General features: G+C 39.9%; 2 protein-coding genes and 2 long non-coding RNA genes across 4 annotated transcripts in view; 2 read left to right on the top strand and 2 right to left on the bottom strand.

Annotated features, from left to right (window-relative positions):
- Positions 1-30,308: 30,308 nt before the first annotated feature.
- On the bottom strand, positions 30,309-33,061 carry LOC108928889 (zinc finger protein ZIC 3-like). Its single transcript, XM_018743086.2, has 3 exons — positions 31,776-33,061; positions 30,815-30,978; positions 30,309-30,615 (listed from the first exon to the last, which is right to left on the bottom strand). Exons 1-3 carry the CDS (start codon positions 32,788-32,790, stop codon positions 30,433-30,435), a joined length of 1,362 nt encoding a protein of 453 aa, XP_018598602.2. The 5' UTR covers positions 32,791-33,061; the 3' UTR covers positions 30,309-30,432.
- A 137-nt stretch (positions 33,062-33,198) lies between these two features.
- LOC108928874 (uncharacterized) lies at positions 33,199-34,857 on the top strand. Its single transcript, XR_001965711.2, has 2 exons — positions 33,199-33,268; positions 34,069-34,857. It is a non-coding gene; the product is annotated as an uncharacterized LOC108928874 (long non-coding RNA).
- Positions 34,858-38,193: 3,336 nt separating this feature from the next.
- On the top strand, positions 38,194-44,255 carry LOC108928873 (zinc finger protein ZIC 1-like). Its single transcript, XM_018743063.2, has 2 exons — positions 38,194-41,163; positions 42,826-44,255. The coding sequence occupies exons 1-2, from the start codon at positions 40,209-40,211 to the stop codon at positions 43,494-43,496; spliced, it is 1,626 nt and encodes a 541-aa protein (XP_018598579.1). The 5' UTR covers positions 38,194-40,208; the 3' UTR covers positions 43,497-44,255.
- A 24,885-nt stretch (positions 44,256-69,140) lies between these two features.
- LOC108928897 (uncharacterized) overlaps positions 69,141-69,480 on the bottom strand; it is a 23,452-nt gene continuing 23,112 nt past the window's right edge. The window contains exon 4 of the long non-coding RNA XR_001965714.1: positions 69,141-69,480. This exon is cut by the window's right edge and continues 31 nt beyond it. This is a non-coding gene — a long non-coding RNA (uncharacterized LOC108928897).

The following is a 69,480-nucleotide window of genomic DNA, read 5'->3' as shown; positions in this document are numbered from 1 at the left end:
CCTTTAATCTGTCAGACCTCACAAATGAACGGATTGACGTCATAGTGGTTTCGGGAGGGGGGAGGGAGGGAAAAAAAAAAACAACCTATAGAGGCATTCTGAAAGTGTAACTGCTTGCAGCTTGAATTGCGTCTCCATAAAAATGGAGGCAAACACATCTATCATTAAACCGCCTCGCTGAATGGAAGTCTGAACCTTGGCCTTGACAACCCATTTAAAGAAAAAGGGAAGGAGAGATGAACTTGACGTGAAAAACTGAAAACAAAAAGAAAAAGTGCTTTTGCCTCGTCCTTCGGTCATTGTGTGTCTTTTCAGAAGTTGTTTCTTTTTTTTTTTTTTTTTCTTTCCCCCCCGAAGCCTGGACCGCTCAGTAGGTCATCGCTTCACCTGCTGTGCCGCGTGAGGGAAAGTATTCATTTGAAATGAAAAGCAGATGAAATTCCCCCCTCGCGCCCGGCTCAGATGGTCGCAGAAGTGACTTTCTGACTGAATGACTGATTTACTGCTTGTTGGCCCGGCTGGTCCGCTGGCTGCCAGATCAGTGCAGTGTCTGTCCCCCCTCCCTCCTGCCGTATTTTCCCCGAGTCCAAAGCGTGGTGCTGCGCTTGTTCCAGGGCCCGCTTAGCTCAGCCACGCCCAGAGCAGACTGACTGGATCGTTGCCAGTAGCAACCAGGCTGGTCCATTCTTAATGGGTATGTGTGTCAAGTGGGCTGTCTGCTGCAGTGGGGTGATCCAGTCTGGCAGGGGGCAGGAGGGATCGGTGGCATGGAAGGACGCCTATCGCTAGCTGCTCACTGCCTTGGTGGGTCTTTCCCGCGTAGCCGAGGGGTGCTGTCTTCGACTGTGTGCATCTGCACGTGCGCGTGGGTGCGTGTGCACATGACAGAAACATTGTGATGAGTGGCACTTTGTACTCAGCTTCTGCACGTTTACAAAGTCCAGCTGCACCATTCGAAATATGGCGAGTCTGTGTTTTACGAAGGCCCGCCGTATGGAAACGCTGAGGATATAGGGATGATCTCCTCTGCCTTCTGGGTTTCCTGTGCTTCCCGGATTTAACCGGACAGGAAAGAAATGGTATGGGATAGCTGGCAGCGTAGTGGTTAGAACTATTACCTTTGGCCCCAAAGGCTGCAGGTTTGAGCCTCATCTCTGGCTGTAGTACCCTTGAGCAAGGTACTTACCCTAAATTATTCTAGTAAAATTTACCCAGTTATATAAATGGGTAAATAATTGAAACCTTGGCACTGTAAGTTGCTTTGGAGAAAAGCATCAGCTAAATGAATAAGTGTAGATGCAATGGTGTAGACAGAGCAAACTACAGTAGATGCACTGGTGGAGATTTTGGAGATGCAAGACATGTGATGCTGGGGTTAAAGAGTAGCGGTAACATGTTGCATGCAGCTTGAATGATAAAAGAAAGAAGAGTACGAGGGTTGTGAGAGACTGGGGCTCTCCACAGGGAGAGGAGAGTCAGTTTCCATGTCGTCGACACCCTTCCACCTCTCCACCCGTCCTTCTCAGTTCCTGCTCTGCTACTTTGCCCTGACAACTGCCCCCCTAAGCAAGCGTGGCGTAACGTGCGACTTGCCGTCCTCCATGATCAGCGCCGATGTATGTAATTACGGCTGTCGGGCCCATCTGCTGCGGTCAGCTTCGCAGCAGCAGCATCCTTGTGTCATGCAGGGCGGGGACCCCGGCCTTGCTTGCCATCCATAGGGAGGAGAAGCACAAGGGTTGGATGGGGCTTCCTCTAGCTCACATCAGAGAGTGGTGATCCTCGGATTACCTTCCATAACCGGAAGAAGACCAAAGAAAGACCTGCCGAAGTGGCAGTTAATCAGTAGTGTGACTGATGTTACGTTGAATTCATTGTACCTTTTGGATGGGTTGGACGAAATGCTCTTTGACCTGCATGGCGGCACCATGCGTTAAAGGTTTTACTCTCCTCATGAAGCTGAAGAACTGTGCTGCGGAAAGAAGCAGGGGATCAGGTGGATTGGAGCTGCTCTGAAGGATTTAATGATGCAGCTGAGTGCAAAGTAGAAGTGATGGGACCAGTAGCAATGGAGAGGTCAATACAAGGAGCTCCTAGCAGCCTGTCAGATTCTGTCCTAGACCCTCATCTCTTTCCCTGTCTTCAACCTCCCACATTCCTAATATTCTAATGGATTACTTTTGTTATACTCAATAGCACATTTTTATGCAACAGTGGCCTGGTTGGAGAATGAAAACCCAATAATGTCCAATTCACTTAAGAATTTCTCTACTGGGAGTAGTTTTAAAACTTATGAAAAGTGAAAAAACTGCATTATGGAATGGACAAAAAGAAAAACTTGAAATAATGAAATTTTACCCCTAAAGTACTTTTCTAAGAGGGAATCATGACCTTAATCTGGGGACCACCCACAGTGGTGCACTGCAGAAATTTTAGCCTGACAAGGTTAATAGAAGCAAACAAAATCAAGACAACCTTAATATAGCCATAGCAGATAGTTGCCAAACCCTGGCAGTTGTGTAATCATCTCATCATGGAAATCACATGCAGGAGAGGACAATTCACCTTTGTGGTGTTCAGAGATCATCCTGTATGAGCCCAACTTAACTGTAACATAGTAAACACACCATTTGTTACGGGGACAGTATAGAGAAACAACCACAGCACCACAGAGTCCCAGAAGGCCTACCACAGGCTACCCTCGGGAATACAGTCATAAGACTTTTCTAGGTCTATGAAACACATATAAAACCAGATTAGGAGGTCAATGATGCATTCAGTATCTTCACAACTATAAAGAGTTGTCTCGCTGTTCCCCTACCAGGAAAGTATCCTCGTTGGTGCTCTTGCATCTGAGGTTTCACTGGTAGCTCAGTGGGTAGTTCTGTTGTCTCAGAGTATCTGGGTGGTGCAAGAGGATGTGGGTTCAATCTCTACTCAGTGTGTAGAGTTTGCATGTTCTTCCCATGTCTGTGTGGGTTTCCTCTGGGTGCTCTGGTTTCCTCCCACAATCCAAAGACATGCTGTTCAGGTTCACCCGTAGTGTGTGAGTGACAGAGAGAGTGTGTGTTTGTTCCGTTCATGTATAGATGAGTGACCCAGTGTAAGGAGTGTATCTAGCGGTGTAAGTCACCTGGGTGAATAAGGTGTATGGGCTGATAACATTACATAGAGTTCATTGGAAATTGCTTTGGGAAAAAAACATCTGCTAAATAAATGAATGCCAATGTTTCATTGTCACCTTTTTGCCTTGTTTCCAGCACACACAACAGGCTTTTCTGAAATGGTCGTAGAGTGCGATTCCTTGATAGTTAAAGCACACTCTGTTGTCCCACATTTTTGAATCTGAACACAAACTCTCTAACTGCTAATCTAAAAATAATGCCCTGGCCTTTCAAGAGACATTAAAGAGATATGTTAGCTAAGGTGTTGTTTTCTTACCCTGGTGTACATCAGGGGATCCTTGATCTACTCTAAGGCAGGTACTGACCACCTTAGGTCGCATGACACAACCACAGAATTACAGAACTTTGGCCTGAATTGCTCATGAAGTCTCCCAACCAGTCTTTGCTGGAATCTCCCACTTTTGTATAACTTTACTGGTGAATTTCAGTGGACTTAAAATCTTCATGTAAAATTACCAAAGTGATCTTTACAAAAGACAAAAAATTTGATTAAAAGTGGTAACCCATCCTGTAGGGGGTGCGGTGGCGCAGTGGGTTGGACCGCAGTCCTGCTCTCCGGTGGGTCTGGGGTTCGAGTCCCGCTTGGGGTGCCTTGTGACGGACTGGCGTCCCGTCCTGGGTGTGTCCCCTTCCCCCTCCGGCCTTACGCCCTGTGTTGCCGGGTAGGCTCCGGTTCCCCGTGACCCCGTATGGGACAAGCGGTTCTGACAATGTGTGTGTGTGTGTGTGTGTGTGTGTGTGTGTGGTAACCCATCCTTGGGTTTGGCCCTCTGTTTTAATTGCCTTCGATTAGCATCTTTGGGATCTCCCAGTAAAGGCTATTAAGGGAACATACGTTCACAGGGCCATCCTGTTGAACAAACATATATTCTGGATGAATTTCATAGCCAAAGGCAAACCTGGCCCTCCTGTTTACCTTGCCTGAAATTGAAATAAATCTTGCATACTTTCCATGTGTCAAAGGAGAGCTCAGACTACTGCAAGAGTAGTACTGTGAGAAAGCACAAAGCAAAGTGAATTCTTGAGCTGTCCGGGAATAATCTCTGTGCAATTAACAATGACCTCCACACCAGTGATAATGAAAAACAATCATCTGAGGACTGTACGTAGAGCATGAAGTACAGTTATGTGTCGCTTGATGACGTTTCGCTTAATGACTGACTGCATATATGACGGTGGTCCCATAAGATTATGGTGGAGCTGAAAAATTTTTATCAACTGCCAATGTTGTAATGCAACATATTACTCATGTGCTGCTGGTGTAAACAAATCTACTGCGCTGCCAGTCGTATAAAAGTATAGCACATGCAAGTATGTACAGGACATAATACTTGATAATGGTAATAAACACCAGTGTTATCAGTTTATGTATTTACTGTACTGTACTTTTTACTGTTATTTTACAGTGTACTCTTTCTACTTATAAAAAAAGTTTACTGTAAAAATGTATGCTGTTACACCGGCAGCAGCATCAGAAATCTCTTGTTTATCATGACTCTTGACTGCAACAAGACTATACAATCTAGGTGTGTATAAGTACACTCTATGATCGAGGCTACACCATCTAGGCTTGTATAAGTATACTCTATGATCAAGGCTATACCATCTAGGTTTGTATAAGTACACTTTGTGATAGAGGCTACATTATCTAGGTTTGTCTAAGTACACTCTATAAGTACACTCTATGATCGAGGCTATACCATCTAGGTTTGTATAAGCACGCTCCATGATGTTCGCACAATGATGAAATCGCCCAACGACACATTTTTTTCAGAACGTACCCCATCGTTAAACAACGCATGTCTGTACAAGGGACAAGAGAGGGGTGGTTCGCATTGCTGTCTGGATCAGTGCCCATGCAGTGTGCTTCTGAATGAGAAAGATGTGTAGAAAACAGAAAATACAAAGAGAGATCTTACAATGAGAAATGAGGCCTTACCCATGGTTTTCACTGGTGTGAAGAGTACCAAAATCAGACTCCATGCACACAACTTGAAAATGAAGCCTTGATTCACCCAAGTGTATCGGTGAGGGAGCACAACAGAGAAAATGAATTTTCCGAAGTATCTCACGGTATGAAACTCATCGTGGGGGACACTGACGTATGGCAACAGCAGCAGTCTCTAATTTCTCCTGCAGCGGTGATGTTCCGCTTTTGTCCTATTTGTCAACATTTCGCTTTGTGAGTCTTTCGGAGGAGCATGCTCTCTATGAAGGTTGAAACCTTTTGAGAAATAAAGCGGTGTTCGGTGCTCGCGTGCCAGCGGGGTTCTGCAAACTCCCATCCCAGCTCTCCGCGGGGGGAAGTGAGCCAGGCTCAGACAGCCTCTTTTTCCAGCAGGAGACATTGTTTCGCCACCTTCTGATTGAGCCCCTCAGACACCTCTATCAAAATCTCATGGATTCTCTTCTGTGATTTGAAACAAAACTAGTTACTGTTGTGCGCGGTGATTGTCTGTGTGTATTCTGCAGAAAACACATTGCGTCTGCGTCGTTCTTTAAAAATTTGAGCATTTCGCAAGACTGAAGAACACATTCCACTGTAATGTAAATTTATAGTTTTTTGCATGAGATAATAAATAATGGTTTATCACAACTGAGTTTTATTGAATCTATGATCTAGCATTGTTTTTTCTTAGGGGTTTCTGCTTTATTCCTCATTCCAGACGTTCCTTGCAAATTCTTGAGCGAAAATAAAGATGTTAAACTTTTCACAAGATGTTTGCTTATTATTAACGATTTTGCTCTGTAGTCTCTCTCCAGTTCTGGGAAAAGGATCAGTGTTAATTTGAACTTTAGAGGAACTAATAGGGGCATTCGTTTTAATACTGACTGCTTAGTATTTGCTTCTTGTTTCCCCAAATGCAGACCTTGAACAAAACAGGCCGGCATTCTTTCCTTGGTAACAGCTTGTGAATAGTGTGCTTTTATTTAGGAGAAAAGTTGTTGGCAAGTTACAAAGCAATATAATGACAGTTACATTCAAGAAATCAAACGTTTAACTTTGCAGTCTAAGGATTTCAGGAGCTGTTAAGTTATATTTTAAACTACAGCGTCTCAACATCTTCACTTTAAAAATTAAAGTAATATTTTAATGCACACTAGGAACCATAATGAAAAATGCTGCTTATACTGTACACAAAACGCTTACATTTAGATGCCTAAGGAAATTTGGCATGGATGGAGAGACACTTGTAAACTTGTACTCATGCAAAATTGAGAGCATTTGAACCAGCTGCATTATAGCTTGGTTTGGCAGCAAGGCTGCTCAGGATCAGAGACATACAAAAGATTGTTATGTTGGCAGAGAAGATCATTGGCACAGCCTTTGGTTTCAGTTGAGGACTTTAGAGAGTGCTGCTGCACAGCCCAAAATGTAAGAAAAGACTCTTCCACCCGGATTGCATGACTTTCCTCAGCCACCACACTTGTAAGAAAAATTTTATCTAACATACCCTTGCGAAAAATCACTTTTTTTTTTCAACCTTCCTGACATTTGTTTGCCCCATAGTACACTTTGTAGTTGGCCTTCACAAGAACAAAGTCATTTTCATGGGGTGCCACTGTTACAGAGTTGAGAAAGTCAGGAGTAAGTTTAAGTTTTTACCCAAATACATTTACATATTCAGCAGATGCTTTTCTGCAAAGTAATTTCCAATGAACTCTATGTAGTGTCATCAGCCCACACACCTTATTCACCGCGGTGACTTACACTGCTAGATACACTACTTACAGTGGGTCACTCATCCATACGTCAGTGGAACACACGCTCACTGTCACTCACACACTATGGTCGAACAGCATGTTTTTGGGCCGTGGGAGGAAACCAGAGCACCCAGAGGAAACCCACGCAGATACAGGGAGGACATGCAAACTCCACACAAACACAGATCAGACCCACGTTCTCTTGCACCACCCAGGCGTTGTGAGACAGCAGCACTACTCGCCGTGCCACCATGCCCCCCCGAATAATACCCAACTGTGTGGTAAAGATGTAATATATGAATCACATTTGCATTTACGTTTCCCTATTGTTAGATTTGTTTTTTTACAGAGCAGCATTCACTTGTCAACAATGAATTTTATTGCAAATGTATACATTTAATAAATTTTTGTAATCGAGAGAGACGTCCATATATTCCACTTCAGGTCTATGACCAGTCAGAAGATTCGTAGCAGCTAGAAAACGTAAACATTTGCAAGAGGAATCCTTGTCGAGACAGAAAGTGTTTTGCTGTCAAATAGGACACTCGTTTTCTTGAGACAAGACCTGAATGGGATCTACAAATGTAATGTAATGTAATCATCGTGTTCGGAATTTCTGATCTCATATGTGGGTTTCACAAAAATCTCTCCCCTGAATTGAACCATTTCGCTGCCTACAAGGTAGAGATGGACCTGGGACTCATTGCTGCTCACAACCATAGGCCATACATTGTCTGCTCAGTCCCTGATACGCAGGGCAGTTTAAGGTTCCTACTGCATTTGTGTTTTTCCTTCCCCAAGGTAGTCCTGTTATGGATAATTCGGTGAATTAGCTTTATATTGACCTGACCTACAAGCTTTTCCGATTGCTTAACAATAAATAGCTGGTGTTATTTTTCCCTACTTTTAGCTTACGTTCTGCAAATTTTTTGCTGTTAATTTAAAAGTGAGCTGCATGTGCGATGTATGAGGGCGCAATGGATTAAACGGGAGATGGGCGCTGTTGCAGTCAGAGAGGCGAGACGTGTGAAAGGGAGTTATTGGGGTCTACGCCCTGGACCCAGCAGGTGTGCAGAGGGAGGCGCAGCCCACAAGCCACTGGGCTTGACCTTGTGCAGGGAGAAGAGCCTGAAAGACAGGATTAGAGCCATTATACTGAAAGTAAAGCAAGACGGGGAGAAGCGACTTTCCTGAAGCAGCTGTTCATTAGCCGAACTTCTCGGAAAAGGGTGCGTTTGTATTTTTCCTCCTTGATCCATGTTAGATATCCGATTAAAACGGCACCGCTTTAACACTAAGCGCATAAAACGTTGTGTGCTGGGAACATGTGTCATGAAGGGCAAATAAGACATTCGAATGTTTTTTCCCGTGCCGACCCAGTGGGATCTTACCGGACCCGCACAGCACACCGTTGGTTTTCGTCGCAAAGAATGAGGTCTTGCCCCCTTATCAAAGCTTATTTTGGGAGGCATTTCAGTTTCTGAATTTTCCTCCCCGTGTTATTTGCAATCCAGGTTTATAATGTCCTCGCAAAGGTGGGCCTCGGCTCACCCTCGCAGGTTCCTGAGCTTTACGAGGGCTGTTTTGATAGCAAGACCTCTTTTATCAGGAGTAGCTCAACAAGTCTGAAGTGCCTAATCCTTTTAAGTCCTTCTGCAAACCCCCCCCCCCCCCCACACCCGCCCCCAACCATTTGTCCACACTAGTGCAGCATTCCCTCCCTGGTCCTTCTCTCCTGTTTCAGCTTGGGACTCAGTGTGAAGGTGGAAGAGGCCTCAGACCGTTTGCACAAAAAAGCCATCTGGCTCAAGGGGGCAGCGAGGACAACGGTGTGCCACGCGCTGGGAAAACGGAGTGACGTGGAGAACCAGTGAGCATTTGGGGCGCTCTCGCAGGCGCGCCAAGTGGCCGGAGCCGTGGGCTTTCGCAGCTCCCCGGAGGTGGCAGGTAAACACAGACCTGCCGCTTCGCTTTGCGTTCGTCTACGTACGCATTAGGATATGTGCGTGACTGGGGCGCTTCTATTCAGAGGACGCTTCTCGGCATGTCTGCGAACGATTTGCTGACTTGGCACGTGTGTCGCGGATTACTTGTGTAAGGGGCGGGAGCGTGTTCAGGTGATGCTGCAAGACTGAAAAACCAAACGATCATCCAGGAGCAGAAACGTGCATCCTTCACAGTACCCCTCTGTATCAAGCACTTTACTAGGCGCTAATATTCAGAAGGCTCTCTCTTTCATACCCTTGTCCTCCCTCCCTCCCTCCCTCCCCCAACAGCGGCCCTTGTCTAACCGCCCAAATGTGTGGAAGTTTCCTTTCTCAGTATCACGGCGCAGCTCTGCTGTCTGAGAGCAGCCTGCAGGAAGTCTTTATTTCTGCCAGGTTGGGCCTCTCGCGCTCCGCTCCCCTTTCGGCCTGTTCTCATGCCTGTCCCCCCACCTGCTGGGTCCCCAATCCTTAGCGGAGCGGGGTGTCGACGGGGGACAATTACTGCCGGACCCAGGCTTTGATCGCCTGCCCACATAGAAAGTAACAGCTGACCACATGTTTGAAAAGGTCTGATGAAGAGTAAGAAACGCCAGAGCAGAAAAGCAGTGCAAGAAACGGGGGTTACGGCGGAAAAAGAAAAACACGACAATTATCATTTTTTCGTTTACTTTATTATTTAATACAGTGTTGATTCAACATTTTGGATATAATAATCTACTGTTTTCTGTACATTAGTGAAATTCTTGTTTCTAAACCTCATACAAATGTTTGAAACGGTTTGTCCTTCGGCCTTTTGGTTTTCTCTTTTGAAATACTCAACATATAGAATCAGCCAGATTCTTTACTGTAGCAGCTATGACCGTCACCCGTTTCCAATCATTTCCAAGTCTTCAAGTCCCCTGTGCTCAAATTCAGACCGCTTGGATGTTTGCTTCATAGCACATTCCCCTGAGAAGAGTTAACTGCCTTAAAACTCACTCTTTCTCCTGATCTAAACCAAAGCATCCAAAATACACATTTGGAATGATAAATTCATCGAGATTTATTTCTTGCAAATTTTTTACTTAGAAAGAAACGTATCTCTAAGTATAATTTCTTGATATGACAATGTTTTGAGGGTAAGCTAATTAGAAATATGTCTTATTAGCCCTATTCATTATGATAATTATCTAATTCTATCACGCAAATCATTTTCATTAAAACATTAGTCTAGTTACAATAGACATTGAATATTATACTTCAGCTTTGGATTTAGCAGTTGGACATAGACCACAGGCACTGTATTTTTTGAGAAAAAGTAGATGAAATAAGAAAGTGATTAAAATTCATTGTTTAACAGTACTGTTGAATCACACATTGTCAAGGTAATGTTAATAGCAGCTACTCATTCACGCTGACGAAGCTATGAAGATGTGACACTAAGACAGATGAGACTAAGGCACACACTGAAAAACAGAAGCACAAAATGAATGTTTTCTCACTCCAATATTTCAATAAAATTCCCAGCATTTCAACCCTAGGATTCCGGGAGAAATCAAACAGGTGGAAAATATATTTCTTCAGGCAGATGCGGTAACAGTAAATATAAAAAAAAAATGTAATAAACATGCATGTCTACTACAACAGATGTTGTACAAGGAAGAAAGACATTTTTTAGTGTGAGATGCAAAATTCTGGGTTTTATTGTGTTCGGGATGAGGGGCGAAGAAAAAAAAAAAAGGTTTTGGTCAAACCGATGTCATGTTAGACAGTCTGGGCAAAAAGCATTGGCCGTTGGGTTGAGCACCAGATTAGAGGTTGATCGGGGGGTGGGGGTTAGGGTGGGGGTGGGGTCGTTGCCTTTGACCACTTGCCAGAGAACGGCCTCTCGCGGTGCCCCCGCATTGTTTGGGCAGATCACTTTACTGCATTGAGGGCACATGAAAAGAACCTCTTCACTGGTGCTAAGGGCCTTGCTGGAGTAACGGGGATTGTTTTGACTGGCTGTCAGCTTTTATTCTGACTGCTCTGGCCGTCAGCTGCCGCTGCCGCTGCTTCTAAAGAGGCTGAGAAAGAGGACACGTAACAAACCACCCAAACAAAACACAAGGCGACCATGATTTAAAGCATTGTTCTTCGCACTTGAATCCCAGTGTTAATTCTTGATCTAAAATATGCGTCCATCAGTATTTTTGGGGACGTTTGGTTTATAAGAACAAACTGACTAAGCACGTTTCTTACAAAAATATTGATCTGATCATATGAGAAGATGTGGGTCGGTCTGGGGCAAATTATATCCAATGTGAGCAATTTCTTTTTGTGACTGTCTCTTTCTGGTGAGCAACTGTAGGCAATTTATACTTCATTCAGGGACAATAATGGTGTCACATATCTCCGTAAAACTCAAAGTATACTTAGGGTTCCTTGTCATCTCATGTTTCGCGTCGAAAAATATTTTGATTCCGGCTTAAGATGTAAAAGAATGGAACGCGTGCAGGTGAAGTCAATGAATCTCTGCGTACCCTTTCGGTTCTTACACAAACTAAGTGTTTGAGTGGTGCTTTAGTTGGCAAAAATGGTCTTGAGAGGCCAGACACTGTTGAGTTGAGGTCAGAGGTCAGCTAGGATTGAAGTAGATAACTCACTGTTTTGCAAATCCACTTTGACAGGGTTTACTACAAGATTTTGACAGTTTGTGTATGTTTCTTCCTTTTTTCTAATGTGTAAACTTATTTTAAAATTATTTTTCGTGATTTCTCACTCAGTCAACAGGTTTTAAAAAATAATTATCAAAAGCAAAATATCCAAAGGAGGAAACAATTAGCACCCATGTAAAAAAAAAAAAAAAACTAAAGAAAAAAAAAAACAGAAAAAAGTATCTGACCCAGTCATGTGAAGCAGCAGACTGGTAAATATATTTCACATAATAAAAACATGTGATTCACCACTTTCAACAACTTGACATTGTTGCTGCTCTGCATTGTTCTTCTGGTGGTTTGACCGAAAACAGTGGACTCCACTACCCAAGCTGCTGCAATCACATACAGTCCAGTTTCACTGGAAATGAAAATTTGTGTATTTCCAAACTCATATTATCAAAAAACAACAAAATCTCTACTTGGATTTTTAATTTGTGGTACAATAACCACATAGATCAATGATTCTTGGATGCCAGTGGTCCTTAACACTGATATTTCATGTCTCTTAAGTTGTCTACCCACAGTTATTAATTCTAGCACATTAGTCTGACAGTTCCTAACTTGTGACAAAAGTGTATGCTGTATATTGTCATCTCTAATTTATTACTTGGCTGAAAAAATGCACCACAGGACAAACTATTGAGTACAGAGATTTGAGTGGACTCTGGGGACTTATTTCATGCCAGTTGAACCCCTGTGTAGCGTTGATGTTTCTGATCCTGGATCAACTCCCTTACCACTGCTTGAAATTCTTCTAGCCCGAAAACTGAGTCACCACGGTAACTGCACAGTGCATCCCTGGTTATCACAATGATCACGCGAGACGATGGGCAGCTGCTTTCCCAACTGCAATCTTTTTCCTTATGTAAAGTATGCTCACGGCAGGGGTTGGGGGTCAGCGGTGGGCCTGGACGGGGGAAGGGGACGGGGCTTTGGCCACAACACATTCATAAATTAATGAATTCGCATGCAGTTACTGATGTCAGACAGTTGGGAACATTTAAAAGTGATTACTGTAAATTACTGGTCTTTGTAAGAATTCTGGCATAAGCAATGGGTGTGACAACCATGCCCGGATAGGCTGTGCTCAACCAGGCCGTGCCGAGTCAGACCGAGCTAAGGCAGGTTGAGCCAAACAGGTCTGAGTTCCTCAATCATGGCATGTGAGTTGAGTGCTTGTGAGCTGAAGCCTCAAAGTCGCCAGGAAGGGCAGGATGAACCTGTGCTGTACCAACTTAATGCTCTCGTTGGTCCTCTTTAATGCCTCGCACTGGACATGAATTATTCAGGCTTCTGTCAGATCAGTATTGACAAGCTGGCGTTCCTCTTCAAATACAGCTCTATGTATATGACAGAGCCAGTAGTCGGTGCTGGTTTGTCTCAGAAATCCTCCTGGATGTGAACAAAGCGAGCGCCATCCTTCTAAAAGAGCGATGTTTGTCTCCTTGTCTTGGCAGGGGGAAAACCAATCTGTTTTCCCAGAAGCAAATGTTCAGAACACCATGAATTCGTGTATCGTGGGGACAGAATGTTAAAAACAAATAGACGTCTGATTTGAAGACATCACTACTGTCGCTGTTTTGAATTCTGGTTTTCTTACATTTATTTTCTCAAAAACAAACAAGATCCCAGAAACACAACAATGGAACATTTGTAAAATTATGTGTTTTCTGACTGCAGAGATAAATATTAAATTTAATATCAGTAACTTTTGTCTCCTTTGGACTCCGTTGTGTCAGCGTTCGTCGATACTGCAGACACCGTTTAATTCAAAGAACATAAGACACCGAGGATGTGGAAATGTACAGTATACTGTATCTGACAAGATGCATGACAATATGGTATCTGACATATTCTTAAAAAGCGTACTCATGAATTTTACTGCACTGTGGCTGGGCTGAATCTGGCCATATTCACTGTAACAGTCATTTTACTACCCTGTGACATTAAAACAAATAAGAGATTGAGGAAAATAATTAAGCAATTAGGAAAATGTATTTTTTGTCTCGGTCTCATACCACTCAAAATGTCCTGAATCCATTATTTTAAAAACAGAGGAAAAAAATGCAAAGACAGACTGAGGAAAAAAGTAAAAGCATTGGGGTAGAAAAGCTTTTCACTTATCAACCTCCGATTACTTTTAATTGGGGACCATTTTCTGACAAAATGCTAGTGTGTGCTTGCCGGGAGCATGGGAGATGACAGGTCTAATAACTGAGTACATGGAATCAGACCAAGTTCTGGCAGAGCTGTGATGGAGCTCTATGAAAAGCCATCAGCTTGACAGAGAGCAGCCATAATAAGACACCGTCAGTAAGTCTTAATGTGAAGATGTAAAGTCCAAGGCAAAAGAATACTTTCTTTCTGGCCTTTCTCTAGTCTCCAACACAGCACTACTGTGCACTATTCTCCGGACAAGGGTACGTCTCTATATGTCTTTCAGTTTGTCGATAACTGCTAACGACCAACATGGAAAAGAGCATTTTCCCACTTCCGGAAAATGTCTGCTTACTTTCACTGAGTCTCGTCGCTCATAATACGTTACTTGTTCAGACTTAGCCAACTTGATGTTTAAAAAATAAATGTTTGCCCCATCCCCTGATCTGGATCTCACAGTTATCCGTTTTTATAGGGCTCCTCTCTGGACCAGCCGGAATTAAGGCTGGATTAATAATTTAAAACTGGGGTAAACCTTTTTAATCTACATGCTCTGTCTGTCTGCTCTTATGCTGGATACCAATTCACAGGTGTGGGGCCATATCTCATTATATATTTATTTTCAAACAAAGAAGGGGGAAAAAGCTAACGAAACTGTCCGTGTTATCAGAGTGGTATGATCGGGATACCATCGGAAACTTTCCCATTACGGGAAGTTGCTTCTAGATATGTGACTAATGCTTTTGGCTTTTTATCGCTATTAAAATGGAGATGTAAAACTAAAACCCTGGATTTATTCTACAGCTGCTTAAAGTCACCAGTATTTGTCCTAGCTACAAGAGCGTAATATCATATCTGTAAATTAGTTTCATTCCTTTTGTTTGAGGGTTAGGGTATAAGTGTCAAAACATGCCAGTCTGAAGGATTTCTTTTAAAGGCAGAAATTATGCAGCTGTAAATGCTAAACTTGGAGACTGAAATCAGGGGGTCAGCCATGAACTCTTGTATATAGCTTGTAAGATGTATGTCTGTCTTGACCAGGCCTGGCACTGCTCAGCAAAAGAAAACCTTGAAATGTATGATTGAATTGCAGCAGGGGTTAAATACGGAGATCCTTTTTGCTATATCTGTCTACAAATTGTCAAGTGCAGAACACTGGCTCGAACCACTACGCTCCAAACTGGCTCAAGTTCTTTGTTTTGTCTTATCATTATTTGAAACTGTGCAGCCCTTTGCAGAAAAAAATATTTGCTGTATCCAGCACAAAGTCAGCTTGTGTTCTCTAGAGCCACATAGCCATCAACGGACACGTTTCTGTTCATTATTGGATTTCAGACGTCTACATCAGATTTCAAAGACATACCGTCCGTATATTTTCACTGTACCAACTTTATTAGATATAGGCAAATTCTTGATCTGCATTAACTGAAACATTTCATGACACACTTGCTCTCAGATGTTGAACCAGCAAGGCAGGCCCTTGAGCGTGTCAGTTGGAAATGAAATGCAGAGGGTTGGTATGGTTTCCCATGCGATTTAAACTCATCCGGAAAGCTCCACCAAGGGTTTCATCAGCCATGTAGTTGGTGGGAATGGTTTCAATGACAATGTTACTTTGTCATTAAAGGAGTAAATATGTTTCAAATTAAGGACACAGTAACAGAAAATAATGCGGAATATTTAATAATATTTAATATAATATTTATATAAGAAAAAGTAAGTGGAAATCCGGCTCCTTTATTGTCTGCATTTGTGAAGTGCCATACCCATCCTAGTATGAAGGTGACAACGTCCAGGCCCTGATAATAATGGGTATGCCTGACACACCAGGGTACCATGTTTGCAGGAAGGTGATGTGGAAATAATCAGATGGATGCTGGATTGTTCACAGTTATCATGGGTAATTGTTCTGCTTCACCCCAGTCTGATGCTCCATACAGTCCTGCTTTTGGCAGCAGGAGGTTCCTGAAAATGAATGTCAATTAAAAAACTTGGACGATTCACAAGGAATTCCGCACAGCACCTTCATTCGCTTGTTATAACACGTGTCCAGGTCTTTGTCAGATACAATCTATTAGGAGAATGGATAGAGCCTTGTGTATGTTAATGGACAATGCAAACTACACAGGGATGTTACAGTAGGTGGGGAAAAACCTAGAAATGGGGAAAAATAAAAACATTGCTGTGAAAAAACGAACTGAATTTAGCTTTTTTAAAATCATTTTTCCTCTCTTAATTTAGCCATTATAAAAATGTTCTGTGAATATAGCATGAACATTAACCCCCTTCTGTGCTATTATCCTGGCTGTCTGGTGTGGCAATTTCACACTCCACTGACTCAGACAACCAGTCTACTTGAGTCTGATTGCCCTAGATTTCACCTTATTTGGGTAATAAGCAGAGAAAAAATATTTAAGCCAAAAAGGTAGAAACCTTGCCAGAATTTGGTACTCACCGTTTCTGATTCTTTATTTGGTATGTTTTGTATTTATGAAGCGCAAACTGCTATTAGCAGAGTTTTTATTGTAATACATTGCATAGAAATATAGGCACATCCATTTACTTGGATTTTAAAACTGAATTGTTGCAAGGAAAATAGGGAGGTATAAAAATGATCTTTTGTATCGCCATATAAAAAGGTTATGAAACCATATTTCTTGCACCACAGGGTCACGTTCCTTGGAGGATCTAATGGACAATTTTCACTTCTTACACATGTTGTAAACAACTGCTGAGACTTCAGTGAAGGATCTTTGAGCTTTGTGTCATTTTGTTTGTATGACTTGTTCATACAGCAACTGAACTTCTGCTAGTCTCAGCCAGTCAGACAGGAGAGTTAATGTATTATTGATGTGTATCATGAATAAAGAACAAAAAGCTGTGTGCTAGTGTGTGATGCTCAGAATTTTTGTAATTCATGCAAATGAACAGTTTAACTCTGGGAGCAGGTCAGAACTGTGTTCTTGAGCTAGACGGAGGCGGGAATTATTAATGAGGGTAAAAAAATTTTTTTGAGTATGAATTCTGCTGTTCGCAAACCAGATATTTGCATTTAAATAGAAAATTTACCCACCCGACTCCACCCCCAATACACCAAAGCATACAAAATGCGCACCTAGAACTGCCACAGTTGGCCCAGAGTTCATGACTAAAGTGTCTTTACTGCTCATTTAGAAGGTTCAGGATTCTCTGTATACAGATCTCTTTGTGTCTGCTGATCTAAAAGGAAATGAAATCAAACAGTAAGGATTATGTATAATGTATAACGACCTACATTCATTACGCTCAACAGCAGTTCGTTTCCTAGCCTAAAGAAAATTACTTCTTTCAGTTTTAATATATATGTAAAAACGCGTGAAGATTAAAAACTCGTTTGAGTTTTGCATGGGACAACAGATTGCATGGTGGTTTTTAAGGTGCAATTGTGTAACTTCTGGGTTGCTCGACAAGAAACCTGTGAGATGTACTACTGCAGTACCCTTCATAAAGATACTTTATATGCACCGATCAGCCACAACATTAAAACCACTGACAGGTGAAGTGAATAACATTGATTATCCCGTTACAGTGGCACCTGTCAAGCAGTGGGATTTATTAGGCAACAAGTGAACAGTCAGTTCTTGAATTTCATGTGTTGGAAGCAGGAAAACTGGGCAAGTGTAAGGATCTGAGCGACTTTGACAAGGGTCAAATTGTGATGGCTAGTCGACTGGGCGTCTCCGAAAGGATCGGTCTTGTGGGGTGTTCCCAGTATGCAGTGGTTGGTACCTATCAAAAGTGGTCCAAGGAAGGACAACCGGTGAACTGGCGACAGGGTCGCGCGTGCCCAAGACTCACTGATGCACATAGGGAGCAAAGGCTAGACCGTCTGGTCCGATCCCACAGAAGAGCTACTGTAGCACAAAGTGCTGAAAACCTTAATGCTGGCCATGACAGAAAGTTGTCAGAACACAGAGTGCATTGCAGCTTGCTGCATATGGAGCTACGTAGCTGCAGACTGGTCAGAGTACGCATACTGACCCCTGTCCACCGCCGAAAGCGCCTGCTATGGGCACGTGAGCATCAGAACTGGACCATGAAGCAGTGGAAGAAGGTGGCCTGGTCTGATGAATCACGTTTCCTTTTAGATCACGTGGATGGCCGTGTGCGTTTGTATTGTTTACCTGCGGAAGAGATGGCAACAGGATGCACTATGAGAAGAAGGCAAGCTGGTGGAGGCAGTGTGATGTTCTGTTGGGAAACCTTGGGTCCTGGTATTCATGTGGATGTTACTTTGACACGTACCACCTACCTAAAGATTGTTGCAGACCATGTACACCCCTTCATGGCAACAGTATTCCCTGATGGCAGTGGCCGTGCCACACTGCAAAAAATCTTCAGGAATGGTTTGAGGAACATGACAAAGAGTTCAAGGTGTTAATCTCAATCCAATCGAGCATCTGTGGGATGTGCTGGAAAAGCAAGTCTTATCCATGGAGGCCCCACCTCGCAATTTACAGGACTTAAAGGATCTGCTCCCAACGTCTTGATGCCAGATACCACAGGACACCTTCAGAGGTCTTGTGGAGTCCATGCCTCAACGGGTCAGAGGTATTTTGGCGGCATGAGGGGGACATACATGATATTAGTCAGGTGATTTTAATGTTTTTGCTGATTGGTGTATATGACATTGTAGGTCTAAATGGATAAAACTGAAAGTTGCTTTCTTTAAAAGCATTTCAAGAAAATATAAAATTGTCTGTTATCTAATAAATTCCATTCGAGTACTGTGAATGAGAAATAGACAGAGGCTCAACATGTTGCTTTCCTATTTTGTTCAATTCGATCTTGTTTAATATGATTCAGAGTAAAATTTCTGCACTTTTAGCTAATTAGGAATCATAGCAGCATAGAGGCAAATCATAAATTTTACTATATTCCCATCCCTAACATTACCCTTTTTAAACAATGAAGGAATTGGAGCAATACTGAAACACCAAAAATGAGAAATAGAGTCGTACTTCAACAATGTCAACAGAGTAAACCATTAAATACACAAGCCCAGTAGTGTAGCAACTTGTTAGACATTTGGAGTAAAAATAATTTACATTACATTTACATTTATTCATTTAGGTGACACATCTCCCAAGTTTTGTACAACTCAGAGTAAACAAAACTGAATTCCATGACAGGCAGAGAGCTAGAGATAGGTGACTATCAACTCAATTTATCTGATACCACAATTTTTGCAGTTGCTCATTAATGAAAAGTTGCCAAAAATATTGATTCTCCTAGGAATACAAAAACCGAGTCTCATAGGGAATACAAAGGTGGTTCTGACAGATGTACAATGCAAATTATGGAATTGTTTGACGTGGGCCCAAAAGAAGTTTTGAGACCCTTTGCAAATTGATTGAGAGAAGGAGCTCATTGAACCAAATGGAAGAAAACCAAGGATCTAGGGACTTTCAGTTTTGGACCTCTGGTGAGTAGGACCACCAAATATCCAGAAGTGAACAAGTGTTGGGCTCTTGCTGGGATGTAGGGAGTGATCACTTCTCAGGTGTCAGGATACTGATCTGTTGACCACCTTCTAGGCTGTAACCACTGTTCATATAGCATCTGAACTTCCGCTTTTGTCAGCCAGTCAGACAGCAAAGCCAATATACAAAAAGCTTGGTACTGGTGCTCAGAATTTTTAGAACTCATTGAAATTAACAGGTTAGCCCTGGGAGCAGGTCAGTATTGGGTTGATGAGCTAAATGGAATGTTGATTGGAATTATGCATTATGGAAACACAATACCAGTAGCAATAGTGCTCAATGGAGTTATACAGTAAGTGCAGTATCTGTGATCAGGTAACCTACCCAGAGTAGCTCTGGTAAGAAAACCCTGCTGTATAAATGGGCAAATTAATGTAGAGTTGGTTATATAACATTGCATGTCACCTTGGACAAAGGTGTCAGATAAATAAGGTTACTAATAATAATGTTCAGACGGACTCAAAGAACAGCAGGCTGTTCAAGCTGAAAGTGCTGCTGGTGGTAGAAGGTAGAACACAAGAGCCCTCAAACATTTTGCATCACCACAGTTAACACCCCAGCTCCATTACCATTTGTTACTGAATGTGGGTGTAATGTTATTGGAAAAACTCTAGCACTTGTATGTAGTCATGAATGTCTAACAAGAAGATCAGTAATGAGCCGAGAAATACAAAGCAGGTTCTTACACCTCATAAGATTCCATTGGCATTTTATAATAAGCCAAAAATATTACATTACATAATAAAATACTGGGTTCTGCTAAATTTAGAGATGCAATCATCAGTGCGTTTGCAAAAGAGATTTCCATGCAGTAAATAACAAGACACCAGAGGACTGAAAGAATGGATTAGCAGAGGCATCATGTTGTAAAGGGCAATCCTATCCCCTGCACCCCAGTGTGTCTTCAGTAATCTTTCTGTTGCATTGTGATCTTGCTTTCTGCGTTCTCCGAAAAAGCACAATTGCAAATGTATTGATGAGAAAGCAAGAAACTGGTAAATACACACATGCAGTCTGAAGCCGCTTGTCCCAAACGGGGTCGTGGTGAACCTGAGCCAAACCCAGCAACACAGGGCATAAGGCTGGAAGGGGAGGGGACACCCCCAGGACGGGATGCCAGTCCATCACAGGGCACCCCAAGCAGGACTCAAACCCCAGACCCACCAGAAAGCAGACAGAGGCCAAACCCGCTGCGCCAACGCACCCCCAACTTGTAAGTAATAACTTGCAATTGTATTTCGTTTAAACTTCTGTTAAAACTACATGGATTCATTAGAAGAGTGAACCAAGAGGCATCTCAGAAGTGCCTTTAAAACAACTTCGGGGAAGAAGTGTAGAAGAATGTATGTTGAAGGAACGAGCCTGAGAACTTCCAGACTTTAACCAGGTATTAAATTGACTTGTGTTTAATGAGGCGTAATGGTGCGTAGCTTTACGTTAAAATCGAGGAACTGACTTTTTTGGCAACAATAGTGTGTTTGAATGTAGACATGAGATTTGCATTGCCCAGCCCTGGCTAGCTTGTTTGTTTTGTCAAGAAGGGGCTTTGGTTTGAGACCCCTGCATCATATACCCCGCTCCCCCAGTGAGATGTTGATGAGGTCTAGACTGCAGTAGGAAAACAGCCACATCATTACTCTTCTATTATGACTACCCCATTGATTTGCTCATCTGCCCGCTCAAGGGGGCGGATTCGCCCTCCGTGTCCAACAAAGTGCCTTTGCGCCACTGTCGTGCCCCTGTATGACCTTTTATGTTCCTACTGCTCCGGAGCTTCGTGCCCTGAGGAGGAGGTTCTGAAGGAGCGCAAACTGTTTATTGTCTATATGGCCCCCCCCTCCCCTCCCAGAGCAATCGTTCACCAGCTATTCACACTGCTCCAAATTGGATGACTGTCATCTTGGCCTCTCGCTAAAGGAGAACGACTGCTTCCAAAATGGGGATTTGAATTCTGTCATCTTCGTAATTCCATCTCTTCTTCTTCTTAATTTTTTAGAAAAGTGAAACTTTGAAATTAATGCCAGGGAGGATCCGAGAAGATTCAACTGCATAAAATATTGTACAACTGCATTTTTGTGCATGACACTTATGTAACATATGGCTTGAAATAGGGCAATATCTAATGCTAATGGTTTTGAAGCACTAATGTAATGTTGTATATCTTAGTTTATAGGACTGATGTATAGAAGAGGGTTATTTATTGCTGGAGAAATGCACATCACTTAAGATTACAAGTGCATTTTCATCATTAATTTCAAAACAGAACCCTTCCTGCCTGGAATCCATTGCTCAACCAGCTGAAATAAATTTAATACTAACTGACAAATGGATTATGTTTCACTGGAAGCATCAAAGTCAGTGGTGAATAACGTGCCTTAATAAAAAAGTTAAAATACTTCATATAATTTTGCTGCTAATTTTGCAGGACAAGCAGGCCGATGAATAGAAACCTCCGAAGTGTTTTCATTGAAGCAATGCTGTAGGACGAGCAGCAGGTAGTTTAGTGGTTAGTGCTGCCACCTGGTACTTAAAAGTCCCAGGTTTGAATCCTACCTCCTACTGTAGTAACCCTGAGCCAGGTACTTCACCTGTGGAAAATGGGAATATCATTGTAACTAACATTGTAAGGTGCTTTTCAGAAAAATCTCTGTTACATAAATATAAATGGTTGCTGTGGCCTGTACATACAAGGACAATGTTTCATTGTTGATGTTGTTGCTGTTATCTGGTAAAACTTCTTTAAAATACATAGCCTCACAGTAGATTCTAGGGACAGTTAGTGGAACTGAGTAAAAGAAGTGAAAGAATTTTTTTTTTTCTTCCTTTATAGAAGTTGACAGACTTTTAAAGCTTTTATTCGGATATAGTCTGCTTTTAAACCCTGAAAAGATCAAACTTGAGCTACACTTTTCCAGCATCTCTTCACTATGAAGTTTTGTCTGCAGGAGCTTGCTGTGGATGTGCTGCAGAGAGGAGACGTATTGGTGTGCTTTAAAGTCTGTTATCTTTGGCACGGAGGAGGCCTTTGGGGCATCAGTCTGTTTAATTAACACTAAATATCTGGAACTTGAGCCTTGCTCTGGAGAGGTTTAAAGTTGTTGTTCAATAATTATTCAATTAAAGTTAAAGCACTGTCTGGACTCACATTTAAGATGACTAAATCTGAAATCTCTTTAAGAAGCTCCTAGATTAGGAATTTACTCTACAGACTACAGGATGAGGCCATAGGTTGAGGGTGGTGACAAAATGATGAAATAATCAGGTTTTAATAACCCAAATGATTCACTTTATATGTTGCCCCAGATGCCCCAAATCAATAAACTTTTTCAGAGTATCAGGGATGTGCTGTAACATTTCCAATTCAGTATTTTTTCTAGTATTCCAGGAATTTAAATTCTATCTTTATTTGTTTGTGTTAAATGTTTTGTTTTCAAATTATTACTCTTGAGTTATAATGAGAATGTAGAGATGAATCGTGATTGTATTGTCAAACTTGACATGAAATATGTTAAAATAAGGTATTTGATTAGTTTCAGTTCATAACTCACAGTGACCCATTGTTTTCATTTGACAAAAAAGTGCATTTAGATAGCTGCATTTCAGTTTATTTTCTTACAAACTATGAGTCCTTATTGTTTCAATAGATGCACGTAGGTAACCCACTGTAAATCAAAATCAGTTTTTTTTTCTGACATATAATTGTTGATTTTAATGTGGCTTTGGGCAGCTGCTAGGATAAACTAACTGAAGTCCAAAGAGATTATTTATTTTTATCTTAGACCTTATGATATACATGTCGGAATGATTAATGTCCAGTCTTTTATTCTTAGAACACAGTGAAGGGATTCATTCATTCATTCATTCATTCATTCAAATTCCTGAATATTCTGCTTTCTAATCAAACGGAATAAAGTACAAGCAAAGGACCGATGTGTGCCTTTAATTGTCCCTTGGGGCGATGCTCTCAGTGGGACATTCGTAGGGGCAAACAAAAAAGGAATCATTTGCTATTCATTTGCAAACTTAGTTCCAGCAGGTTCAGTGATATGTATAAGATTTCAAACGAACAGTCGGAACTTCGATTCATTTGTCTGTCTTCCTCTTTTGAAAGCTGATGAAAAAATGCGCTTTGGGGTTCCCTTTACCTTTTTTTAAACGATTAACATTTAAACTTAAGTGCGTTTGTATAGTCGATTCAAGAGCGAATAAGGGGTTGTGACGTCATGGTCCGCGAAATGACATCACAAGGTCGCGTTTCAGTTCAAGCGGTCGATGTTATTCAGACAAGGCTGTGAAACTGTGTGAATAAATAATTATTAGAATAAAACCTGACGCAGCGCAGTGATGTAACGTATTTCCAGGTATTTAGCAGTGGTACCGTATAAGTTGTACACAGAGAGATACTGGGGACTGAGGGAGCTGTGTGGCTCCTGTCGGGGGGGGGGGGGAGGGGTTCAGGCCCCCTTTGTCATGCGCTTCGTGTGTGTTTTTAAAGTTGAGTTGGGTTTCATTAACTTGCTATCCTTGCCTGTTTTTGTTATGGCTTGTCGTTCTGAGCCATAATGAAAGACATAAGTATAAAAATTACTACTGAACACTTGTTTGTTGGGTGCCGATCAAGTGTCCATGGTCTGTTGTAATAAAGATACAGTATTATATGTATATAAATGTATATTGTGTAAATGTATGGGACGAGCGGTTCCGAAAATGTGTGTGTGTGTGTGTGTATAACGTATATGTATGTATATGTATATAAAAAGTCTAATGATTGAACACACAGTTACTACGTTTCATTCCGTGGTTTCATTTTATTTTCTTCCATTGATGTTGCGTTGTTCCGACTCCATCTGACAATAAGAAAGAAATAAGGATAATCATGGGGTTCAAAACTGTCCGTTTAGGCAAAGCGTCCTGTGCGGTCACAACAAGTGAAGAGACTGTTATCTTATCGGTTCACCAATTAGTGTGGATCTGTGTTGGGATCAGCTTTCACTCTTTACTTGTTCCTTCACATTGCGGGATGAGCACAGCAGAAAAGAGGGACACTTTGGGTGGGTGGGAAGGGAAAGTCGGGCGGAGATCGGCACCCAAGAGGTGTTCTGTCATCATTCTGTATACTTACGTCTTTCATTATGGCTCAGAATGAGAGCACGAGCTGATAGGTTGACCCCGCGGAGACGGACATCACCGTCACCTCGCCAGCATCATCACACAACCATGATGAGAGAACATCTGTTTCACTCAGCAAAGCGTCTTCGCTTCGGCTCCGACGCGCAGGAGACCCACTGAGGTCAACTCGCCTGCCAGCTTGGTGGACAAATTCATCAAAGTTTCTGACACCTTCCCATATGGCAAGGAATTGAAGTGCCTCTTGTTGGGCATGGAGAGTGTAATCTCATGCAATTCTCCGGCAGTTAAACAGAGCAACATTTTTTCTGACCATAAATAATGAAGGATGCATTAATATAAATTAACATCGCTTAAAGAACAGGGGAGGTGTAACAAAGGAGTTGCTCCCGGGAGGCATAGAAACTGAATTATTATAAATTGTAAATCAGAGAACAGCATGTGACCCACAACTAGTAGGAAAAATATATCAAACTAGTTGTAGGTACATTACAACGGAGGCGGAACGGTGGGGGAGGGGGGGTCCAAGTGTTCAACAAGCCTTTATTTGTCTCCCAAATATTTGTGTTTAACTCCACTGAGTATTAATACTAATATTTCTTGCTTGCCCCAGTACCTGGTGAGTTGTTACACTGCACAAATATGTCATATCATGAGCTTTGATTTTGAACTTGGAGACTCTCTGTCTATTAACTAGTCTAAGGTGAAGTTTCCGCAGGACCGCGTGTTGAAATAATATACGTACAAAATATCAGTATTGCATAACTTATGTATTTTTTTTTGGAATGTGGGTTTTAAGTGCTCACAAAATAGCTGATAAATATTTAATACAGTATGTTAACACACAGCCTAAGTGAAAACCCGATATGTTTTCTTTTTTTTTTGCGGACTGTGGATAAGGCTTCTGTGGAAATAACGACAGTATTTTTTAAAAAAACTTCGGTGTGAAAAACGTGGTCAACAAAGGAAATAAGTTAATGCTGCAAGAGTATTGCTTATCCAGTTTTTAACATGCTCTTTCTTTGTTCAATAATAATTAATTGCTATTTAACAGAATTAGATTGAAACAATTAAAAAAGTTGCTAATGATAGCCTGAAAGGTGGGGCTATCAATTACAAATGTAATAAGAATGTACTTAAAGGGCCCAGTCTGATGTTCCTCTGAAGTCCATAACAATGGAATTGTCCCTCGTGTTTACCATCACAATGACAGTGACACAGTTCTCAGTGGGACATTCAGAAGAGGCACGTCGCTGATTATTATTCCTGTTTAAAATGTTTGCATATTCAGCACTCCCTCCGCCAAATGCAGGTGAAATAAACATCCTTAATTAATTGCGCATTGTTGTCACCGCCGCGCAAACACGAGTCGGTGCGCTAAAGCGAGACACGTGACGTGGGCGCATTGCGGGAAAGCGGCTCTACAACTCGTCCAGTGCGCCTTTATCGGATTCTTTTATTTCTGTCATGTTACAGGTCAATGCGTATTTTTTTTTTCTATGCTTGGCCATTTAGTTGTGTTCTGTCTGCATTGTACTATAAAGCTGATTTTGATTCTGATTCTGATTCTGAATGATTGCAAGACACGAAACAGCCGGACGTTTGTGCATATAGCAAAAAAAAAAAATCACAAGTTTAAAAAAATGTAGCTGACTTCTAAATCTGGCAAGCTGGAAAACAGACCCCCAAACACCTAGCAATGTCTAGTAGGGTAAACAGGGTAAACTTATGTCTAGGCGCTGACTGCAGCTATTTCAAAAGATTGCTGTGCTGTTACATCCTAGGACAGCCACAGGTTTGGGTAGAACCGTTCCTCTTGGATTACCTTCCACACAAGCTGTTTCTGAGCTACAAAACTAGAGGATACATTTAAAACATCAAAATAGCACTGATATCAGATTTCACTCCATTTACATCTTAATAAAGACATAAAATTGTCTAGTTACTGAACAGTCACTACGTTCGCCCGTCGTTTCATTTTTATCTTCTTCCATTTATGTTGCTTTGTAACAACTCTGTCTGATGGTGAGAAAAATAATGAATTAATGGGACTCAAAACTGTAAGGTTAGGCAAATTTATACAACCCTGAAATCTGTATTTCGCACAAAATGTAACAACTGATTTTTGCATATTAACATATAATATCTAATATTTAGGGTCATTTATCCCAGTTGGCTGAGGTCAAACTCTGCGCAAGAGCAACCTGACTTCAGCAGGATCACATGCGCTGGGGCTCGAGGCCAACGTGTTGTGGGGCCTGGAGTCTTTCCTTCAGTTTCCTTAGAATCAACTCCACTTCTGAAAAGCTAATGGGCGACTTAGCAGTAATCGTCCAGCAGAAACGTGCACTATACCAGAGTAAATGGAAGTAATGTTACCCCTTCACACGGGTACAGGCGACAGATAGTGTTAGATGTATGACAGATTAGCTAGTTCACGGTACAGTGTCTGTCCAGTTTAAACATTACGGGCGATGTTCAAAAAGCGACATTATGAGTTACATTGCATCTCCTGATCTGCTTTTTTAACATGTTATGCAGAAGAGCTCCAAAAACATTTTAGAAAACCTAAGGAGACCAATAGCCCTGGGCTGAAAGGGCCTTTATTTGAGGGAAGCCAACAGAAGCCAAAATTTGCACTTGATGGACCACCATCCATTCCCACAGGCAAGCAAAGGTGGGACAGCTTGGTAGGTAGGGGTTAGAGCTGCTACCTTTAGATTCAAAGGTTGCAGGTTTGATCCCCATCTCTTGCTGTAGGACCCTTGCTTGCCTGTAGGAATGGATGGTGGTCCATCAAGTGCAAATTTTGATCTGTGGCAGAAGGTCATACAAACAAAGCATACATGTGTATATCAGTCTTCTTAACTGTATACATATAAAAATACATTGTGTAAAACAGAACGCACGTGATCAAAGCTTAAATGCAAAATGAACCATTGTTTAGGCCAAGGAAAGAAGAGGAAAGTATGTGAAAATGCTGATAGAGATCGCGTCATTTACATAGACTGCATAATTAGCACACAGTGCGTGTAGCGCAAGTCCGTTTATTAATTTCCACCACATTCTTTACTACAGTAAGTTTTGCGCAGAGCCCATTTGAAACATTTATTATTGAAATCACATATCCACTTTGTTCCGCTTTGATCTACACGTATTAGCATAACGGTCATATGTTAACCTGCAAATATCCCAACTTTCAATTTATTATATATGACGTCTTCTATTTCGGACAGATACAGCAAATTACGAAGTATTCTTAATTGTTCCAGAATTTCACCCAATGCGATGTCCATTTCCTGCAGTATATTGTTTATTTTTAAGTTCAGATTGTTTGTTAGTGTTTAGGTCTGTAAGGGCTGACTCACTACCCATAACAAGTGATTTAAGAGAGGATTACCCTCTTCCAAGTCTTCTCTTAACTATTACAAGTTAAGTGTTGATCCTATATGAGTGATGACAAGTGCAGCATTTATGATCTGACACCTTACGGATACGAAACTTTATGCTCCTGGAAACTTACATGAAGTCATGTCCTTATTAATTAATGCAGTCATAATGTTTCTCACACGTTTGATAAATGGAGAAATCATATCTGGGCGTCTACTTATAAATAATGTTCAATGATAGTCTATTGAAAAATAATATTTTACCAATAATTTAATCGCTTTTAATTAATATACAAGGATTTCAAATGAAAGTGCAATTCTGAAAATGTATACTGGAAATCCTAAGATGAAAGAAAAAAAAAATACATGAATTTATTAAGCGTTTCGAGAGATTGGACGTGATACCATGACCTCTTTTTCAGTGTTATTTTCATATCCGTCGTTTAAGTTCGTTATATTGACAAATTGCTGTTGGTAACAGAAGAAAACAGTTTGGCCCAAGAAAGATTGCTCGCTTAAATTGTGCCTCTTTGATACTTGCAGTGACATTATTCACACAGTGCTGGACAGCTGGGGCCAAATGGAGCTGCCAGAAGAGGCAGGAAAGAGTCGTTGACTGAAAATAATATTTATTCACCCTGTAAGTTCACACTAATGTTATTAATACTAATAATACTAACTGTTTACTCACATTGACTACCAGGCTGTGTAAATAGTACAAGCGCATCCTTTCAAATGGCTTCGATCAGTCTACAACTTAGATGTCAGCCTCAAAAATCTGGCTCAATAATCTTCTTATTTTCATAATCACAACGTTTTGAACAATCTAATTCCGCTACAGTTCACATTAATATCACGTGTCTTGGTATTGGGGTGGGGGGGCAAGTACAACAGCTTTCAGTTTTTAAACTAGTCCACTGTGAGTAACTTATAAAGTGTAGGAAACTGATGTTCATACAGCAAATTAAAACCGTTTGCTGAGAATTTTTTTTTTCTATAGCATAACGTGTCGTGTATTTTTAGAACCTCTGAAAACGTCCTGCTCAACGAGCCAAAAGTGATCAAATGTCTCCACACACTGCGTTACGATTATTTTAGAGAAAAACTGCATTAAACAAGAATACTGACAAGCAAAGAACTTTTATTTAAAAGATACTGTGCTGTGACATTGATGCACATACTGGAACACATACTTGCATCTACAAAGACAATATATGCTGGAACAATAAATAACGGACTTTCAGATTATAGGGCTCGTACTTTCTAACCTGAAGTATTAGATGCAGCCTTATGTTTAACTTTATTTTTTCTTTTTTTTGTTTTTAAGTGGGGAAACTATATGCAAATTCCACAAGGTATCATGTGGTCTCAGGGACCTACAAGTGGTTACGCGGAAAACACCGAAGTGTACTGGAGTTGCACTTGGGAAAGTAGTGTAAAACGTAAATAAAGAAGAATTTATAAAAGGAAAGGTTAAAAAATAACTCACTCGCTTCAACCCTCTCATTGCGGTTTGACCGCAGCAACAAACTTTTGTCTGTGAACTACTTCTTTAAACCTTGCTATTTTTATTTATCATCTCTATGAAATTAACTACTTAGTTAGAAAGGAAAAAAAAAAGCAATTAAAAAACAAAACTTTTTTGTATATAAAGATCAGGAAACTTCATTATTAAAGTTTGAGGTACACGATAGATACAATGATAACGCTGTTTGTAATGCAAATAGAAACACATCATTTGCTAAATAGACTTTAAAAAATCTCCTCACATGCTAAAACAGTCTGTACAGGCTGGAGTATAATACAAATGTCCATCCATGTCATTTAAAATATTTAGATTGTTAGAATTAAGACAGTTTTGATTTTTTATTTTAAAAAAAGATACAATTGCAATACGCGAGCTTAGATTTGAGAATTTTAATTTTTTTTCGACCCAAAACTGTACATAGAGTTAGAAAACATTTCCATAAATATCATTTCAGTCTCGGAACTTATGCCGATAATTAAATTACAAATGGATAAATATGGCATCATGAATATGTATTTACAACGTTATTAACAAAAAAGGCAACGGTTCATTCAAGGGTGACAATCGTAAAATTGAAATACCACATTTCTCAACCTGAAAACGAACGACGACAAGAAAGATTAGGCCGCATAAAACAAGGAAAATACATTCACGAGTATATACTTATTTGTTCAAGTTCAAGACGAAGACTTTGGCACGTTTCTTAAGACTGTGTGAAGTTTTAAAACAATCAATTAAACGGTGACCTGAGCATCACCCTCATGACACATCGTGAAAGATCCTCCGTTTCATCTTTAAACACGATTTTGAGAGAAAAGAAATTCGAGAGACGAAAATAAAAGAATCTGCGGATTTAAAAATCGACTGGACTCCGTCGTTTATTTATGATATAAAGTAGTACGGTCTGCTTTGCGGGGTTTTTTGTTGTTGTTGTTGGCTTCTCACTCAGAAGTCATTTTGGGATCCTGAGAAGGAACGAGGTCTGACGGCGCGGGCGGGAAATCCGGCGCCATTTCGTCTCCTCAAAAAAAAAAAAAAAAAAAAAAAAAAACAAGCAACTCCACGACCCCTTTTTCTGAACACTTCGGGGTGTGAGCGCTGCAGGTTTCCTCAACCTTTCTGGGTCCCGTTTTTTTCGAGACGTGCTCCAATGTCACACGTACCACTCGCTAAAGTTGGGCGGCAGTCCGTCGCTGTGCGCCGACGAGCTCTGCGCGCCCGGCGGCGACGATTTCGCCGCGTCCTCGGTGTTCGCAGACACGAGCGCGGGCGGCGTGGACGACTCGTACCCAGAACTTGCAGCCGGGGAGGACTCGGAGCCTTGAGACTCGTGCACCTGCAACACATGTTTTTTTTTTGCACGATTAGCCTATTGCATCCACACACACACACACACACACACACACACACACACACACAGAGTGCAGGAACTGTTCAGTCCTTGGCAAAAAAAATGGGCCGCAGTGATTATTAGTGCAACAAATCAGAACGCCCAAATCCCCACAGCTGCTTTTCACCTGCTCTCTTTCCATTACCTTCATATGTTTCCTGAGAGAGCTGGGGTGTGTGTAGGACTTGTCGCAGACTTTGCAAATGTACGGCTTGTCCGACGTGTGCACGTGCATGTGCTTTTTCCTGTCACTGCTGTTCGCGAAGCGTCTGTCGCAACCCTCGAACTCACACTTAAACGGCTTTTCACCTGTGGGGGCAAAACACAGTTTAGCGCGAACACAAGGAAGGCTTCCAGGGCTGCACATGCTTCTCGTAATCTTACACGGTAAGTCCACGTTTTTACTGTACCGCTTTCTGAATGCAGCAATCGATGGTCTAAAATAAAACACATTTCGTACTGTAACAATCAGGCGTCACGAAAAACTAATAGTAGCATGTGAAGAGTTTTTCCTGTCGGATGCTGTCAAAAACAAGAAAAAACTCGATTGACAAATGCTCACACGATGTTATGTAGGAGTAGGTAATCAATGGATATTAATTGCTAATTATGCAAGTGAAAAAAATCTGATTGTAAGTGAAATGTGAACTTCTCGACAGGAGGATGTGTTGTCAATTCACTATAAGTACAGAAAAGTAGCAGATCAGCTTAGATAGATCTGCAAGTTAGATTTTCATCAGACACTGGAGTTCATACACGATTTCACCACACGGGAACCGAATGTTAGTTTTGGATAGAAATATAATATTTTCGGAACTCCCAAAAATGCAATCTCATATAATTTTATCCTGCGCCTGAGATCTCAAATCCCGACGTTCTAGAGATTTGAAAAGCACGTGCTAGTAGTATTTCTTAAAAAAAAAAGAATCTTTTCTTGTTTTTGGAAACTTTACACACTCAGGCAGCGCACTTTTATACACGCTCGAACTGCGCACACCTGTCCTACGCGTCAAAAAACGTCACGTGTGTCACATTAGATTAAATACGGAAGAACTTGTATCCGAGAGTAGTTGGAACACAAACGAAACAAATTAAAACTGCGGTACCTGTATGAGTTCTTTTGTGGATTTTCAAATTTTCCGACCTGGCAAATATTTTTCCACACCCAGGGAAGGGACACGGGAAGGGCTTTTCTCCAGTGTGCACCCGTATGTGGTTCACCAGTTTGTACTTTGCCTTAAAGGACTTTCCTTCCCTGGGACAGTCCTCCCAGAAACAGATGTGATGACTCTGCTCTGGGCCGCCGACGTGCTCCATGGAGACGTGCGTCACCAGCTCGTGCATCGTGCTGAAGGTCCGGTCGCACGTCTTTTTGGGCCGGTTCATCTGGTTCTCGTCTATCCACTTACAGGACATCTCTTGCTTAATGGGCTGCCGCATGTACCTGAAGAAAGCCCCGGGAGCGTGATGCGTCGGCATGTTCATGCCCATGTTCATGTTGATGGAGTGGTTGTAGTTGTGCAGCTGGTGGCTCGTGCCGTAGGGGTCCGCGCGGGGACTGGAGACGGATCGGTACGGGTCTGGTCTCCCGAAGAGATCCCCACGCAAACCCAGATGCATCTGGCTGTTCACTACGTGTCCGTTTGGAGACGCGTGGCTCGCGGCTTGCTCGTGCAGCCCCGGGAACAGGAGGTGTCCCGCGGTCTCGGAGATCCCCGGGGGTCCGTGCAGACCCCCTGCGGACGGACCGAAGATCCCATGCTGCCCGCTGCCAGCCGCAGATTCCCCGAGACCCGCCGCACGGTTTCTGAACAAAAAATCCCGCGTGGAATTGAAGGTCCCGGCTCCGTAGGATCCCACTTGGCCGCTGTGGTGGTGGTGGTGGTGGTGGTGTCCCAGGGCAGCTGCGTAACTCGAGGCTTGTGCCGTGAACGCGGAGCTCTGTCCGGCGGCGATGTCGTGAGCCACAGGGCTGATCTTGAAGGCGGTGGAGTGGGAGGAATCTCCGAAGGGATTGAGCCCCAAGCCCGCCGGATCCCTGTTCCCCATCTCATGATGCCTCGGCGTCCCAAAGCCCCCGACGCCCAGAGCCGAGAACTGGGGACCGCTGTCAAGGAGCATGGTCACTGCGGGGCAAGCGAAACGAAAAATAAACTGCGAAAAGTAAACAAAAATAGCGCTGCGACAGCGTTAAAACCCGCGCTCATAAGTTTGCAGAATTTTAAAGAAAGGCAAAAGAAACGGCAACATAATAAACAATCCTTCTCTTGGTAATAAGTGGAGGAGGGAAAAAAAAAAAAAAAAAAAAGAAGAAACTCCGCTAAGTGATCCTGGAGAAGAGAGGATCGAACTTTTTCCCCCGCATCCAAGTGAATGATGTCCTTGGACTGATAAAGTCAATCACTCACTCTCCGCACATAAATGAACGCGGGAGGCAGTCCTACAGTAACCAATCAGCGCTCAGCTACCTCACTGACACGTGATGAAAGCGCGGTGAGTTAATTGGCTAGATGTCTCTTGATTGGCACAGTTAGATATTGAAAATGGCAGTCCGGCTCCGCGCTTCATTTTGATTGGTCAGACGAGGCGTTATTTGCAGGTAAGTCAGCGGGACATCTCTCTTGAATAATCTCGCCTTGTTTATTTCACGTTCCACGTAGCAAACTCCTTCTAAAAAAACAAAGATAATTTAAAGTTTTCAGATATCACGTTGTAAACAAATGTACTTGATATCTGCTTGTCTGAAACCAAATGTATATACTAATACGAGGGTGACAAATTTCACGTTTTAGACGGGTATTTGCCATTTAGAAACTCGGATATTTAATACTAGAAAGGCGAAAGTGTTACTGCCGGTCTAGTTTCTCGGTTTCATCGGTTTCTGTGGAATTAGCCAGCAGTGTGAAATAACAATACAACTTTGCGTGACAAAGAGCGTCTTTAAACGCATATGACTGGCTTTAAGGCTTAAGACAAGAAAAACAATTTAGCGGCACTAATATTTTAACCGTGTCTTGTTTACGGCGAGAGAGTGCGATTCCAGTGATTTTCAATCTTCCTACAAATTATGCGTCTGAAATAATAAAAAAAAAGATTGGTGACGTCGTAACTTGTTTTCTTCACGACTCAAATGCATTTTAAGTCATTAATACCAATTATTTGCAGTGTGAGAAGAATGTCATGGTGTAATTGTTTATTGACCATTTTAAATGTACATATCTGCTCATAGTCCTCGAATGGCCATATTAATGATTTTTAGTGGCTGTTTTTTTTTTTTTTTCCTTCTTGCATTTCATCGCACGCGGTCATGGGTACATTTGGCAGAGTTCCGGAATCTTGCTTTTTAAAGCCGTGTGGGAGGGGGGGCTGTTATTTTTATTTTTTTATTTTTTTTCGCAGAGAGCCATAGAGTATTAGACCAAGGAAAGAAAGGACAGAGAGAAAGATGGCAGTAATTGTTATATCCTCACATTTCTCTCTGGAAATGGGGCTATTGGGGCACTTTCTGAGGGCTGCCGCCGACTCGCTGCAGGACGCGGAATGTGATCAAGTTCAGAGTCTCCCCGAGAGCTTCGAGCGGCGCTTTGTGACTCCAAGACTTCCCCATGCCCACCATGCCCCCAGTGTGTGTCGGGAGGGAACCCTCTTTCTTTATTTTAGAGCTTTACAAGAAAGAAAGAAAGAAAAAAAAGGAAAAAAGAACTCTTCAAAATGAGCCTCTCACTCCACATTCATCCTCCATCCATTCTGCATTCATTCCCACAGCACATTCTGCGAGATTAATGTGAATAAAACATTAAGGTGAGTTCATTGTCGTGCTTGTATCATTTACAATGTTGTAATGTCCCTTATTTTTTGTAAAATCAATTACGATAGCCAGTGTTTCTATGGAAGGGATGGGACGGTGGTTGAGTGATTGCATCTGTTGGTTACTTTGCCGCCTACAAATGCATGTTGTGCGCGAGACCCTTCAGATCTTCGTGCAAGTTTGTTGTGGACGGTATCGTGAGGGTCAAAACACACCCGGTCGATGAATCCGTCTTGCAGAATCACCGACTTTTAGTGTGATGTAATTTTAAAAAAAATGTGTATTTTGTCTTAAAAACAGCATTTGTCGATGAATTGAGTTTTTAAAATGGGCTTTTGTTTAAGTTCTCGACTCTTTAAAACACGACGACGTAAAAAAGGGAAAAAAAAAAAAAAAAAACTCGCTTTTTTTTCTGTTTCACTCCCTTGCGACCTATACGCGCGTGCGCACACACAAACACACACGCGCTCTCTCTCCCTCTCTCTTACACACACACACACGCTCTCTCTCTCTCACACACACACACACACACACACACACACATTTAGCGAGTTAAACTGCTAAGGTTTGGTGATTTAGGGCGACCTCTTCCCACCTCTGCGAGTGACAGGCAATTAGGTTCTCGCAGCCTTTCTTCTTGCCTGTTTTATTGCCTTGTCGGAGTTACGGGGCTCGCTAGCTTCGCTATAAATGGTACGTGCAGTCCGGGCCGGGGCTGTTTTTGCGCTGTCATGCAAGAACTAGCGACCTAAAAGATGTCTTAGTAACGAAAAAGTACTAACCGAGGAAGACGTGATGCAGCAAAGACTCTCTCTCTCTCTTCAATGACCCTTAACTGTCTGCACGGACTGGGCTGCTACAACCACACTGTGTTGACTGAAATGTTAATGCAGGTGACAGCAGTGACAATGACTGTGTGTTTATACATATCATTATATAAAATAATAATGGCTCATATATATATATATATATATACAAGTTTTGCGAGATGCGTGAACATCTTAATCATTGATTAATCATAATCATAACATTTCAATCTTTTTTGCATTTATCATTTCATTGCCTCTTTCAGCTGCAAGGCTTATTATGCTTTAGTTATTTAACGATTTTCTTCTAAATACCGGCATCGCCACAAACACGAAGCTGAGCGCTTTGATGATTTGGGCTCCCTGGATTTTTTTTTTTTTTGTCTCTAATAAACCCCTTTAACTGTCCGGTTTTTTTAAGTTTTGAATATTTTAAACCAGGTGGTATACAGTGAAACTATATGCCTAGCTTCTGCGGAGATGTTCATGAAAATAAGACAAAGTATAAATTGTAAATGATTTAAAGAATTACGCAACCTTGAGTCATTTTTAATCTTTTTAAAACTACAGTACAGTACTGCTACTACGGACTTTGACAAGTACTTCTAAAAACTAAATAATAATAATAATAATAATAATAATTCAGTATACGGATCTTTACGATAAAAAGCTCTGTGTTGTTTTTTTCTGTACTTTTCCCAATATTTGCTTTCTGTGTGTTACAGCGGAAACTTTTTAGTTCAAGCAAGTATTTTACTCCATTTGAACATGATCAGACTTGAATTAGTTTTATATGGTATTTTGCCGTGGTGCCAACAGCCCCCCCCCCCCCCACATTTATTCATTTCCATTTTTTCCACATGTGAAAACAGCCGACTTGGAAGCACCAGAGCAACAAATACAGGCGTGATTATGATTCCCATTAAGAAATATAAAGGTACTGATATACTTTATATTATCACATGATTTATATCACCATAAACTCCGTATAAGTGTAAAACCCTTCGTGAACATATGGATATAAACATTCCCAAGAGTTTGTGATGTCTGATTTTATAAATTATATTAACACTTATATTTCTTAATGAATTCATGAAGGCTAATTTAATTCAGCACTTAAAAGCACTTTAAATTTTCGTCATAATTGCGGAGTTATGCACATTGAGCAAAAGTATGTACAAAGCGTGTTTCTATGTTTATCCGTCAACTTCGTTTTGTGAACTATTTTCATATTCATTAGTTTGTGAACTGTCTGATATTCATTAGCTGATATCATTCATTCATACATGAGTACCATGGCAACCGTTCCTCAGAAATGAGTCTTTACTCCTTAAATCGTGATTGATACCGCGAAAACATTTCTAACGCAGCATTTCTTGCTCTAAAATCTCAAAGAAAAAGAAAACAGATTGTGAGCTTTTAACTGAAATACTTTACTATGGCAATATATATAAACCGGTTTGATAATTTAAAATAATAAAGAAAAAAACTTGCCGGAAATATACATTTTGTATTGAAACATGTTGCACCCTAGTCATCAACATTTAACTGCTTGACTCTCTTTTGCAGTTAAGTGTAATTAGTCTGATTTTATTGCCCTTATTGCAATTTGTCAGAGGCCTTAGATGCTTAGTAGTGGTATTGCTTCAGTATTATGGAAAATGGAATCTATTTTAAAGAATAACATTTTAAAGAAAACTTTTAATGCAAAGTGTGATTTTATAGCTATGCGTGTCTCACACATACTTGTCACACATTTAAAACCCTAATAAAGCCTATGATATGATCTCACCATTGGAACTGTAAAACCTGACCCTTGTTAATGATTATTTTATATACATGGACATACACAGACACACACCCATATACAGTATGTGTGTATGTGTACGTATATACACACATATGTATGTATTGAATGAGAGGTGTGGATATGCATATATACACACCTCTCGTTAAAATTCCCTTCTTCTTGTCGGAAAGTAATTTTATAGACTTATTTCTACACAACCGTGTCCCGGAAGCCGAAGCAAAGAGGCCCTTGAAGGCGTTTTGTCTTTTCTCTTGTAAATGTACGCTTGTCTCTTGGATGGGGGTTAATTAAAGACAGACAGGCCTTGGCCAAAATCTGCCAGAAATGACATGAACTACCTGTGTTGAGCTACACTTTCCAAATGGTAAATGTCTTCAGACGGTAGACATGGCTCCTGCAGATAGCCAGGCCTGAGCCTCAATGGCATCGTATTCTTGCCGATTTATTCATTTATGTATTGTTTCTGCTGTTTTTTTCAAATGTTCAAAGAAATCAAATTTTGACATTTGTTTCTCCATGTTAATATGATTTTTTTATCTTCTAGTTAGCGCCCAGTCCCCACATGATCCAGGTCTGCCAAAATAGCAGTCTTGTGAGCGATATACATTTGAATATTTACATATACATGCTGTCTGGCTGGGAAACATACAAATAAAATCACCAGGTTATTACTATACACAAAATAATTGTGATATTTAACATATAAACTGAATTTCAGACTGACAGTGTTGAGTAGGGCAGATTATTGAGATATACCCTATGATAACATTAAGCATAATCTCTAAATAACATTGAAGTGTGCATTTAATGAAGGAGCCAAAGCATACTTTTAACTTTTATACATCTAAATTAATCTAAATTTAAGTTAGTCAATACTTACACTACTTTTGGTGTGTGGAAAAACTAACCTAAGTGAAATGCTTCTTTACCTTAACAGTGAAATAATTTTAAGTTTCAGTTTCAGTGAAATATACTCTGCTTGTGACATTATGTATTTTTATTAAAGTTTAGAAACATAAATGCATAATAATAATAATAATAATAATAATAATAATAATAATAATAATATACATTAAACCTAAAGCACGATTAACTATTAATGTCAGTCAAAATCTACTAATAAATGACCGCATAATAATAACCTGTACTCCAGTTTTAGGGAAAGATAAACAATACCAAGTGTCTGCTTCCGGTACATTTTCTGGACAGTTTTTACTATGAAATATAATAATTATGTCACCGATAGCGAAATTTTTATTCTTCTATAAAACAGTCAGTTACGCTTTGGTTCCTGTTATTCAGGTAAACATATTCGCATCATTTCAAAATACACCACAGTTACGTCGTTTGTAACACGAAACATGTTGCAGACAGTGGCTTTGGTGCCTGTGGTTTTATATGGGGCCCTTACATGCACACAGTTAGGCTTGAACTTCACAGGGAAACCAGGCAACAGAACGCAATTTTTTTTTTGAATTCAATGAATGTATCATTATGAGCTTTTATTAAGTTCTGATGCCGAATCCTCATGTTGTTTGTGACCTTTATTATTTTTTAACACAATAACAACATTTTATGTATAAAGTGGTAATGCATGAAACATTTCTGACAATCGCAGTGCGATTTTATTGCATTATGACAGACATTTTATTCCGCCATTTATTTTTCTCGCCTTACGAAGTGATTTAACAAATTACGACTTTCGTATTCATATATCCTGCATACACGCGCGTAGGCAGATTCAGATACTTTTGTTTATTATTGCATTAAATTCTGAATTCATAATGTCATGATCTCTTAATGAAATAAACAGAACTGAATATCATTCTCCTCATTGTATTTCGTAAACACAATAATTTGTTAATTATCTGATTTCTGATTAAATAAATCCCACCATATTCAATGGTTTTTGATGTGTAAGCGCGTAATGCTTTTCAAGATTTATTGACTCAAATTCACTGCTTCATTTTGCTGTCAGGCCAGAGATGCTGCAAACAGGTTTTTTACATTTTTTACTAGTTTTCCCGTCGCTTTTCGTCTGAATCCAAGCTCTTTCTCCATAAAGAGTGACTTTATTGCTACTTTCCTGCTTCATTGCTTGTCACAGAGCACAGTTTTTTAATCAGTTGACACCTCATGGAGTGTTTGCGTTAATAGAGACAGAATATGAATCATAACCACAGCTGCTATGTTACTGGTCTACTACTCAAAATATAGGTCTGGTGATTCACAAATGAAGCCCAAGGGTTACATGTTTCTTAAATGATTGCTTTGGCGTGAATGTAGCAAGTTTGATGTAATATACAAGAACCCATTGTCTCTTGAAGAAAAGAGAAAGGAAAATGTACAGTAAAGAACAAAATCAGGATGAAAGTTGTCATTCAGCGCGTAACCTGAAACGATATGATTTATATTTCCAAGGAGAGGGAAAATCGCATCGTATATATTGCATCTCGAAACACAAAAAACTTAATGGTGTATTTTGAGATAAATTTCAGCGGTGAATATTTTTCCCCCTCTGGTTGTGCACAATAAACTGCAACCTGTGAAATCAGCTATGTTTCGAGGACATTCTTATCTTGTGCTGGAGCACAGAATCCTGGAAGTTCTCGCGCTGAGCCTTGGACGTCAAAGAGGCACCAATACCGGGCAGTGAATACGCGGCACATTTCAAAGGATTTTCTCTGGGATATTTTTTTGAGACAGGAGTCAAGCCGAGAACACATGCCTGTCCTTTTTAAAACAGGCCCAGCTCCCGTCAATCACAGCACATATCCACCAATCCCAAAGCGCTGAGTTTTAAAAGCACTGCTGCCCTGCTGGGCTGTTATATTGCACCATGGCCTGTTTCAGAGCATTTTTACTACAACCGTTATTGCCACAAACCAAGAGCGCTCAGAGTGAACGGCATGGGACGCGCACCAACTTTCGCCAACTTCCATCCGCTGCTTCTTGTTCTTCCTCCTCCGAAGAGCCGGCAGTCTTAGGAATTCCGCTTGCATGTGATGCACAACAGCCAAGTCGAGGGAAGTAATAAAAAAAATGTCTTGTCAAATCTAAGGACAAGACCGCTGATTGCTGATTCTGCGAATTTCCAGCCTTGCTTACTGCTGATATGTCAGCTCTGCCGAGGTTTGGTGGCTGCCCTCTTTCTCTGGTCTGCCGGGGGGAGAGCAATTCTGAACCCAGCGTGGTGTTGCCACCTTTGGCAGGGGCGCACATGGGACACCCCACTGGCAGTTCCTTAAAGCTCTGCCCCACGCACACTTTACGAGACCACCCCGAGACGAGGGCCAGTGCTTACGTTGGTTATCCGGTCCCGCAGGCTTCAGAACCTGGTTACTCCTTCCAGCAGATAGATCAGAGTCCTAGGGGCACCAGCAGTGAAGCAGATACTTGTGGAACAAACATACCAGCAGTTACCGATCATCTGGCCTCAAGAGCCGCCCACCACAGCGCTGCTGGAAGGTACCGTGATCTCCAGAGCTTTAGAGACACCAAGCCGTTTCTGAACGCCTACTACGAGCAGGCCCACGGCTCCTCAGATGCTCCTCAAGACCTCAGTACCCAAGTGATGTTTGGTTTGCCAAGGGATTTACTCTCAAGAACACACTCTTACAGTCAGACACTCAGCGGGCCAAGGGGTAACAGGCAAGAGCTTGTAAGTCAGTTCCTGGGTCTATACAAACCCCTGAACATGGCCATCCAGCGAAGAGGAGGTGACACTTTCCTCAGGTGGTCCGGGCAGAACGTGAAGCGCGAGATGTTGTGCAAGTGGAGCGAGGGAAACGAGGGGGCGGATAGCGGGTCGTGCGCGAGGACTTTTGGAACCATGTATGACCTGGTGAGCCATGTAGCGCTGGAGCACCTCGGGGGACCCGACCAAGCCGAACACATCTGCTACTGGGAGGACTGCTCGAGAGAGAGGAAACCGTTCAAAGCCAAATACAAGCTGGTAAACCACATCAGGGTTCACACAGGAGAAAAACCTTTCTCGTGCCCCTTCCGAGGCTGTGAGAAAGTTTTCGCAAGATCGGAGAATCTGAAGATCCACAAGAGGACACACACAGGTGGGTCATGATGTAAAGTATTTTAATGTCAGTACTTATGTACACCTCATTTGTAATGTAACAGTTCGGAAGTAGGAATGAATTTTCAAAAATTAAAAAAAAATTAAGTGTTTCCATATTAAGATCTTTCTCTTTCGTGCTGCTACTGCCGAGCGATGAAATATGGATTTTTTTAAATGAATAGAAATTTAAAAAATGTATTAACACTTTAAAAACCTCAAAACTTAAATGTGAAATTGATCAAAATGATGTGCAGCACTTTTTTTTTTTTCTAACGCAGAAGAAAAAAAAAAAAGAAAAACAAGAAAAAAAGGGGTAATAAAACTATACATGTAGACGGATGATAGTGCCTTAATCCGGGAAGATCTTCCACGTGTTCCCGTCAACAGATTCTTTTAGAGTCCTTCAATCATGCTAAGAATTTAAATAAACAATTTAAACAAGCCGCGGGAGAGCAGGACTTGTGACGTAGATTATAGGGACCCCTTGAGTGATTTAGCGAGGGGGGGGGGGAGTTGGGGTGGGGGTGGGGGTGGGAGTGGGGGCTCTGCTGGTGAGCTGAGCCCGTGCCAGACCTGGAGTGTGTGTACATCAGTAGAGGAGCTTATCCCCGGATCCCTACTAATAATTTATTATTTGATTTTTAAATAATGAAAATGAGTCACAAATAATCGTACAACACCTACGTTTACACGACTAATAAAAATGCGACAGGGATTTCGACATACTGTACACTATGAATTAATGTTTTTTTGTATTAAGGCAACGGTTATAACGATACTTTGGAAAGTAGATTAATGAACAATGTTAATAAATAAATAATGAATACAAACGCGTCAATCTGCATTTATTTATATTTATATATACTATTCACATTACTTATGTAACACCACACGATACATTTGGGCAAAATGAGAAAAATAGAAATACAAAATGATCACTAACTATATTAAAGTATGAAGTATACAAGTATGGATACAAATTATTCGAATTAGAGTTATGACAGACCAAGTAATGCTGTCAAAGTAAACACAAATGGTGAAATATTATATTATTCTTACTACTCTTTCTTAATATTTACACTAAAAATAATACTAACTTCTAGCCTCTCATATGACTGTCAAAATACTACATGAAATATATGGTCGTATACAATACAAGTTGCTGATGAAAATAGTATAAATGTAAAATAAGACAAAATTCACCCCATGTCTCCTAAGTGTATTAAGCAGTATTATTTGTTTAAAAAATGGAATAAACTTACAAAGTCACTCCTGGCTCAAACACATTCAAACGTTATAACAGTCACACAGTGTGGGGTCTAGTGATCTTGGAATTTAATCATTAATAGAAACTATCATGCTAATGAAGTCAAGACTGTTATGCTGGATAACCGAAATCTATACAACCCAGAAGTTTGCTGAAATCGAGCGAGATTACCGATTGATTGATTGATTGATTGATTGATTGATTGATCGATCGATTGAAAACTGAAGACCATGAAAAAATCAAAAATAACGTATACATGTTTTTGATGAGACATTTACAACCAAAAACTCCCATGTGAATAGTATTTAATGCGATCCTTCAAAATATGTGACAATATAAATATTCTGAGCGCCGAAATGATTTCACCCCCCACCCCCCACTGTGCACGCGCAGGTGAGAAGCCTTTCAAATGCGACTTCGAGGGCTGCAGCCGCAGGTTTGCGAACAGCAGCGACCGGAAGAAGCACTCCCACGTGCACTCCAACGACAAGCCGTACGCGTGCAGGGTCACGGGCTGCGACAAGTGCTACACGCACCCCAGCTCCCTGCGCAAGCACATGAAACTCCACTGCGCGGACTACGCGGCCAAACCCCACGACGACCGCGACGACGGCGGCAGCGCGCACCTTCCCGCGCTCAAAATGCGCGGCGTGGGGGATCTCCAAAGCGCCCCCGCGCTCAAGCCCCACGTGGTGTGCCCGGTACTGCCCACCTCCTCGCGAGAGCCCCTGTCACCAGAGATCAGGAGCAGCGGCTCCCCCAGGGCGCGCTTCCCTCACCCCTACGAGGGCGCGCTGGAGTGCTCGCGCGCGGCCCCCTGCGTCGCGGACCCCCTGTCCCTGCAAAGGGAACATTTTAGGAAGGAGTTCACCCAGTACGCATCGCACCAGCTGAGTCAAGGCTTCACCCATAACCCTCGGACCCTCCAGATTCAGGGTGGCTCGCCCTTCCAGAAGAGCATCGTGAATGGCTGGTACACCTGTCAGAGTGCCTCCGAGGCCTTCCCTCCAAAGCAGTGCGACAGTGTGTGCTCCGTGGGACTGAACGCGGGCGCCTTCGACTGAACACGATCGCATGTTGGCATATCATCGTGAGCCGGGATGGTCTTTGTGAGGCCGCTCCTTCCTGGTGGTGAAACGCTCGAGACAGTGTAAATCAGTGCGCCGCCGTCTTCGTAGATACACCCTTCGCTTCGTGTCACCACTTTGAGGATTCCTTCTAGTTGTGTCCAACATGATTGCAATTCGTGATTAAAGTGTAAAGTGTGTGTCTTTTGGGGGTTCCTTTCTTCTGTACGTGCTGTGGGTTCGAGTCCCTCTTTACAGCTTCCAGCTGACCCCACCCCTCACCCCTTGCGTTTTTGTGCCGTCGTCTAAAAATCGCCCGCTAACTCGCTGAGCTAAGAAGACAGGTCTGCAGGTTTGTTCTGGGAAGGTCACTGTTCATATACTCACCATGATTTCATGTGTATTTTTGACAAAGTGCAGACAATTAATGTTGTAAGTTTCAAGTTTTGCTCACTGTGTAACTACGTGTACAAAGCCCCCCAGCCTGTTAGTATCAAGGGGTCCATTCAATCCAACCAATAAACCCAACTAAATGAGTTTTTGTATTTATTTACGTAAATGCATTTTTATTTCAATTCGCCAATTTAAACTGACGAAAAAAATTAATAAGACCGTCTTCAGCCGATATGTTGAAAAGCCCTAATCGGATGGATGGAATTAAACCTCTCCAGTAACCATGTAGTGTAACTGCGCTGTTAATTTATTTATTTGTTGCATTTCATGTAGACATAAAAAAATAAAGTTACTGATATAAAATACCACGAAGAATGTTTTTGTAACGTTTTATTTCTCATACCTACAATATTCGTGGACGGGACTACTCAGCATTTTTGTAGACAAACACACACACACACACACACACACAAAAAAATATTTTTCATAGAAGGAAAAGAGGTGAAATAACAGACCACCTTGTCTTCAGTGGCTGGAATGTTCTGGGATTTACAGGAGCTGAGGTGTGAGTGTAAAAATGGTTTTAGTTCTTTTTTTTCCACTCCTGAACGTTTAGTGCGCGCACACCTCCATGTGCACTGCGTCACCTGATAGAGGGGAATATAAAATACAGCATCAGCTATTATTATGAAAGTATTTAATTGAAATGTCTAATGTATATACAGTAGTATTAATTATGCATTCAGTTTTTTCATTAAAGTATTTCTATTCTCTTTGATCAGGTCGAGGGAAAAAACTAATGCATTCTCAAAGAAGTGAGATACTTGTATAGCGTAGTAGTGCCCAGTTTTTAGGCTTTTTCAACATGTCTGCGTCTCTTGGCTTCAACTGTAGCCATCCAGTGAAAATTGTACAATTATAATAATATAATACACCAGTTCTGGTATAAATCAAACGAAGACATTGAGTCCCATAACCCTTTGCCTCTGCATTTATCTGACATGCATTTATAAATGATAACTGTGTCATTTTAGAGACTATGACCAAAGTCATACTTTGAACTTGCGCCACACAATCGAATGGTCTTTACAGAGCAGTATGTCTTTATACGTACATATCTCTGCAAAAAGTGAAGGAAAAGTCCCATCTGACTGTTCTCTGTTGGGAACATAATTAATAGACCAGTGTGAATGGATAAAGGAATTGCGCTTTAATTACTAGTATGCGTGCGCAAAAAAAGAGGAGAGAATTTAGATCTTTATTTGCAGTCTTTTTGTGGTCAACTTGCAAGGCAGCAACGAAAACAGTCATGGTTTTTGCTGTTTAATCATAATTAATTTGAAAACGCGAACTCTGAGGGATAAGGGCTATTGTGCAAGCGTGGTCCTCGCTAAGACATGTCAGTAGCCAATGAAGACCATCCCAGGTCACGTGACGACAATGAAAACACATTATAATGAATATTCTATTTACAGAGCTAGTGATATATATGTGTATAATTTTACTTTAGGTTCCTCCATTTGATAGCAGTGGGGATGTTAGTTTGATGGATACTCTTGCAATGGTAAAAAAACACAAATTAATATTTTTTGTTCATTTTGCAGAGATTTTTCACCATTTACTTAACATTTATTAATATTCTCGCTAAACATGTGGCTAATGACCATTACATATAACAGTTAAAGTGATTAATTCTATCCCGGGGTGGGTATGACAATATTATTACTCATTTATTTTGTACTCACTTAACTCCCACTACTAAGGACTCCCCCTGAGGCACAGCAGAGCAGGGCTTCCTTAGTCCAGGAGGATGAATGCTGAGAAATCAGGGAGTCTGAACTAGGCCCTCTGTGTGGAAAAAGCCACGGCACACGTTTTTATTCGGAATACTCCAAGGGCTCAGCCTAACATCCTGAACCCTGGGAGACAGAGGAAGCTTACAGTATCGCCTGGCCATTTTTACATTATTATTATTATTATTATGTTACCAGATTTCAAGGCAAACCATTTAACTTTACAAAAACATGTAAGAAGACTAAAATCCAAAACAGCTGAATTAAAAAATATAAGGGGCGACCTTTTTGTTTATATTTTGCCCATGCCTGTATAGTCTGCGTTTGTGTTTTTTCTACTGTATCATTTAGAGCAGCTGACGACGGCATGTTCTAACACACTACATGGATGTATACATATTGACTTTTGAAAACAAGGGCTTTCACTGTTAATTTTTTCAAACAGAGGAAACATGAATAAAAATATTTGTTTTCAACATGACAAGCATGGTACGGACAACTTTCGAATGGTAGAAATTCAGTTTTTAAATAAAAATCAATGCAGGGGGTTTGTACCATTATATTACCTGATTATCCATACAGTCCAACTATTGTCTGATGTTAAAAATTGTTTTGTAATGCTGAATTTTCACACTGCATCCAGGAACCATTTGCCAGATTTTAGACCACAGAACAGAGTGTCTTTTATCTTTTAATTTCGATTTGTTCTAATTAATAAAACACACCATCACATATTTTTCAGCTTATTCATATTCAGTGTTCCTTTGGTCTGGCTAGTAGATAAAATATATTGTGATACGATACTGAAAGCTGTATGTGCTGCAGGTATCATTTCTATCATTTCCTTCTACTTGAAACTGATAAAAATTTAATCCACTCCATAGACAAAAATCGCAGTTCTTGAAAATTCCACATGCTGATCACAGATGTGTTATACTACTAAGTAGTAGCTCAGAAAGCTGAAGTGGTATTTCTCTAGAAGCATCGAACAACTTTTGTCAGGGGGGTTTGTTTTGAGGCTATATTTTGGATAACTTGCAGTTAGAAGAAGGGTTTTCCTAACACTCTTTCTCTGAGTTACTGCTGGAGTTGGTATTTACAACATTCGCACTCTGGCAGTCAAAAAAGTATTTAGTTCAAAATCCATGGCACTTTTGATAGTTCAACACATTCACTGTTCCACCAGACAGAGAAGCTTCACATTTGGTTGGAGACGAGCGAAAGATCCCTCTTACAGTGTAGTCATTTCTTTTTTGTGTGGTGATCTGCAGGAGGGGAGAGCAGCTATTGACCACCAGAAAAATGCAGAGGAGACAAAGCTATTTTGCTTTCTCCCTCAATAAAGGCTCAGGGAAAAGTGTCTGAGGGAAGAGGAAGAGATAGACATATGGTAAGAGAGGGGGAGGGAAGGCATAACAAGGGGAGGGGGATGGAAGAGACAGCAGGTTGTCCATGCTGGAGTGGGAAAGCTAACAGTGATGTCTCAGTTTGCTAGTAAGGATTTGTAAGGTTTTTTGTTATGCATTTTTTTTTTTTTTTTTTGCTATGGACAAACAGTTCTTTTGGAGTGACTCATTTCAAAGCATCAAAAAATGTCACCCACATCTCTTTCAGCATTAGTAATGATCTGAGCTCAGTTCACTTTTGCATTCTTTATATCGTGTCGTCTTTACTGTAAAACTTTTTACCCAAGACGCTTCTCCTCGTACTCTAGAATAACAGACAAATACTTTTGGTTTTTCAGATAGATTATCAGTAAACATCTGGTATTGAATGATGGAAATATTTTCAGAGAGTAACCTATTGGCCCCTCTCTCTCTCAACATACTGCCTTCTCACTCAGATCTTGGACTCTTTTCTCTAGACTCTGTCGTATTCCATTTTAACTTTTCCCAATTTTATTTTTATTTTATTTTTATTTTTATAGCACGCTCTTCTCACGCAGTGACACAGAGCGCCTTAACACAGGGATACAGCAAGAAAAACTGATACAAACAAAGAAGACAGTCAGCTAATGGCTACCATAATGAAGAACTTATTATAGAGGTATATGTATACCTACTGGCCACATTGCACTCCACATTTGCCATAAATATTTTGCGCAGTATTTTTCAACTGTGGCCCCTCGCTGGGCACATCCTGGTCATGTTTCCTCCTGTGTCTGATGTTTTCCAGCCTCATCTTTCCACATCAAGCTCATCAGAAGGCTGTTGCGTAGGCATCATTCTTGCTACTTTAAGGTCCCATTCTTCCCACTTCATTTTTGCTGTTATTTTGATCAAAATGTGCGCAATGCAGCATGATGCCATCTCTTGTTTGAACTTAGGAGATGCTGTCTCAGGTGTATTTTTTTGATAGTCACCCTATATTCACAACTTTGGATCCAAAGCTACATGACCGCTACCATAAAGTGCATCCTATCCCCAACACAGCATTTCATACCTCCAGCATTTATTCACAGGAGTTGGTGGCTTGTGCAGTTACTGATGAGAGAACACAGGCTGTGTAACATGTGTGGTATTCTGAGACATCTGAACAAGACTTGGAGAAATATGTCTAGGAAGTAAGGGGTGGCAGTAATCCTGTTGTCAGAAGGAAAATTGATACTCAGCTACAAACAGGCCTAGAGAAAATCCGCTTCATATGTTACAACTCGCATGTTCCAGACAGACATGAAAATCTGTTGTTTCCTTCCTTCAAAATTCAAGTGTCTTATTCGAAGCCAAGCACATTTCCCTGGCGTAAGACACCAAGAAGATCGGCAGTCCTTGCAGAAAGATGACCACGTCCTTCACTTCTCTCACTGTCCCATGCCTCCGAGATGCGACGCACTGGAGACCGACTAACATTTTTGACTCGGTGTCCTCGACATCTTGGCAAAGACGACTGGCAGATATGCACATTTAAAGGACCAGCTGAAGGCACTGTGAATATATTGGCATTTAAGAAAATTTCCGTTCATTTGCTTGCTTGCTTCCCGTTGCATTATATTCGGAATTTGTGTTTTATTTTATTTTTTAATACCAGAATTTAATGATTTAGTTTACATAGAACCCATCTAAGCACATGTAAAAGAATGTTCTAGGCTTTGATCAGAACGCCCACAGAGAAGAGCCTTTAGATTTCTCACACACACACAGACGCACACACACACACTCGGTACCAGGAGACCTCCAGTGCTTGTTGTCTTTGCCTTCTCTCAGTGGCATTGCATTTCACAGAGTTCACTTTCTGCGGCTGTTGCTGTAAAACAAAGCAGAAATTTCTTTTGAAACAAAATCTGTAAAACTCATCTTTGGGGTGATGGGGGGGTGATGAAATAGGTGATCACATTGATCATTGTCCAGGGTATTTTTTTAAAATGCTCTGCAGCCGTAAGTGTTTGCTGTAACCTGTAACAGGTTGTGTTTGCAGTGGGGATTTAGACACACTGCCTGTGTGAGCTCAACATCTGAGAGGAATATGTGGTTTCTGATCGCGTTCCCATTAAACACCATTCATTTCATGAAAGACGATCTGTCAATGTTTGCAAGCAAATGTGTCAAGTGTTTACAGTTGAGAAAATATTTTTTTCTTTGATTTTTGTCAGCTGCCCGTTTTTGCTCCGTAGCATCATCTTGAAATCCTGAAGTTTTAGGCACACAGTCAGAAGTTTGTCTGTCGTCATTGCAATGTGCATATTCTGGACTCCAGGGCAAACGTGGAAGAGAATCTCAACACAGACAACTTATTTCAGCAGTCACTGTAATAGCCAACTTTGTTCACTTAGTAGTGCTAAATACATTATTAATTTCTCACGTCATGATCAACCATAAGATTCCCATAGCATCCTTCACACTATGTTTTATCTTTCTTCATTCATCTTCTCATGACAAAGACTCTCTAAGTTACACAGAATGTGCTTTTCTGTATATTAGCTTTTACAGTTGTTTAATTTGAATTTCCATTATTTCAGATCTCTGCTGTCTGAATGAAATAAAATCTCGTTCCTTTAAGTACATCCTTGCCACAGTTTACAAGTGTAATTTGTTCATGAGAACTGATCACAAATCAAATTCTTGTGAAACAGGAGCTACATCAGCACTACATTTACCTTTATTCATTTAGCTGATGCCTTTCTCCAAAGCAACATACAGTGTTAAGACTACAGTTATACAGCCAGGTAATTTCAGAGGAAAAATTTTGAGTAAGTGCTTTGCTCAAGGGTATTACAGCTGGAGGCGAGACTGAAACCTGCTACCTTTGGGTCCAAAGGCAAGAGCTCTAAGAGATATGGTACCAGCTGCCCCTTAAATTCTGCTTTACAATAAATGTCCCTAAGATTACAAATTCAGTGGCCATCTATCTTGTCTATTTGGTTACTTTACATGTGTGTGTATGTATGTATGTATGTATGTATGTATGTTGTACATTGCAGGCTTTCACAACTGAATTGAATTTTCCTCTGGAACTAATAACGTTTCGTTTCATTCATTCATTCATTCATTTGTTGCAAGTATCGGTAAATAATTTCAGTCAATGCAGACAGATAACGTATTTTTGTACTTAAAAATTTTAAAAACTGAAATTTGTATGTAAAGTGTAACGTTGATTGCTAAGGTAAAATGAAAGTATGACAATTATTTTTCAGTCCATTGGTTAAGAATAATTTCATAACTGGCTTTATGCAAATTTACAATACATAAACATAACATTCTATTCTTCACTTCTGGAAGTGACAGAATTATGTAAGTACTGTTATGGGTGGGATCTAAGAAATTCTCAGAAATCTGCGCAAAAATAATAGCAAGTTCTAACAAAACGAAGGTGTTAAATTCCTTTCAGTTAGACACATATCAGGGTCTCAGTGAAACTCAGGCGTTATTGGTCAAAATATATTACATATTAGACACAGAACCTCCAACGAATGAAAGCTGCAGCTTAGGCATCTTCAATATTGATTCATTTCCAAATATTAAACATAAATTAAATAAAAAATAACTTGTCGTTTACACTGAGGGGATATTGCAAAGTGGCATATGACCTAATATATTTAAGGTTTTTACTTATTTATTTGATAATTTAAAGTGTGTTATTTCAAAGCGGATATCTCAAGTTAGCTATGTGAAAACTGCATATTTTTCAGAATTCCTAATGTGGCATTATTTAAAGATACATACACACTTTCGACTTGCACAGATTTACTTAATCATACATTAAAACAAACAATTCACCAAGGGTTTTGGCCACATACTGTAGTTAATTAATGTATTTTTAAGAAATCACTTAAGCCACTACATAATTTATAATAACAAGTTAAATACTTGCACTTTAGAATTCGGCCTAAGCTATTATTTTATTAAAGTTTCTGTCTCCTGACTTGGCGTCTCTTGCCAAAAAGAGAAATGAAAACTTTCTTAATCATAAGACCTATAAAGCAAATGAACAAGTGTTCCAATATGTCCCCGTATTTCAGGCCATGTAATTAAAAGATGTCAAGTTGCTGTTTGTGTCATATTGTGTCTGTGTGCCACTGATTAATATTTTTCCGGAATACAGAATGTCTTTTTTCTGAGTATAATATTTAAAAAAATTACTGTAAAGTTCTTGGTGGCTATAAAAGTACATTAAACATGCTGTGTATTATAATACTAGTAAAACTTCTAAACAGCAATACTATTTTTAGTTTTATGCAACTTAAATCACTCATAATAAGTAAGCCAAAATGTTAGCAACCCAGTTTCCAGATTTCACAAGCATTCCGTTTTTAGGGTGGAAAAGTATTTCCAAAATAGACTGAGTTTTAAAGTCTCTGAATAAAAATATTAAGTAATATGTTATAAATGTTGAATAAGCCACGTTTCTTTGTCACGAATGTCAAAAAATCACTTAGTCAAATTTCCTTCCTAAAACCACGCAGTGAAACCACCCATGAAATGCCTTCAGTGTAACATGAATTGACTTGAGTTCTTCAAAAACAAGTCTAACAAGTACTACAGTGCAAATAATTTAAATAATCTTAGTAGTTTATACTTTTTAATTTTGACAAAGACAATGCAGCTGGCAATGGACAGGTTTTCGTGTTCATTTTCAGTCTACAATATAGTTGTTTATTGCTCTTTAATACTAAACATTCACATTCAAAGTTTCAGATGGGTTTGTACAAAAGCTCAGCCTTTGGTACATGATTAAGAATATATGCTGAAACTTTTCACTTGATTATGATTAAGAAAGTTTTCAATATTCAACATTTGCAACATTTTATTAATCTTGAACAGTAGTACTCAAAAATAACAATATGTCTGTATCGATTAGCCCTTTTAATGTAGATTAACATGTCTTTCTGTTAGAATAGGGGTGCAAAATTCTAAAATTACTAACATATTAATTATGGTGTCCACAGCAGAATTCTAAGTACACATTCCACACAATACCAGTCACACTGAAATGCATACCTGTAAATGATTAGCTTTTGCAATTTTTTCCTAAGCCTTACGTAAAAACTCAAACACTTGTAAGCAGCAAACAGGTGTAAGCGTGAGAACGCATTCACAGGCAAAAATACTTTTGTAGAACTCTCGATAAACAACTTTTAATATATTCAGCTATATTATTATTATTATATACATTATTCAGCAAATTATATATTCGGTTATTTTCAAACATAAAATGTAAACGAGCCACTTTAGGAATTACCAGTAAAGACACTGTTATGGATTTATTCTAAGAGAAAGTTCAACATATTGACGGTTTTTCCACCTGCTCTGAATGCTTGTGCTGCAGTTTTGAGTTGCTACATGATGAGTTTCCAGGCAGGCCTCACGTCTAGGGATCCTAAATACAATGCCAACAACATAGCAGGACCACTTCAGCACAACTGCAAGCTGTGAAAACCTTTGTAAATGGACATATTAAAATGTAGCCAGCTAGTCCTGATTGTATAATGAAATATGCAAGAATCAAGCCTATGACCTAAACAAATTATATGGCCCTTTAACACGAGCCTAGGATAAAATAAGAATAGCCGCAGCATCTATCACTTGACTCTGAATCATGTGTCTATGCAGCACACCTACCTACACAAAAGCGTCTTAAATTATGCAAAAAATACAGGAATCGTTTCCAACACAACAGATCTGTCAGGAGCTTCGACAGGGTGTGACACTGGTGGTGTCTAGCAGATCTCGTTTACAAGCTCCATCACTACGGCGCCATCAACCGCCGCGGACGTCGCGCACATGACGGACACGCTCCAGCGCGCTGAGCGGCTCGTTCCTTTTTATATCAGTCAAGCAGGTGACGCGCGCAATGGGCGGAGTTTATTTTCGGTCTGAGACACTTGATTGGCTGAAATGTACGGCGCATGTCGAATAGGAGGGCTGAGCGGAAGCGGCGCGCTGGAAACTGCCGAAACGGAGCAGGTGACGCGGAATTCGTGCCGTAAGAGTCACCTGTGTTTTAAAAACACTGGCTTGTTCGTTGGAGTGGAATGTCATCAGGATTAACAACGATTACACCACCGCTTCCTTTAAAGTGCCAGGCAGACAGAGACAGAGATTGCTTCATGTCCGAAAGGTCACACTAAGGTGTGGTTATTTTACATCGATGCTGAGTTACTTTATTATTATAGCGCGTGAAGTGACAAATAGCGACGAAGAGCGACACTCTGTGCCTGTTCTAACAGTGTCTTGCTGATGGAGACGTCTGGCATGAATGGAAGCACCTGCAGAAATGAGTCGAGTTCACATATTCAGTATTTAATTACGCAGTTGCATATTATTACTCTTCGTGTGTATATGGAAGTTAATGTGTGTGTTTTTTTTTCCTTTAGTAGCTCCAATTAAAAATAGAACGACTATACAAATAAAACATTCAAGATTTGCAAACAAAACCAACCATAATTACAACATAACTCAATATCCTCAAAAAAAAAAAAAAACAAAAAAACAAAAAAAACAAGATCATACGAGCAAAGTTCCATAAGTTAATGTGTGTGGTTGTCCGGGAGGGACTAGCGTCCTGTTCATTGTGTACCTACGCCTAGCTTTCAGGGATAGGATCCGTATCACCGGGACCCTGATATGGGACAAGGGGCTGTTGGCAGTAAATGAAGTCTACAAATGCAACGGTCTATTAAGGTTATAATTCACGCGTGAACAACATAAAAAGTTACTTGTTATTATAAGTATATTTATATTTTTATTTTTTTTTGGTTTAGCATGTCATTTACATTGCTTTATTTAGCTGATACTTTTCTTCAAAGCGAATTAGGGTAAAGGTACTTACAATTATTTACCCATTTATGCAGGTGTGTAATTTTTACTGGAGGTAATTTTAAGGTAAGTACTTTGCTCAAGAGTATTACAGCTGGAAGTGAGACTGAAACCTGCGACCTTTGGGTCCAAAGGCAACAGCTCTAACCACTGACAGGTGCCCAGATATGTATATGTCCATATACAAAAACTTAGTGGATTTCTGTGCAAATGCACAGTAATTTTTGCAAAATGAGCAACGAAAGAAATAGCAATCTCCAACAAAATATATGCTATATTTCAACGGAGTCTCTAGTATATACACTAATTATATAAAAGTAAAAAAATCTGAATATTCGTCCCGATAAGCCTGAAAAGTTGCTAATCAGTGGCTGATATTTAACTTAAACAAAAACTTAAAGAAGAAGGATAAAGAAAATCAATGCATTTTATTGGTGTAAAAACTGACAAATTTTATCACACGGAAAATTCTTTAATAACCATGCATTACTTATTTTCCCGCTCAGTGCAAAAATGAATGTTTAAATAATTTTTTGCTAAACAAATAATTTAAAAAAAAAAAAAAAAAAAAAGTGTGAAAATGCTAGGAAAGGACAGCCGCGTGGTGCGCACGTAAGCACGGGAGGATAAATTGCACTGCGCTATTCTTTTCCAGTCAACATTTTTCTCCACATTGCTGCAGGTCTGAATCATAAACTCCGATTTAACTTTTCTTCCTTCTTTCTTATTAGTTTATCGCTTGACATGTTTATACTGCTCAGGCAGTGACTGGCCATGGCTCCTCTATTTATTCAACACAATTGTATGATGAATAGAGGAAAAAATAAACAGACGACCCAAACGTACGACTATCCTTTCATTTGCTGAAAACCGTGTTTGAGGACACAGAAAGGGGAGGTTTCACCGCAGAAAGTAAATTATTTTGAAGTGGAACTAATCATCTGAGGGATTGTTTTCGTTGTCCTAACAACGGCGCTGAATTGGAAAGAGTCTTCCTCTTTGTTGAAGGTGTGTTTCCTTTCTTCCATTCAAAGCTGATGATGATGCTGCTTTCACGGCTTGTCCTCCCACATTGTGAACCCTGGCGTTTCTGGGGGAAAAGTCTTCACTTGGACCTGCAACACACGGCGGGTGACTCCTGCGTAGTGACGTCAGCGGTGCCATTCTCTCTTCCCGCCTTTTTATATCAGCTACGCTGCAAAAATCTTCCGCATAAACCTAGATTTCTGAATGGACAGTACTAAAATCTAATTAGGTTTTATTCAGTTTTACACGGGAATTTTGTATCTTATCATTACAAGTCCGATTTTTCTATGGATGGTCTCATAGTAGCCTAGATTGCTGTAAGCCTAAGAGGTATAGACTGTTATTTTAATACAAAAACAGAACTCCAGTCTATACATACATATCTGTGTGTGTGTGTGTGTGTGTGTGTGTGTGTGTGTGTGTGTGTGTGCGCCCGCACCCTTGTGTGTTTTATTGAAACAGTTCGGGTATCTTTCTACAAATGTCATGGTCACCTGTCTATTTTTTCGTAATTGCATGGCTAAATGAACACGTGTTTAAAATGTGAGTTTACTTTGTTCTGAGTAGTGTAGTTCCAAATATAGTATAGTGTAGTGTAGTATAGTATAGTATAGTGTTTTTCCAAATTTCCAAGAACACCCTTATTTCAGTAACACTAAATCATAAGTGGAATCAATTTTAAAATGTCCCGGTCAAGTTCCAGAACTGTTGGTAGGACACAACGCTGGCACAGAACTACACACATAATGTCACTGACTGATACTTATAAAAAGTCCAGGAGGCCAGCACTGTTGCTTTTAAATCTGAGTGAAACTTCAGCATTTGGTTTGTGGACAGACATGAATGTTCTCAGCAAGGTTAAATAAAGACAATAAGGTAACAGCAACATTTTCTGTGAATGTTGAGTTATGATCAGTAGCTGTGCACAGGTTCCTCGTGATCTCAGGAGGTTGAAATGCTCTCCAAGGATGACAGTTAGTAACTGGCAAATAAATACTTTTTATACAGTCTTAGACAGATTGACATGTAGGTGGTGGGATGTGATACAGTCAAACACGACAAAGATGAATACAACAATTTGCGATGAGCATTATGAATAAGAGGAAGGATATGAAATGAAAAGTTGAATGTCATCAGCCCAACAGTGATAGGAGTCATTAGTGAGCAGAGATTACACAGCCAACTGATGTATGAAGTGAACATCAGGGGGCCATGCACAGAGCCCAGAGGGACCTCTGTTGAGAGGTTACAGGTTTTTTTTAATATTTTTGGGGTTAAAGGATATAGTTTGCTGCAAAAACTAGCAGTAATTTTTATGACCTTCTTACCATATTTCCCTTGAAATGAGTTAGTAAGCTTTCTTTTATCGCTACATTACATCAAACTCTAATATCTGTAAATTGATGAAATATAAAAAAGTGCTTACTCTATAGACCGTTTTGAAATGTAATAGGCAATATCCATAAAATTTTAATAATTTTATGTTATTTCTTTTGATTTGTGACAAGACAACAACATTGCCCGTTAAGGGAAAAAAAAAAAAAAGCTTTTTCATTTATTGTATCGCTTATTTTTCTGAAATGGAAATCACGGCCTGTACTTGGCAACTTCATAGGATTCCCACAGTACATTTCATCCTACCGCTATGATTTCCTTTTCAAAACACCACCTAAATGCTGTAGGGGCGTGTTATAGCTACAACAGGCTTCAAACATTTACTCCGTATTATTTTTTCCAAATGTTTTGCAGTGCAGTTTGCTGTGTACCTTTAGCTCCTATCTTCGTACAGATCCACGAGCCTAATCCTAGGGGAGCTGCTCACCGGTGGTGTGTAAATTGGCAGCAATAAATAAAAAAAAAGTGCTTACAGCAGGCTGGTAGAACTATGCATTTTATTAGGTAACAAAGAACAAGAACAAAATAGGTTAATATGCACTTCTGAGTTTAGCATTAGATTACTTATTATGCAAGACTAATGTCTCTGTGACCGACTTACCAACGAAAGCAGTGACTGCAACACCTGTCATGCAACTGACTTTCAAACCACACTCTTTCACACCTGTGAACTATGCCAAATATGTTTAAATTATGTTTACAGCACCATCATTAGCAGTAGCCAATCAGTGTGCACAGCTAAGTGTACTTTTTGGAATTAGGCTGAAAAGACCTTTTAATTTCAGGAAGAAGGTACAAATGGTCATTGACTCACCCATATTTGTGTATTGGAATGTGGAGATATTATTCCAATTAACTTGTTGGCTAAAATTATTGACAGTGATCACAACATGATAGTTAATTACAGAATGGTATGTAAATAATGAGCACATATCCTTTAATGCGGTTAACACACGATGGAAGTGTTACCTTTAGTACTTTTAAAACTATGAGCATTTGCACATTTTTATTGGTGAAAATAAGTAATAATATGTTCATACCTCCTCTGAATAATTTCCCGGTGCTGTTGTACACACACCTCTTATATGCCTGTATTTTGAACTTTTTTTTTTCATCTGTGCTGCTGTTTTTTATTAATGTTATTTCGTTACTGTAAAGTGTGTTGTGTAATATTGTTTACGTCGGTATATGTTTCGTCTAGCATAACACGCATAAAGATTTTATGAAAGAAAATTATTTTATTGTTTTAAACAGTTTGATTTCCCAGTAACCATGTTACGGAGAATTTCTTTTTTTATTAGCATTCTTTACTGTGAGACATTGGGTTTACTGGCCACAAGGAAGCAAAGTGTTACTGGGGTGAAGATTGCTAAAGTTGCTTTATTATGAAACACTGGCTGCAGTGCGGTAGTTTTCCGTTTGCAATGGTGATTACTTTACTGAAATAATAAGATGTACATGAAGTCCCCTTACCTGCTGTTACATGGACATCAAACACTAATTAAAACATATTCAAAAACCTATTAGTTCTGGAAAGCTGAAGCTGCCATTCCTGCCACATCATCTAACTAGGTAAATTCTCTTATAGCTTGCCTGCTGAAGAATTTTTAAAGGATCTGCTGGGATTTAACAGTGGTTTGCTGCCACTAAAGCTCAGACTAGAGGATGCTACTTGCTGCCTGCTTGTCATATCCCTTGTGGAATTCTGGGAAAATTCTCTGCCCATGTTTCCTTCTTTGCATCTCTACAATAACCAGATAATAGCTGGGGTATGCAATGTGCCAGAAGTCTGAAGCTGTTGTGTCAATATTATATATGTTGCATATATTACACATTTTATGTGTGTGTATAATCCTCCTCTTATTGAAACCCACTCCTGCTAAATGTGTTTGCTGGAAATGATGCACATTTACTAACTGTACACATGCTGGAATTCTATGATTCCTCTGTGCCAAATGGCAGTGCTTCTAAATTTTGGCCCAGACCTATTGTGGCTAATTCTGCATTAAAAATCGCAGAAATCTGTTTTTGTTCATTTTAACAAAATGCAGGTGCTCATAGTTACAGTCAACATAATGTTTTTTTTTCTTCAAATGCCGTATATAGTAGGGTTACATGCTTACATCACCATGGACAGTCTTTCCACTAATTACAGATTTTTGCTAATTACAGATACAGTTTTAATTCTGCTTTTCACTGCCTCCAAATATTTTTCTACTGCATGGCCTTGAACTGAACACGGCATTCTCCCCGTGTCTCTTTGCCTGTCTTGGCTCATCATTGATGGGTAGGGAAGCAGTGTGAAGAATAAATGTCATCATAAAGCAGCAATGATGTTATATAGTCGAAAAAGGGGCACTGAGGTCAAAATGAAATTAATACGTATTTAGTCCGGAAGTAACACTGAATCACTTTAAAAATACTGGGATTTCACTGAAGTCCTTTTTTTAGTTTTTATGTCTGCGCTCTGTTTTTGAGAAATATGTGGTGTACTTTGATGTCACTATCTAACAAGTGCCAACCCCCTATTTCCTTGCTTTGATTTCTTTGCTGTCAGAATGTAATTACTAAAGGGATTCTGTAGAGGGGCCACTTTACCTTAGATCACCTTTATGATTCTGTATCTCTTCTCTTGCTGTTTGATGTTGAGTACATTTTTATAACACAGAGACCACAAAAAGCTTGCATTACAATTTGGGGGGTGTCATTTTACTGTGTTTCCTTTGTTTTGCTGCTGTTTAGAAGGCCTCGTGCAGTTATTGTAAGTACCTGTTGTTAACTGTCTGCTTATTCCTTTTTCCCTTCTCTTAGGTTCTGTGTTTTTCTTCGGAAAGAAATCACACCTATACACACGTGATGACAGAGCACTTTTTAGGGACATACTTTATTTACAAACCAAAAATATGCCATGGAAAATGCTTAAAATATGAAGGCGCATTTCTCCATTATAAACTCCCAGCCTGATGATGTACTTAATGTGCTGGCTGCAGGAAACAGAAACTCTAGACAGAGTATATCAGACCTTAAATATCCTAATGTTTTAAAGATTTCCATAAACTTGCCTTCTTTTATCCGTTCTAAAGTTAGCTGCATGAAAGTTATAAGAAATGTATGCAGCGCAGATGAAAACGTACGCATATATATGCAGCTTTGATTAAAATCAAATTATAAAACAGGATCTGTACCTCTCAGACACGATCAGTGCTAGTCCTATTTTAAATTCCGAATGTGCGTGTACATGGACATCATTCCTTCAGAAGAAATCTTGAGTAAATTATATATGCATCCTTTGGTTATAGGAATAACCTCTGTAGCCTTCAGTCATAACTTTATGCTTTACAAACTTGGTAAATTTTAAGTGATAATTTTCTTTAGTGGTCTTGTTATTTCAATAGTTTGATTAACCAACATATTGGCCAAAGGAAATAAAACATCGTATTTTTTTTAATGACCTGAAATGGAACATAGAATGTTAATTCCATAGCTGTCTTTTTAAGGATGCCCTTTGAAAATCACTAAATTTATTTTGAAAATGTTTTTGATCTTGTGCTGCAGAGCAGTTTGGGCTGTCCACAGCTCTCCTAGCAACGGCAAACAAAAGCAGGGCACATTCTGAGATTCCTGTGGCGTGGCTGGTCTGGCGGTGCCTTTGATCTCCGACTGAAAAAAAAAAATAGCTGAGTGGGCATTATTTTCATTTTGCTCACATCCCCCGACCCACCACCCTCAGTGTATTCCTCAAAGATGATCTGAAGCCGATTTTAGCAATCACATCCCAAAATCTTCAAAATGAAAGCAGGCAATGTACTTCATTGAAATAACAAAAATTGTCTTTTTTTTTTTTTTTTTTTTTTAGTTTAAAGAGGACTGTAAAATAAGATGTTTAATGGGACATGTTTACTAAGATCTGCTGCAAACTTGCATCCTCTCAATAGGTATACCTTGAAAGACCTTAAAAAACCTGCAGCTTCCTACCACCCAGACTTACAACAACCATCCTATTAACCTCGTTATATTATTTTTGCCTCCGTTTGGTCGTAATGTCTGGTGACGACCACTCCATCTGTTGTACAATAACACTGGCCACATGCACTGCTGCAAGGGACCCATTATCTGCTATTGTCTGGACCTCAAACTGTGTTTGGGTGTCTAGCTAAGATTTTCATTTTTGATTTCTTTCTATTTTTTTTTAAATGGCTAGCAACTGAAAAAGTGAGTGTTTTGGTAGTGCAGAAAAGAAAAAGTGGAAGCCAACAGATTTAAAAATAAAAGTGAAAAGAATAGTGCGGCTTGAAAATGTAATACACTACTGTATTTATATTAATCTTAGTCAATATTATGACTGGATTTAGGATTGTGACATAAACATGTTAAATTGGTAAAAAAATTAACAAAGCCCATTATACAATATAGCATTCATCCACATTAACTATGCATATTCATATATCTTTTTGGCTGATATGAAATAAATGGATTTTTTCCTTATGACATGGACTTGTGATGTAGACTTTGGAATAGAACCATGTCATAAGCCAAGTATCACCTGTTTTGATGAAATGCACTATTGCTACCTGTGCTTTGTTTCCTGTATTTGTTTTAGCTTTTGACAGGGAAGGATTAGCTTTGCTCCTAAAACACTTTGAGGGCCTTGAACCAGACCTGTCAATGTCTGCGTCAGTTTGAGGATTGCAGACCACATATTTGCTGCCCTTTGGTTAGAAACACCAAAAATATACTATTAAGTGATGCACAGATGTACATATTTCTGTTTCAAATTCAGTGAAATGTCTGAAAGAACAATGTATGTTTGTCTGAAAAAAACAAAGAAAGCAACTATCTGTATTCCCCCAGTTTGCAATTTGATTTAAAAACAACTATATTGGCTAGTAAAATGATTATTTTTCACAATTCTTCTTACAAGGCTAAGTAATTAGTCCATTACCTTGTCTGGTATGTACACATTTCCAGGTTGGTCAGCTGAAATTCTGTGTTTCATTTATGTATTCTAATTGTACAAACAATATCATTAAAAAGTACGTGCTTTTTACATACAACAGTCTTCAAATATAACTGAGTTGACAGATGGAGGTAACTGCATTAATCTTCTCTTATTATTCCATCACTATAATCTGGAATGATTCTGAATGATTTTTAATAATCCTCTGCATTGACTGAAAGTTGTATTTCATTAAAGTTTGCGGCATGGACAATAAAGTCTTCGAGACAGGTGGTCCCCTGGATCCTAGACCCTCAGGTGAACTCTGCTGAATTAAAACATGCTTTCTCTATATATAACCACATACATAGAGTATATAGAGTAGATTAATTTTGGCTTTAACCCATACAGCTCTCTGAAACCTATTTGTATATAGGTAGAGATGTCATTCTGTTTTTGTGTTTGCTGGTACACAACCTAGACTTCTGAAATGTCAGTCTGTGTTTGCATCATGTATACTTATTTTTAACACAAGATCTCCTTGAGTCCAAGGTTTAGACCTGGGGATGAAAACTCCTACCTTTTACTCTTTCTACTGAACGAAAGAAGGGTTTTCCAGTATCTCCATCAAGTTTTGTCACAGAGGGTCCTATCTAATTCCTGGTCTGAACATCGCCTACCCACAACAGTGTGCCATGTCACATCCCTGTCATTTGTTGCTTTGGATGCAGAAAATTCTTCTCTAGAATGTCTTCATGAGGAGTTGAACACTGATTGGGGAAGAAGCACAACTACTGTGCCAGCAAACCAGAACTCCTAGTCCAGTGGAGCTGCTTAGCTGTGGGCCCTCAAGATACCACAGACGAAGTCAGTCCCACCTGCCTGGGCTGAAAAATTTCAGTCTTCCTTCAGGGGTTCACTGTCACGGCTGGAGAATGACGCAGCCTATATTTGATCCATGATTTGGGCTGCAGACCTTGGTCCGTTTTCATTGACTGTGCTGTAACAGGCTGAGCAAAAATGAAAAATATCTCTTACTCTGATTATCAAGCAGCAGTTGTGTCGTTTTGGAAGGCAGATCCCTGTACGTTACCATATTATGTGTTTTTTCTCCCTATCACTTGTGCACCTAGTCTTTGTTTGGAAGAATTATTTACCTCCTTGCGCATGTGATTGACCAACAGTATTTCTGCTCCCAGACGGAGGCTCGCCTACTGAAGATGAAGTCTGTGAGATGCAAAAGAATCGGGAACATTGGTAATTAATAATGAATGCTGTCACTGTATATTATAAAGACCTGTTATTATAGCTCTTAATGATGCTTTCACAGCTCTCTGTGGCTGTCACTATAAAATACAACAAAAAGAACTACACTAGTTTAGTTCAAAAAGACCAAAATTTAATAAGAAGCCTTTTGTTTCTGTTTGTTTGAATACTGATAAAGGAGGGTTTTGTATACACCCATATCCTAATTCACGAGCCCCCAATTTAGGAGAATTTGGTTTAACGAGCATGTGGAATTCGCTCACTCATACTCTCAGTCACTTTCATTAACCGCTTGTCCAAGTTTGGCTCTTGGCAGGCGAGAGCCTCTCCTGGAGGCACAGGGTTCAAGGCTTGTGAAAGTAACCCCTGGATATGATTCCAGTCCATCATAGGGTTGCCACACACACTGCAGGCAATTTAGATTCCCCAGTTAAATTAAAATGGACATGTTTGGGCTGTGGGAGGACATTTGAAGAGGAGATCCACACAATGTGGAGAACATACAGACTGCACACAGACTGAGCCAGATTCAAACATGAACAGCCCATGTGCTGTGAGGCAACAGCAATACCTGTTGTGCCACAATGCATCCTGCATGTGAAATTTAAAACTTTAATTTATTAACTACTTTCCACAGAATTATGATAAAGGCCTTAGGGGAAAAACATTAAAACTTGAAAACCACATTCCTTTATGATGTGGAGGAATACAAAAAGCATGAGTGACATCAGAGCCATCACATCAAAGCCATGAAGATTAGTTTTTTATTACGCTGTAATTATCATCTTATACTTATGGTTTTTGTCAGTGTTGATTATTATCAACATATGATAGTTTTTGCTCTCTCAAAAATCACAGTTAAGGAAACTGCTCAGCAGGTTATAACCCTTAGAGAGATACTTAATGTAAGGAAACCTCCATGTTAGCGTGTGGAACAATAACCAGTGCTATTTACTGAAGTTTTTAAATCAGGTGAGAATTAACACATTTGGGTGAAAAACATGTGAAAATTTTAGGCTTGGGATTTCATTATATTTTTTACCCTGTTAAATTAATGCTGAGCTCCTATTTCACAAGAATTTGATTTGTGATCAGTTCTCATAAACAAATTACACTTGTAAACTGGGACAAAGAGGTACTTAAAAGAACATGATTTTATTTCATTCAGACAGCAGAGAGATCTAAAATAATGGAAATCTTTTTCTCTATCACATAGAGGTTTTAATCAGAAGTGAGTAGATTGGGGGCGGGAGGGGGGGCGCAGTAGCACAGTGGCGCAGTGGGTTGGACCGGGTCCTGCCTTCCGGTGGGTCTGGGGCTCGAGTCCCACTTGGGGTGCCTTGCGATGGACTGGCATCCTGTCCTGGGTGTGTCCCTACGCCCTGAGTTGCTGGGTTAGGCTCTGGTTCTCCGCAACCCTGTATTGGACAAGCGGTTCTGACAGTGTGTGTGTGTGTGTGTACTGCTACTTAAAAAATACTCAAGTAGAAGGAAAAGTAAGAAAAAATCAAATTGAGTTAACTAAGGAACAGTTAAAAAATTCGTGTTTTAAGTTACTTAGACATTAACCTTTTAAATATTCGGAATCACTGGCCAAGCTAAGTTTCAATTTACAGTTTTAACTGTTGGAAAAAATGTTTCTTTTCAATAGATTAAATGAAACCAATGTTTCAATAAAATTATACATTGTCAGTTAGATTAATCATATTAATACAAGAACAAACATAGACCACAATCTGCTAGCAAACCAGGTGGTTAGTCACATTGTATAAGTTGCCTTACTCAGTCACTCTAGTTGATATGACAGCCAGACAGGCAGTATTTCACTAAGGACATCCAAAAGAGATGGCAGAAAGCATCTGTATGAAAATAAGTTTGGCAATTTATTGCATCTTGCTAAAGGTGACATAATTTGCATAATTTCTGCTAAATGAATAAATGTAATTTAATTGAATTATATTAATCTGGTAAAGTTCATGAAGTTCTGGTCAGAAATCAAGCATTTATGCAGTTGCTACTCAATGAATGTAATAAATATTAAGTTGCAATTTATGTGATTGTGTATCTTGTTCTTAAAAAATTTTAAAAAAAACCTCTGACCAATTTTTTTTTTTTTTGGTCAGGATTCATCTATCCAGCGTTTTATACACCTACTCAAGCAATGAACATCGGTGTATCTTTCACAAGGGCATGTGTGATTACCATATTAATTTGTGCATTTATCACAGCTGCCAGTAAGGACAGCTGATGGTGTAATGGTTAAAGTTGCTGCCTTTACACCCAAAAGCTGCAAGTCTGAATCTCACCTCTGGGTGTAGGACCCTTGAAAAGGAACTTACCTTCAAATTACCCTGCTGTATAAACTGGTAAATCACTGTCAGTGTCTTTAGAGAAAAGCATCAGCTCAGTGAATGTAATGAATATTAAGTTGCAAACTTTCTAGAACTATTTTCTATAATTACATTTTTTCACAAGTCTCCAATAGCAGCTATAAGCAAGTGAAAAATGCAATGCATAATACTTTGACAATATTTAAATGACTTCCAGTGTAGAAGAACCTGAAAAAAGTCAATTTTCAGCACTTGCTTTTTACTTGTCTGTAAAATCTTAAATGCCATTTCTCTTAGCTGACTCCATGTGCTTAAAATAATAAAACAGAAGCTATCTACCCAATAACTGTTCAAGAACAGTTTAAACAAACTCACAAAATTCAATTTTTACAATATGGAAAAAAAATCATTTAAATGTATTTTATTGTGAGTTCTATCAACACTTTTTATAAATTAATTAGGTTGTCTGTCAGAGCGAAACAAACTGATCAATCAATCAATCAATCAATCAATCAATCAATCAATCAAAACTCATCAACGAACTGAAGAATAAATGGTGGCCAATCCAATGAAACACACAGAAGACAACTTACAAAAAAGAGGTGTAACTGCTGGGTTTTTCAATAAAAGTGACTTGACTGGTTAAGGAGAAAACTAATTCACAGCTGACATTGGCCAAAGAAAACCACAAAAAAGCCAGTTGACAGTAAAAGTGACAATTGGTTTCAAGTACAGAAATTTAAAACATTTAATGTATTATTATTTATACATTATAAATATGTTTGAGACAAAAATCTGAAAAGTACGTTTTCTCCCGAAACGTACTTAAGGATAAAGAACAGGCTAAATGTAACCTGTTACCACCATCGCTGATTAAAATTCCAATCTAGCACAAGTCATTTTGGGTGTCTGCCAAAAGACGTGTGTGAGGCTAAAATCCGCCATGCTCAAAGTTTTAGTCTTAATTTCCCCTGATAATTTGGAGATTCATTACTTGTGATATCCTGTATTCCAGGTCAGTGCTAGTCTAGCCATAGCCGTATCTTTTGGTTTCCGCGTGACGCCCTTTCCACCCCTTCCCCCAATTCCCCACAATCCTGTGTGGTAAGATCGGCCGACTGAATCCAAACCAAAGAAGTGACAGGGTCATCTTCAAAGACCCCCCACCTACCTCCTGGCCACACCGACCCACTGCCACCCTCTGAGCTGACTGTGGGTATGAGACAAGAACATGGTCACTGTGTGATCTCTCGCACCTTTGGCTCCAGCATCCTCTTCCAGTGTTGTGGGCAGAGGTCAGCCCCGTTGACCCAACGGATGAACAGGGGTGCACTTGATAAAACAATGTACTTTGCTGTCTTTTATGAAAGTTGACTTGTAATCTCTATGCTCTGTGCCTTCTTCAGAGTAAGTAATGTAATGCTTTAGTAAATATAGAAGATTGAAAACAATTAAGTTGTTTTGAGTGTATATATGTAATAACAGAAATGAATCCTATCATGGAAAGAATAATATTTTACATGTGTATAATAAAAGGTCTTCTGATTTGAAAGGTAAATTCTCTTAATTTTTAGACTATTGTAAACTTATTGGGTAATAAACATTTCATCACTCTATGGAAGACATACATGCTGAGAGACATTTGTGCAACGTAAAATTTCTTTAAATGTGTTTGTATTCATAAAAATTATTTTATAAAATCACATTGGAGAGTTGTTTACATAATATTTAAAAGTGCCCATTACTTATCTTTTCTGAGAAAGAATCTGTTCTACAGGACAAAAGAACAGAAGAAAGATTTGCTAGGGTATAATTACTGTCATTCTCAACAATGATGAGTTTATTCTGCTGCTGAAAACTCAAATCTTTAGATGAAACAAAACTATTACTTTATTACTACAAATGCATTTTTACCAGTTGTCATGTAATACCACTCACTATTAATAATACAACGAAATAAATCTTTGCTTTCAAGGCAGATACGCTTAACCGATTAACAACAGGATCAGTGGAAGATGAAATCGCTAAAGGTCCATTTACTTTCGCAATAAAAGGGGAAAATACTATATTTTTAATTGTTAAGCTTGCTGTTCAGCTGACCTTTAATGCTGTTGAAATGCAATGACATTTAACTTAACAAGCAATTAACCTTGATTTCATAGAGGGTCCACACCGTTGTCTCCCTGAACCCTGTGAAATGACACAAAGAGAAGGAAAAGACAACAGCGAAGGAAAGACACTGTAACTGATCTGGCAGGGGGTGGACCAAAGGGGAGACAGATGGCACGGAGTCTGTAAATCTGGCATGGCTCACATTGTGCTAAAACCATCTCCACTCACATTTCACCTGCACTCTCACATGGACCGCGGAAGGGCCACTTGAGGTCCTTAAGTGAGTCACAGCCCGAAGAGGTTCTGACCCAGTCCTTTAATGAGTCACAACCTGATGAGGTCCAGTCCTAGTGTTACACTGAGTCACATACTAAGAAGATCCAATGACTGAGTCACAGGCTGAGGAGCTCCTGATCAACTTCTTCGGTGAGTCACAGACCGAGGGGGTCCAGTGTCGGTGTTATACTGAGTCACATACTAATGAAATCCAATCCCTGTCCTCTATTAGGGAGTCACAGACTGACAAGATCCAGTGCCAGTCCTTTAGTGAGTCACATACTGATGAGATCCAGACCTGGTTCTTTAGTGAGTCATTAATAATAAACATGACATACTGGTCCTATAGCCTGACAGAATTCCAGTGATTTGTAGCCTCTTTACATGCACACTCAGAACATTTAGCTGTACCAATAAGAACTTCAGAACAAATAGACAGATGGATCGGATGCTGCTGAAAGCATCTAGTTAGCCTAAGGTTGAAAAACAAAGACTTTCTCCTACGTTGCCTTCAGCCTTTTCTCTTGCATATCTTGACAACAAATATCAAAAGAAAACTTTTGATTGTGCCTGCGTCTGTCATGCACAATAACAGTTATTAAAATGAAGGAAACCTTTAACCTCTTTCTGAACTGATTATAATAGCTTCATATCTTCATAACCCAGCGGTTTAACTCATTTTACACCTATTAGTACATGAGTACAACATCGATGAGATAAAATGTCAAATTTTAATGTTACGAAGTCTAGTTGTGCAGAGAAAATGCTGGATGTCATTTATTTTCATAGTAATTCATACACCAAACAATATTCCAGGGCGCAGAGTAAATACAGTGCAGTTAATGTCCTCTTTTAGAAAAGGTTGTTTTTCTTCTGGTTCACTGGAATAAACATGACCCATTTGTGTCATCATGCATTCTGCCACTAATCTAAGAAAAAAATACCTAAAACTGTTCTTAAATGTTGTTTCATGTACCTTTACTATACATTTACATTTATTCATTTAGCTTTTTTCACTTTTCTCCAAAGCAATATACATCTCAGAGAAAAAAAAACAATCAGTGCATTCATCAACAGAATGAGAGATGTGGATGCATACAGTTATGAATTGATTTTGACAACAAACACAGTTATTAAAAGAAATATAAACCAATTTCTTCACACTGAAGATTCCATTTCTGCTGGAAATGGGTGCCAAATATGTATTTCTAACTTTTGGTTTTTGCCCCATGAATACCAGTAAACAAATGTCAGTTCTGCTTTGATTTTAATTTGTATCTTTTATCCCCTTCTCCTCACATACACTGGTCTCCAAAAACAAAAAGCCATTGCTCTCTGCATTCCGAAGATGTGCCAATTACCACTTACAAGAAACTCCCAACGGATTGCCACAAAGATGCCATAAGCAATTCTTAATTTCCCTGAAATATGGTTTCAAGAAATGGCATGTAGAAGTTATGTAAAACTAAGTATTCCATGTCTTCTTGTGATGAAAGTTTCTCATCTGCTGCAAATAAAATATGCATCTGAAATTTTTGGATTTGTCAATTGTTTTTATTAATTCTTTGTGGTATTACACTTAATGGAGTAAATAGTTATCATGCAGCTCTAACCAAAGAATTACAATGAACAATTTCATGACAAGAAGTTCTATTCCAAGATGTTTATATCAAGTAGCCACATTTCACTGTGGTGCAAATTAATATAGAATCAGTTCTACTGTACAAAAATACTACAAAGGAAACAGAAGTTGCTTTGGATACATGCTGTAGAAAGAGTGTAATTTATCTATCTTTGGTCAAAACACCCCTGAGACCCTAGACATTATTCAGCCTGAGTAGAGCTTCAGCAATAAGGCGGGACACAATCTTAACCCACATGGCAAAATATTAACATGCAAAGCTGCAAGTGAACTCATCTTGGGGATACTTTCTCTAATTGCTCCCTTAAGACAAAAGGGGAAGGAAGCAAACAAGATAAATTACATGTTTACGCAGTGGAGGAGGCAAAAGTCTATCAGGTCAACGAGGCAGCAACTGACACACACCTCTCTACAAATGGAACAGCTGATGCTGAATCAACCAACCTGGAAAAAGGTGCTTCCAGAGCTCCTCCAATGATCAGCTCCTCCTCAGCGCTCTTCTCGACATTGTCCAGGAGCTCGGACTGTTCCAGGTGGTACCCCTTCATCCATTATCAAAT

The sequence above is a fragment of the Scleropages formosus genome, chromosome 14 (assembly GCF_900964775.1).
Source record: "Scleropages formosus chromosome 14, fSclFor1.1, whole genome shotgun sequence".
Classification (NCBI taxonomy): Eukaryota; Metazoa; Chordata; class Actinopteri; order Osteoglossiformes; family Osteoglossidae; genus Scleropages; species Scleropages formosus.
Note: the sequence above shows the minus strand (reverse complement) of the source record. Positions and strands in the feature narration are given on the sequence as shown.

Coding starts and splice junctions, on each gene's coding strand:
- LOC108928889 (XM_018743086.2), bottom strand. CDS start 32,790: ATGCTCCTTGACAGCGGTCCCCAGTTCTCGGCTCTGGGCGTCGGGGGC. Junction 30,979..31,775: donor CCACAAAAGAACTCATACAG/GTACCGCAGTTT, acceptor TTGCCCCCACAG/GTGAAAAGCCGTTTAAGTGT. Junction 30,616..30,814: donor CTCTCAGGAAACATATGAAG/GTAATGGAAAGA, acceptor CATGTGTTGCAG/GTGCACGAGTCTCAAGGCTC.
- LOC108928873 (XM_018743063.2), top strand. CDS start 40,209: ATGTCAGCTCTGCCGAGGTTTGGTGGCTGCCCTCTTTCTCTGGTCTGC. Junction 41,164..42,825: donor CCACAAGAGGACACACACAG/GTGGGTCATGAT, acceptor GTGCACGCGCAG/GTGAGAAGCCTTTCAAATGC.